Below are 72,089 nucleotides of genomic sequence, written 5' to 3' on the forward strand. Positions count from 1 at the left end.
CCTAGAGTTTCTAATTAATGAGTGTGGGGCCTGAGAATTTGCAATTTTTTGAGATAGGGTTGGTCTCTGTCACCCAGGCTCGAGTGCAGTGGCACAATCAGAGCTTACTGCAGCCTCAAACTCAGGAGCTCAAGCAATCTTCCCATCTCACCCTCCAGCGTAGCTGGGACTACAGCCACTTGCCACCATGTATGGCTGATTTTTTATTTCTATAGACAGGGTCTTGCTATGTTGCCCAGGCTGACAACTTGAATTTCTAACAAGTTCTCAGGTGATTCAGAAGCTTCTGGTACAGGACCACACTTTCAGAACCACTGTGTTAAACTAGTCAACTAACAATATCTCATATGATGTTCATCTATTAATCAATCATAGAGTGTGAACCACATTCATAGTCAAGAGAAAACCTGTTAGTCATAGAAACACAGTCATAAGTACTTACATATTGTTGTTTGAATCCATTGGCAGACATGTAGAACAGGAACTAAAAAGCTGTTCATACCCTCTTATCTGGTTAATACAGGAAATCAGCTCCATAGAAATCATGTGGATCAATCTTTCCCAAATGGCTGGGTGCAGTGGCTCATGCCTGTAATCCCAGCACTTTGGGAGGCCAAGGTGGGAAGATTACTTGAGCCCAGGAGTTTGAGACCAGTCTAGGCAACATGGCGAAACCCTATTGCTACAAAATTTAACCACCTGTGGTACCAAGCTACTCGGGAGGCTGAGGTGGAAGAATCACCTGAGCCCGGGAAGTTGAGACTGCACTGAGCTGTAATCACGCAGCTGCACTCCAACCTGGGTGACAAAGCAAGACCCTGTTTCAAAAAAAAAAATCTTTCCTAAACGATATTCTGTAGAACATTAGTACTCTATGTGTTGTTAGTAATGCTAGGTGTTTTGCAAAAGGTTTGTGTAGTTCAGTAGGATTCAGAAGCTGTAATGTTGTGTTTTATGAACTTTCCAAGAGAAAGATACAATTTGAACTGTTTCTCGAACTTATTTTACAACGGAACCTTTTATTTTGCAAAACACATATTATCGATTCGAGGGACTCTAATGCTCCTCCGAAGCCAGTTTGGGAAAGACTAAAGCAGACCCTTAGCATTTGCAAGTTTGCTATTTTCAGTGTTAGCTATTTATGAGCAGCTGCTCCATTGCTGTAGTAATTTGTGATTCTGCAGGAGCAAGGGGGCACACCTGGGGAGTGAGTCGCTCCGCTGATGAAGCATAAGCCCCGCCCACCACCCACAACACACGCTCCAAATCCTCATTTGCTGCTCATCATGCAGGAGTTTTTATAGTAATATAAATTTATTTAATTCCTGAAAATAAGCCTGAAAAAAAAAATGTTAGCTGTTGGTTCTGGTGAGGGAAATACACTAAAATAAGAAGAAAAAGAAGAAGAGGAGGTGGGGGAGAGATCTTAAAAAGTAAGTCTTAGCAAGAAAATAGACATTTGGGGGTAAATTTTAAAGGTAGCCTCCTAGATTTGTCAGAGGATTGGATCTAAATGTGAATACGGTCATCCTGTAGCCTATATGAAAACAATAAGAAGTGATTCATGAACTCTTTTAGTAAGAGATAAAATTTAGCAAGATAAAACATTACATATGCAACTGCTGACTGATACATAATTCAAGAGAAAAGCCAGAAGCCTGGGCAGGTGCTTCTCTGAAGTCACAGGTGGTGAAAACGTACATGTGGTATAGTTTGCTTCCAGAATTTAAAGAAGAGCTTTCTTTACATACTATGATGCTAACAAGGAAGGAAAATGTGTCCTTAGCCACAGGAAACATTTTCTCCTGAGCTAAAGACTTCACAAAAGAAAATGTCTGAGACATAAATTTTATGCCTTAGGACACACAGAAAATTATAAAGGAAAAAAGTGCTGTGAATCACAATGGTTCTCTTACAAGACTCCAAACTCGAGTTCTCCTATTAACCCTTTCACACCCTGTTTAGGGATTTTTCTTCCCACAATTAACAAATTTTACCCAGAATCTACTGTATGCCAGGTGGTGTGATAGTTAAAGAGGTTTTCAGTATAAAGAAGCCAATTCCCTGCCTTTGAGGAGCTCACAGCCAGCTCCCTGATTCACCTGCCTGCTCTCCCAAGGGTGAACCACTGTGAACTACTGCAGCCTGACTGATCTGCCAGGCATAGGTTTTACTAGTGTTCCCACCTAAAATGCCAGCTCCATAAGGGCAGGTATTTAATCTATCTGGCTCACCTTTGTAGTTGTGGAATACATATATTTTGATTAAATGAACATTTTTAATAATGAATTTGAAAACAACCCACATGTTTAAACATAGTGGAGTGGCTAAGCTAAGAGTCATTAACACCATGAAATACTAGGCAGCAATGAAAATAGAAATAAATAATATTAAGTGGGAGAAAGAGACAAGATAGCACTATACCAACTATATCGGTTATGGATAGTATTCTGAATTTGGCTTCTCTGGGTCTTTGCTCCCTGTATTTGGAATGGCTTTTCCCTGCCAATATCTGTTGATGCCATATCTCTTTAAGGGTCAGTTGAAGTACCACATCCTCCCTGAATTATCAAGACTTCCACATCCCTCTGTCCTTAGAATCAACCTCTGTATGTAGCATATGCTGGTAAGTCCTACCCTTACGTCTCCAAATTTACCTTCAACACTTTGACTGAGAGCTTCCTCCACACCTGGGAGAGACCCGTCTGCTCATTTGCTTGACAGACCAAAAGCACTGACAAGTAATTCCCTCCAGAAAAACCCTTGATCCAAGACTGATGGAAGTTGGTAAATACAGACCTCAGCCCCTTTGCTCCTTGGGTAGAATAACTCTAAGTGTGTCTCCATATTATTTCCCAGGTTCCTCAGGGGATGAAGCTCCAGGCAGCCACACTGGTGACTGGCCAACAACACACCCCCTATTGGCCACCTTCTCTTACTCTTCCCATCCCCCTCCCTCCCTAATCTCCCAAACCAAACTGCCTGCTCTTGCATCCTACTATAAAGATCATCTGCCCATCTGAGCTCCTTTGTTCCCATATTATGTCCCACATTGTCCTCTGTGTTGCTGGGTTTTGTGAATGTCTTGGCTCTCCTAACTAAACTGTATACTGTTTGAGAGCAGAAACCTTTGATTGCTGTATTCCTCAAAGCCTAACAATGTACCTTGCACATAGCAGGTGCTTGCAAAAGACTAGGTTTAATCAAATTGAGAATTTTTAGAAGAAAGACTGTAGAAATCCAACACTGAAATAAATAGTTCACAGCATTCTATGTGGCATTAAATAAATCAAACGATTTAAGGCAAGTTTTATGAATCATATATTGATTTCAAAACCTCATATGCTACTGATCCAAGTTCAAAATGAGACTTCAAGGTGAAGCAATAGGTTGAATATATTTTAGCATTTTCTATTTGAAAAACATCAGCACCCACTGAGGGAATCTGAGTGGACAAGATTTTAATTGTTTCAATATCCCTTAACTTAGTATTCCAAGACCGCTAGGGTCTAGTTCTCACATCCGTTTCCAGCTTTATCTTTCAATCTGTTTCACTATTCCTGTGTATAAGATTGTGTGATCTTCATGCAAATAATCTGTAATTCAAATTTATCTTTGCTTATTAATAAAACTGGCTAATGCCGCTGTGGACTTCATAAGAAAATTATCATTGTTTTAATATGAGCAATGAGAGACATGAGATGAGAGGGTGAAAAGACTCCAAGGAGAAAAAAGACTTCAGATAATCCCCTGACATTATTATATTGTCTGAGTCTCCATGAAGAAACTGATTCAAATGTCTAGAAGTTTGATAACATGATCTGAATTGGAATATGGTTTACATACCCTTTAAGTTATTTTCAAGGTCTAATTCTGTGGTCTGTACCTTGAAGACAGACATCTGCAAGACACAAAAGGCAGGGATACTACCTTTATGTCAGGTAAAATCAAGGCCAATAAGCATCACTCTTAAGAAATTATACAAGTAATACTCATTCATGGCAGAAACGCTGGTCAATACAGAGAACCAAAAAGAAGATAAAAACACAACAATCCTGATCAAAGCACTCCTAAAATTTTAGTGTATACTTTTCAGACTTTTTTATAGAGCATATTTTTATAGATAGAAAAGTAGGCTCATGGTATACATATGATCCTTTTCTGATACTGAGTCTCACTCTATCCCCCAGGCTGCAGTACAGTGGTGTGAGGTCAGGCACTGATCCTGACTCTATAGCATCATTTGTCTCCTTGCTCCTCTTGTACTGTCTGTTTTCTTCCATTAAGAACCCTGATGGATACATATGAACACTTTCCTTGTCAAAAAATATGTGACTGTAATGTCATACAATTGCTACTAGTGGAATCATAGAATCCTACAGCTGAATGGGACCTGAGTCATCAGCCAGACTTACGAAAATTAAGCTCAAAGAAGTTACATAACTCACCTGAGGCAAGACCACAAGTACGTCTCCCCATTCCCACTCTGTATAAGGAATTTATACCAACGTTATGTCCCAAAAAGGAGGTGGGACAAAATGGTAGCCTGGCTGTGCTCTAAGTTAGACTTTGGCATTTTTGTGTTAGCATAATGTAACATGCTCATCCATCATCTGGCAGGCGTTAACCCCAAGAGGATCATCTCAATGTGATGCCCTTTAAACGTGTTTGCGTCCTCTTGGCATCCACCTCATGCCGCACCCCTACCTCCTCTCAGCAGAGGCCCCATCCCCAGCCCTGCTCCCCTGGTTGAAGACCGGCTTGGATTCTGCATGGTACTCTCACTTGTCTTAGACTTCATCTCAGTCAGCTATGCTGTGGAGGTCTCCTCAGATTGGAAAGATTTATGTTCAGTTTGCCCAAAGACTTGCTCCCAAGGAGCTAGCAGTCTTTAGAGTCTTTAAGCAAAGGTACTTTCTTCATTCTTCTAGTATAACAGGAAAGGATCATTGCTAAAAGGCCACATTCTTCAGTGGAAGGAGTGTGAGGTTTGGATCTAGACTGGATTTGAATCCCAATTCTGCCACTTACTAGCTATGTGGCCTTGGACAAGTTATTCAATTTCCATGAGTTTCACTTCCCTCACATGTAAAATGGAAAGAAAGATAATCACCTTACAAGGACAAGAAAACAATATTCCTACAATGTTTGACATACAAGGAACATTCAGTCAATAGTCATTGCTATTTGGTTGAAACACACGTTGGCTTGAAGAACAGCCAATGGCGTGTACTTTGACCCTTTCTCATTTATGGTTTTTCAGCTGAATTTGGATGGATGATCACTCCATGATAACCCAATACCCTTTCACAGAGGATACAGATCATTTTGCAAGTCCGTGTATGTGTATGTTTGTACATACACGTAGATGTATGTGTCTGTACGTATATATGTGTGCACACATACACACACACCACACACACGGTATATATATTTGAGCTCATACCCAGACATTAGCAGGTCAGTGGAGTTTGGTTCTGCATTAGCACTCTGAACTCTTATAATTGAAGTGAACACACGGACAAATAAATCAGCAGCTTGAGTGTTTGTTTGTTCATTTTTTTGAGACAGAGTCTTACTCCATTGCCCAGGCTGGAATGCAGCGGCTTAATCTTGGCTCACTGCAACCTCCGCCTTCCGGATTCAAACAATTCTCATGCATCAGCCTCCTGAGTAACTGGGACTATGTAGCTAGGACTACAGGTGTGCACCACCACACCTGGCTAATTTTTGTGTTTTTAGTAGAGACAAGGTTTCGTCATGCTGGCCAGGCTGGTGTAGAACTTCTGGCCTCAAGTGACCTGCCCGCCTCAGCCTCCCAAAGTAATAGCTTGAGTCTTTAAACATATAACATCATTTAAGAATTAGGAATGGGAATTAGGTTCCCACAATCTTCTTGAAACAGTGTAAGTAAAAACTGTTTAAAGTAAAATCTAAGCCAGCACTCCTTAAAAACATATAAATACAGGATTTATACAAGGTTTTCCTTTTTTTTTTTAAAGGCATTAACCTTTTTCCCATAGCTTAACACTTTTCTCATGAGGTGAGAGCTACAGATGTGACAGTTTGTATTTTCTTTTACAAGAAAAGGTTTATTTTATGAATGATTTTTAATCCCATATGTGAGGATTACACAAAAATCCTGGCAGGCATATGCCATAATGATTAATTGCCAATCAATTATAGCATTATGTATTGTTTCCAGAATCTTGTTCTTGACATCATTTCCTAGAGAAATACACACACACACACACACACACACACACACACACACACAGAGTTTTAAGTGGAAATTTTTATGAGGTTTTCTCTGGAGCTTGCTCAATGATCGAGATATATATACGGAAACGTCATTAACTATATTTAAGATAAAATATACACTTAATTTTTAAATCCTGAATAAAGGGATAGATGAATAAATGATGGATGAGTATTCATTCATTCATTTTGAGATGGAGTCTTGCCCTGTCACCTAGACTGGAGTGCAGTGGCGGGATCTCGGCTCACCACAACTTCTGCCTCTCTGGTTCAAGCAATTCTCCCGCCTCAGCCTCTTGAATAGCTGGAACTACAGGTGCGAACCACCAGGCCCGGCTAATTTTTGTATTTTTAGTAGAGATGGGGTTTCATCATGTTGGCCAAGCTGCTCTCAAACTCCTGACCTCATGTGATCTACCTGCCTCAGCCCCCCAAAGTGCTGGGATTACAGGTGTGAGCCACCACACCCAGCCTACATTTATTTTTGTATAATCTTTAGCAAGAATTTTAGAATCCATGTAAAAGTTAGAAAGTAAACACATACATATATTTGTAAAATGGTATATCTCATCACAAGTGAGATAATAAAAAACATTGTTTAATGCATCCTCTGTTGCTCACATTACAGTTTTTTAGGGGAGAAACTAAGCTTTCTAGTGGTGGTAGCTTTGAAAATTTCTTCCCATTTCTCATCAGAACAGTAGCTAGAGACAGAAGTTAACATTTGTGAGAAATTTCAGAAGTGTCATCCTTCTAAAATATTTCATTCTGTGCATGTACACACAATCATATGTTTACTCAATGTTGTCCAATTACCAAGAGGTCAAGTAGGGTAAGGACTGAAAAATGGTAATTGGGGGTTTGGCAATTACGAACTCTCTGATAAACCACAGTGAGAGTCTCCGGATCTCTCACAAGGTTGCAGTCAAAGTGTCAGCCAGGGTTGGAGTCATTTCAAAGCTTGACAGTATTATACTGTAATATCTCCTTCCAAGCTCACTCATATTTTTGTTGGCAGAAGGCTTCAGCTCCTCTGGGACTGTTGGCCACAGGCCACTGTTCTTAACTGCTTGAGTGTCCTCCTGACATGGCAGCTGGCTTTCCCCATAGCAGTGATAAGACACACACACACACACACACACACACACACACACACACACACACGTTCGCAAGATACTGGAGATTGGGGAGAATGGATAAGAGAAAAGGGTGGGGGAAGAAGGAGGAGAAAGTTGTCACAAAGTGTTTTTTGACTTAGTCTCAAAATCATGCACTTTATTCTATTTTCTAGAAGCAAGGCACTAAATCTAGCCCACACCCAAGGGTAAGGGCATGAATTAAAGTCTACCTGTTGAAGGGAGGAGTAACAAAGAATCCACGGACATGATTTTAAGCCACCACAATCTGTTGGGAGTCCTAACTGCAAGTAACAGAAAATCCATCTCAAAATGGATTAAACAGCAATGGGAACTCGTTGGTTCCCATAATGAAAAAGCCCTGCAGGTAAGTAAACATGGTGAATACTTGTTCAGAGCTCTATTTTCTCTGTCCTCCTCTCTGTGTCAAATCATCCTTGACCAGGTTGCTAGCAAAAATGACTGTAACCACTCTAAGGCCTCCTCCATGCACACAGCACATTCCAGAATAGGCTAGCTTGGCTCTGACTCCATACCCCAGCAGAGTTCTGAGATTCACTCTAATTGGATGGGCTTAGGTCACATGCTTACCGTCCCCAAGCTGGGGCCTCGAATGCCTTGACTGGATCCAGTGCTCCACCCTGAACCAGGACCGTGAACTCACGTGCCTGAAACCACACAGAGAGGAATGGATGCTAGAGAGGCAATCACAAATACCTACTACACGACTCAGGGACATTTATGTCAGCTTTTAAAGCATATATAACTTATATTATTCTTTTCTCTGTCAGATAATACATCACAGAGTATTAGGGTTAAGTATGAGTAATTTTTAATTCCCACCACTGCTGCTAAATCTTAGCTAAGAAATAAGGTAGAAAAACTGCTTCTTTTTGTGTTATTAAATGTGTACATTAGCAAAGTTCAAATTTTTCCCTTTATTTCATACTAAAATCATTTTAATAAAATATTCCTCTTCACTATAGCCTTCTTGCCTTCTAGGAAGAAAGCCTTGCCCTAAAATAAAGAGGCTTTGTGTTTAAATTCACATTCATCTGATTCAGAGTTTTGTTAAAAAAAAAAAAAAGGGGGGGGCATGAAATAAAAATAATAAAAATATTTTTTAAATCTACGTTTGAAGCAGAAGGTCATGACAAAAGGCAACAACCTTGGTTCAACTTGCCTTAGGACAGTGACCTTGAGAGAGGGCTTTGATTTGAAATTGGTTGATGAATTCCAGAGAATGGAGTTGTTACAAATATCATACACATTTTGAGTGGGAAAAAGAAACAGCCTGCTGGACACTTTTAACCTTCAATTCTGCCTATTACAAAGTCGAGGGGTCAAACAGACTAAGACCATGTGGACTTAAGGGTTCATCCTTCTCCATGAGAACACAATTCTCCCACTAGCCTTCTGCAGGCACGCAGATGCTTCCTACTGAAGATTCTTGATTGTTTTGGAAAACACTTCATACCTTCTTAATATCAAGCCCTCAAGAAGGCAACATGAGTACTTAGTAAAGCACAATTTCTATTTCTTTCTTGAGAGGCAATAAGGACATCAAGATATCTTTGCTTAACATAACAACCATCAATTATTCAGTATTTACCATGTGCCAGGTGCTATGTTTGGCATTTTACATACATCATCCGATTTAATCCTCATAACAACACTACAAAGTGTGTAGAATTATCTTTTTACAGATAAAGAAACAGATGCACAGAGGTCAGGTACTTAGCCCAAGCTTACAAAACTGATAGGTGGCAGAGCTGTATGTTGAAATCATGTGTGTTTGATTCCAAAGCCCATACTCTTTCTTTTGCAACACTCCGTCTAAAAACTCTTAAATAATTTCTTCATGTTCATAACTAAAAGAGTCAACAGTTTAAATAGATGTTTAAAGAAAAGAGAAATAAATATTTTTAAAATGTTGATAAATACAAATACAGATTTGTTCAAAATCACATGTTGTATATCATCTGCAGACTCACTGTGAAATATACGGAGGCAAATACATACAGGGACAGATAGCAGAAATACTTTTAGATCAAAAACAAGCCCCATTTCTTTTTCTGTTTTGCTTTGTTTTTTTGAGACGGAGTCTCCCTGTGTCACCCGGGCTGGAGTGCACTGGCACGATTGCTACTCACTGAAACCTCCACCTCCCAGGTTCAAGTGATTCTCCTGCCTCAGCTTCTAAGTAGCTGGGATTACAGGCATGAGCCACCACACCCGGCCAACAAGCCCAATTTCAAATAAGATATGGCTCTGGAAATTCGGGACAGCATGAGCTTGACAGAAACAGCTCAGGTCTGGGAGTCCCCTTCCACAAAGAGGCATTGAGAAGAACTCAGGGTAGGAGAGAAAGGGCAGTGGCTTGCTAAAATCCAGTGCTGCAGTGACACTCACTGATACAGTTTCATTCAGTAGAAGCAGTAGGCAAACTTGCGCAAGAAAAAATAAATACTGTAAGCAGCTGAGCTAAAGCAAATGTAGAATCCGAGGGACTGAATTTTCCTGTTGGCCCATGAGTTAAGTCACTTACACTAGCTGATATCATGGAAATAAGGATCGTCCATATTTAGAAAAGCTCACAGCAGGCAAGAATGCTTTCCAGACTCCTGCCACAGTATCAGGAGATGTCAATCACCACTATGTGTTTTTGAACAGTACTTGGTGGACACAGAACAAGGCAGCTATAATGAGTTTATCCTGGATTGGCCCCAGCATATAAAATAAAACAATAATATTATAAGTCGGTTCTGTACGTTGTTATGCGGATATGTGCTCCCTGCCGTCTCCCCAAGAGGGCATTTGGCAATGTCCGGAGACTTTTCGATTGTCACAACGTCGGGGGCATGGTGCAACTGGCATCTAGTGCGTGGAAGCCTCCTACAATGCACAGGACAGCCCCCTACAATAAAGAATTATCCAGCCCAAGATGTCAATGGTGTGGAGGATGAGAAACTCTGGACCAGAGGAGGAAAAAGCATTTATGGCATGAGGGAGTTTTGTTCACTGCCTTTTTTGAACTCCCCACTCCGCAAGTATCAATTCTCTGGGATCATTGCTTCTGGCAGGAGAGGTCATGAGGAGGCCTAGAATATGAACCAGATAGAGATTGCATTGTTTATTTTCCTTTTCATCTAAAACAATAAATCATCCTGTAGCTTAGGCATTAGGTCCCTTCGGATGTCACGGTATCCTTTTGCTTTTCTGACATCAACACATAGAAACGCAGGGCCCTGTGGCGCCCGGGGTTTCTGCCTGGGTTTAGGTTTCTTCCCCCTCAGCATCGCGTGCTGTGCCCTGGTGGAGGGGAAGAGCGAAACACTTTGGGAATGGGGCGTTTTCGTAACGTCATTTATTTAGTCTACATGAGGAATTTTGCTCTTTAAGAATAAGAAAGTTGTGGGTTCCCAGAAGCTGGAAATCGGACGAGAGAATATGCGTTAACTAGGGAAGTTAATCACGTTGAGTCTACTGACAAGGACAAGGGGGGAGGTGGCGGAAAGCCCCGTTTGGCTGACTTTTTACTGCTGGAGCCTCCCGCCCCGTCTGTGTCCGCGAAGACGGGGATCGGCGCTCGCAGTGGAGAGGTCCGACGCAGGGCGGCGAGGGCCACTTCCCGGCGGGACCGTCCCGCCGCCGGGCCTCCCTGGAGGGGAAGGAAGTCCCTCTCCAAGTCCCAGTGGCTTTTGGAACTGCCGGGTCCCTTTGGGAGGGAGCGGTCCCGGGACGTGGGAAGATGCCGGGCGGGCGGGAAGCTGCAGGAAGAGGCGGGCCTCCTGCCTTTTGTCTCCTGGTGGCTAGCCCGGAGCCGGGCCGAGGGCAGCCAGCCCGCTACAAGCCCCAGCCCGGCAAGCGGCTCCGGGAATCCGGCGGGCGGGGCGGGGCGGAGCCGGGAGGAAGGCGGGGCGGACACAGGCCTCGCCCATCGGGCGCTCTTTAAAAGGCACTGGCGCGCGCTTCGCGTTGGATCTGGGACTCCGTGGACCCTACCTCCAGCTCAGCCTCGCTAGCTCCGCCTGCGGTACGTGCTCCCGCCTCCGACTCAAGTGAGTAGGGGCGGTGGGGCGGTTCCGCGGCGCTGCCAACCCCAGGGCGGGAGTCGCAGGGGGTTTCCACCGCCTCCCGGGGTCCTGCTGTCGCCGGCCGGCGCGCCCCGGTCTCCTCCGACATCCCCATCCCGGTCCACATTTGTGCCCCTGCCAGCCTCCTCACCCCTGCGCCCCAGATTTTCTCTCTCTTATCCCTCAAACACACCTGCCCTTGTCCCCGAGGCCGCCCAGGCCGTGCGCTGGGATCCCAGGCCCGCGGGGCAGGTAAATAATCTTACGTGACCTTTAGTTTCTCCATGCTGGTTTCTCTGGGGGAGAGGCGGGTCGTGAGTTTCGCGTTTCTGCTAATCCGCCTCTTGGCAGCCGTGGGTCCCCTCGTCCAGCGGCAGGTTCTCTCTGGGGTGGGGGTCCGAGTCTCAGGGCCCCCTCTGCCCGGAGTGTGGTGAGACCAAGGGCGACCTTACCGGGTTCGGTCCCCTAGGGGTGGAATGGGGCTTCTACATCCCCCGCGAGCCCAGGGTACTGCTCCTGCCGCCGTACCCGGCTCCTAGCGGCCCCATTGTTTGGTGGTGCCTGCCCACCAAGCACCGAACCACTCTTATGTCGAAAGAACAGCAGGGAAATGTCAGTCGCTCACTCCTAGCTTTTTCCAGAACTTTCTACGATTCAGGTACAAAGAAGAATGCAAGAATGCTTGATTGTGAAATTATGCGACAGGTCCTGAGAATCACATTCTGGGTTCTCCAGAGCCAGATTCAGGAGCTCCACGTAGGCACCCCCTGGGGGCGGGGGGCGGGCTTTCTAAACCGGCGGATCCCTTTCCCCCTTCTAAACCGGGACATTTGTTAAACGATGTTTATTTAAATGGCTACCCAAAATGTTTAACTTCTTTTATTTGCAGTCTGCAAACCAAGCACATTTTCCCTTTATAAATGCTTTTCGATACAGATTTTTTTTTTTTTTTTAGCGGGGGCGGTTAGTAATTTTTTAACCCGGGCAGTGAAAATCGTTGTATTTAGTTCTTGACTTTTCCAATTAACCTGTTTTAAAACTCTACTTATAAAATGCCAAGAATTCAAATAGGACAGCCACAAAGTTAGCTGTATTTTGACTCCCGTTTTTCAAGAAAGAGTTGGGTGATAGATTTTGAAAGAGAGAATCTAACATAATTTCAGAACAGCATGCCAGCCTACAAAGGATGTTGTGAAGTGCTGAATGGTCTCCCCCAATACTCCTGGGGTCATCGCTCTCGTCCATTGTCACTGATACTTTGTCAGTATTTCTCTGGGTTTTTTCTCCCCTGCATTGTAGTTTTCTTTGCTCTTTTGGTGCTGTGTTACCTTTAAGACCAGACCTGCATCTCATAAGTCTTTGAAACTCACAGTGCTTCCTTGGGTGCCTTGGACAATTGAATGAAAGAAGGAAGGAAAGAATAAGGTTGTGATTATAGGAAACAAAAATATAATTTGACTCATACAATAGATATTTGTTTGCAGATTTGATCTAAAGTTTGTATCATACATTTTTAATGCATTTCTCCAAATGTATTTAACAAATATTGATTGATACTGGTATATGCTAAGTACTGTGCTGAAAGCAGTACTTGCTGGAGGCCTGTCCTGATGAAATTGCAAAATCAGGAGTTTTAGAAGCTTGACTCCAGAGGCAACTCTGACACTAAATTGCAATAGGGATCCGGGTCTCTAATTTTTCTTCTTTGTCAAAAGTGAGGTGAATCAAATGAACCCCAAAAGGGAGCCCACTATGGGAGAGGAGGCATGGCTGAAAGGGGCAGGAACGAAGCCAGGCAGGACCAAATTCACACTTCAACTCCAGTACCCATTGGTTTGATGCCCTTGGGCAAATTAACTTTACTCTTTGGCCTCAATACTTCATCGTGTAAAATGGGTGTAGTGGCACATGCCTTGCAGGGTTGTCATAAGGCCTGTTGATACTTGTACAAAGCTCAGCCCAGCCTGGGAGTGGTTCCTTGTAACTAGACAAAGTTGTGCACTTGGTTGAATGTGTGTGGGAAAAGGCTATCAGTGAAAGTCTGTTTCAGGAGAGAGCTGGCTCACACCTGAATAGTGTTTCCTAGACATTGCCTGGAGGCCAGCTTTCTTTATGCAGATTTTCACAGGTTTCCTCAAGGCACCTTACCCTGACTGCCAGCATGGCATCCCTTGGGTTCTGTTGGGTGGGGATCCCCAGACACCTCTGGGTCTTTGATTACCTAGGTGGGGTTTCTAACTGTTTTTATATCATGGCACTCCTGTGAGGCCTCCAGACCCCTTCTCAAAATGTCATAACATAAAGTATGTGGTACCAAATTGCTCAGCCCCCAGAATTAAAAGGAATTGTGGACTCTGGGTTAAGAATCCTGACTTAAGGGAATATTTCTCAGTCTGGATGGTGGAGAAGCTGGGCACAGTTTCTTTTTTATATATTTTTTCTCCTCAAATTCCTTTTTACCACAGGCACAGTTTCTGTTTGTTAAAAATTTTATTGTTGTAAGTCACAGAGGAAGAACTAATAGAAGTATATTGTGAATGATCTGGAAAGGATATCAGGTTCCTTTTTTGTTTACAATCTCATTGTGCCAACAGTACTATTAATTGTCTTTGACTAATAAGAACAGACACCATGTAATTCATTAGGGCCAAATGACTTCCCAGTTCACTATCGGAAAGAGGGCTTCATGGTGGTTTCACAGTACTTCCAAAAGAAAATAAGCACAGAGAAATGAATCCTCATCCAACACACAGCAGTATAGGAACTACTCAGCTTAAAGAAGAACCTGTGCCATAGCCATGGAGGTCAGTACTATATCCGTATTGCTACCAGTGGTTTAGTTTAGCAAAACATCAGTGAAATACTTTTGAATTGGAATTTTATTGGTATTCATTTTTAAGTTGAATTGGTCGTTTTATTTTGGTTTCATAGTTATGAGTCATTTAATAGCTTGATGCCTCAGTTTCCCCACTCATAAAATGGGAATAGTGTTAGTCTTACGTTAGTTGTTACGAGGATTAAATGAGGTAATATAAAATATAAGTAAAGCGTATATTAAGCTTTATAGAAGTATTTGTAATTATTATTACCTGTCCTGTGGCAGACACTATTCTAGGTGTTTTGCATATATTGTTTAATCTCGAAACTGCCTTATATAAATAAGCATTGTCTCCATTTTTAAAATGAGAAAACTAGCAGATCAAATGAACAACCTGTGATCTTTTGGCAAATAAACAATAGTCTCAGCATATATATATCTAGGTCTGATTCCATGAAAAAATCATGCAAATATTGTTTGAATAATTAAATAACTTGTAGTTTTGCACAGATTGTGAATTGCTATCACAGATGCTGGGGATCAGGGTTACTGAGCTTATAGCATAGTTGCATTTTAATTACAATATGGGATTTGGCAGATAGTGATTCAAATCTGTGTCGAATTTTGCTGCACTCTAAGTTGAAGACATGAGAGGTAGCAGAATTCAAAAGTAGTAAGAATGGTGAGGCTGAGGTACACACAGGAGTTTTCACTAGATTAGAAGAGAGTTTTCCTTCAGTGGGGTTAGCAGAGAGGGGTAATAGAAAGCTTGTTGGTTGAAAGTAGCAGTTTGGGTGTGAGAGTGGTGCACAGAGATCACTTACTGCTAGTTGGGTGGAGAGGAAGGTGTGTAATTTGTGTGTGTAATTTGGTAACTTCAAGGATTGAGAATTCTCAGGTCATTTGAATAGTCTCAACCCTTAATGTTCTGTACCTGTCAGATATGGTACTTTTGAGGAAAGCTTGTGGTTCTGCAATCAAAACATGAGCCTGATTTGTTTCTTTGGAGATCGGTGACCTCAGCAAGTCACCCAACTCATCAGTCCCCATCATTTTGGCACCAGGGACCAGTTTTGTGGAGGATGATTTTTTCACGGATGGGAAACTGTTCCACCTCAGATCATCAGGCATTAGATTCTCATAAGGAGTGGGCAACCTAGATACCTCACCTGCACAATTCACAATAGCGTTCCCGCTCCTATGATAATCTAATGCTTCCACCGATCTGACAGGAAGCAGAGCTCAGGCGGTAACACTGGCTCACCCTCCACTCACCTCCTGCTGTGCAGCCTGATTCCTAGCAGGCCACAGACAAGTAGCAAGTAGCCTGAACACAAAACACAGCTATGGGTCTGTGGCCTGGGGGTTGGGACCCGTGACCTAACTGACTGAACTTGGTATATTCAGGCCCCGAGTGTTCCTAAAGGAAAAGGAAGCCCGCCCGTTTGTGGAGTACAGGCTCTTTGCCAGGTACTTTACAAACTTTATCTCATTAAATCTTTACAACCACCTATAAGATAGTTCTCATCCATTTCCAGGTTACCTCTGAGGAAGTTAAGACTCAGAGGTTAAGGAATTTTTGCCAAGATCACAGAGCTGATAACTGGCTTTTTCAACCAGCTTGTGTCTCTCTGATTCTAAGCTCCGCACTGTTTCTTTTATATCTGGCATGTCTGAAAGGTGGCATGTGTATTGCAGTTTCCATGGCAAAAATAATTAATCACAGTTCTCTTGATTGTAGAACCTGGACTGAATTTCAGAATCTTTCTCAACGTAGTTTCAGGAATCCACTATCAGTGGATCTGCAAGATGACTGTTTCGTCATGCCTGTGAAAGTAAACGGTGTGGAAGCCCTTTTTGCATGCCTCTGTGTCATTTATTGTATTGCTATTATTTGTCCACATGTTTTTACCACCAAAGTAGAACTCTGTACAAAACGGGCCTTTCCTTATGACCCATTTATCCTCAGCCCCTAGCCCAGTACATGGCTTATGAAATATTGTTGAATTAATACATTTATATGAGAGCTTCATAAACAGTAAAGCATTTTACAGTGCTTATAAGCTGCCTCTACCCTAGAAAAATTACTTGAGACACAGAAATGAAGTTAGCTGGATGGAAAGGAGGTAAGACAGTTGCCTTGATGGGGAGGGTTGGGGGATAAGGAAGGAATAGACATGTGAGATGGTAGGGCAAGATGAGTATTGATAACAAAGGTTAGAACATTGCTAAATATTGATACTATCATTTGAGTCCCGACTATGCAAGCATTATCTCATCTATAACTCTATAAAGATGGTACTGTTCTTAACTCTCTAAAAAAGGTACTGTTGCCCTAAGTTTACGGATGAAAGAAATGACACTTCCTGGACTCCAAACATGTGTTCTTACTTTGCCCTTATGCTAAACTGACTTAAAGGCCAGGTTGAGGATTTGGCTTCAGTAGGAGGAGCCAGATGGAGTATGGAGCTGATCACTAAGACATGAAGAGTTCATCCTTGGTTCAGTGGTATTCACTTCCATAAGAAAAGTAGACTAAGTGGGTAGTTGGGGTAACAGAAGAAAAAATTTGTAGAACAGGCATCAACTGAAAGCTTAATTTCTGATTAACTACAGCTGTCAAATCCTGGCCTTGCTAAAAAGTCATTGTAACCAGGGACAGTGCTACTAACTTACATTCTTTAACAAGTAACTCCCCCTGGATGTGGCTCAAGATGAGACTATATTTTATAATAAATTCTCCTTTAGGGGAAATTGGATTACAGTCAGGTTCTAGTGTAATAATAAGGCCTTACATGTAGTAATAAAATGTCAAAACTTCTGGAGGCATTGAGAATCTGGGTAAATATACAATATAGACTGATTCAATCCAAACTTTTAATTTCAGAGCAGATAACTTAAACTTTAAATGGTAACATATAGATTTGAATTTCATAGATTCAAGTCATCCCCATTCTAAAGTAAGACAGTAAATGCAGCACTAATGGTATGAGAATGGCCCAGGTAGTCAGCTCTCAGTTATGATATGGCTCTCATGAGTGCAGGAACACAAGGGTTCTTGGTCCTCCCGCCGGTTTAGATAAAACGACATGGACACACATGGAGTGGTTTTAAGGAGCGGAGAGTTTAATAAGCAAGAAGGGAGAAGACAGAAGGAAGAAGCTCCCCAGTACAGAGACAGAGGGAGGGCGGCTCCAAAGCCCAAAGAGGAGGTTCCCACCTGCCACGGATACCAGCCAGGTATATTTGCAGAGGCTGGAGGAGAGGATGTCTGATTTACACAGGGCTTAGGGGATTGGTTTGACCAGGCATATCATTCACGTAGTCCAAGAAAAAGCTGGCCCTCACACCCTAGCTTTTTAATATGCAAATACAGGGCGCCATGATGTTCCACACACGTGGGGATATGTGGGGGGCTGCCATGTGACCAGGCACAGGTAGGGCATTTGCATATCAAAGGTTGCCGGCCTGGCTCTAGGAGCCAGGGCTTTACAAGAAACTTTTCCAGAGATGCTTTAAACAAGGAAAGCTTCCCAAGGACCCCTTTTCCTCTCCATCTGCCTAAAGTAATTTCTTAATAACTCCTACCACAGTTGTCTAGAGAATGAAGTAACTGTACCATAAGACAACTCAGACTTCGACTATATCAGTTTTTCCCCATGGGTGAGTCTTATGAATTTTGGGTGGTATCTTAGGCTAAGGAGAGGCAGCAAGGAGAAATTGCACATAGGTGTTCAGATATAAATCACATTGTAACATCTAATACAGTGGGTCAGTCATAGTGCTGGAACTCTTTCAGACACTGAAAAACAAGGAAGAAGACTGAGAAACAGAATTTGCCCTATTTTATCAGATGTAAATTTTATTTTTGCTCTTACCATTCTGTAAATGAATGCATAGGATTTGGGAAAGGCATGCAGCCCAGATTTGCTTAGTGCAAATCTAGTTTGCTGTGATTAATGACAGCTGTAGTGGAGTAGTGTGGCCAAAGGCTTGTAAGAAAAATGAAGACTTGCTTTTTTTTTTTTTATATGCACAGCAATGCCAAGAGTGACCGAAATGGAAGATCATCACACTTCTTCCAGCCAAATTCAGGAAATGTCCAGTAGAGGTTCAAGCTAAAAGTGTAAATTTGAACTTTGTTTCTTAGTCACCACCATATGTGGGAACTGTTGCTTTACTTTGGAGTGCATTTTAATGTCCCCAAAAAGGAAGGTTGATAGTGACCAATCAGCTCAGTTTTTTCCTTACCTCGTTTGTTGCTCTGCAGCTATGTACTAGGTGCTGGTTGGTGGGTTTTCCTACCAGAGTACTGATAGCAGGCCGGATAGAGTGAGATGTCCCCTTTGTCTTCAAGCTGACAGCTACTGGATTCCTGCCAAGGCATTGGCTTACCTTATCTTGCCTTCACAATATTTCTGTTGGTGGAGAGAGCCCCCTGTCCCCATTTTTAGCTTGAGGAAATGAAGCCCGAGGTTGCGCAGCTGTGATAACGGTGGCATTAACTCAGGTGTGCTTAAACCAGTCAGTCTACTTACTCTCCCTCGTCCTTTCCATTATGAAATATTTCAGGCATACAAAGTAGAGAACAATATAAGGAATATTCAACTATCCCCATCCACTTTTTTTTTTTTTTTTTTGGAGACAGGGTCATCTTGCTCTGTTGCCCAGGCTGGAGTGCAGGGGTGCGATCATAGCTCACTGTAGTCTTGACATGCCTGGCATAAGCAATCCTCCCCCTTCAGCCTCTCAAGAAGCTGGGACCAGAGGTGTGTGCCACCACGCCTGGCTAATTTCTTTTTAAATTTGTTTTAAATATAGGTAATATAGGGTCTCCCTATGTTACCCAGACTGGTCTTGAGCTCCCGGGCTCAAGCAGTCCTCCTGCCTCAGCCTTCCAAAGCGTTGGGATTACAGGCATGAGCCACCACGCCTGGCTCCCTATCCATCTTAAAAAAAAAAAAAGTAAATCCAACTGAAACTTTCTGAGGATGCTCTTTATGTTACATCATTTCCCTCTGTCACAGAAAAGGTTATTTAGAAATCCTTAGGAAAGTCCTTAAACGGGATAGAACTGTAATATTTTGATATATGCACATACTCTGGTAGATGGTGTGGAGAATACAGAGATGTGGTCCCCACCCTCAAGGGACCAGAAACTTATTGCACAGTAAGTTGAATGCTGTGGAACTTGGGTAAGTATCTCCTGAAAAGCTGACACATTCACATTTGGCTGGTGCAGTTAACTTAGAATAAGTAAGTTTAAAGAAACCCTGAATTACATAAAGAAAGGGAAGATATTCCTTCTATCTTAAAAATCCAGGCTGTTCTTCAGTGGTATGGAAGAGCATAACAAGGTTATTAGTTGCGTTTTCCTTTTAATGTGTTTTTAAGTGTTATTCAAAGACAGCATAGTCTAACCTGAGTCGTGATAGCAATCTGGCTCCTTACTGGTGATTGCTCCAAAGTAAATATGTGTGAAAATGAAAAATACCAAGTTGGTATTAACAGTTCACTTTCTAATATGAGAAATGCTTCAATAATAGAAATGCCTTGACAACAACAAAGTATGTTAAGAACTAGTTGATACTTAGGATCCAGTGTAAGTAATTGTAGTGTCATTACCTGTAGGCCTGGATTCTGGCCTTTGGTTCTGCAGGAATCATGAAGGAACTTCCAGCAGATGGCTGCTGCATCCATGAGCATTCAGAATACAGGTAACTTTGGAGGCAGTGGGCAAAGTCAGTGTCACTAACTGTACTACAAACACAGGTCAGTGCAGGCTGTTGGAGCCAAGGCTTTATGTCTTAGGTTTTACAGCCAGGCTTACGTTTCAGTCTGGATTTAAACAATGGAGTGCCTGTCTCCAGGGAGGAGAAGAAAAGATTTATGCAACTAAAAAGGAAAGCTTGTAAACATGTCCTATTGTTGCAAGATACTGATCCTATGTGGATGCCTTCATGGTAAGCCTGGTAACATTTATGGACCCTTGGAATGACTTTGTTCCTGTCTGGTTAAGAGAAGTTGGCTTTTTGCAAATTCAGACTTACAGTTGAGTGATAACAAGCCATAGCAGTCAGGGGCATGTGTGTGTGTCTGTGTGTATGTGTGGTATGTGTGTGTTGTTTTAAGGAACAGGAGCTCCAATTCCAAATGACTTAAGAAGGGAATTTACTGGCTCATAACTGAGGCATGTAGGATAAGGTAAGGCACAGTTGATTGGCCGTGACCGAGTCACATGCCCAGCCCTGGGGTTGGGGATTGCTATGGTTTGAGTGTTTTTGTCCCCTCTGAGAATCATGTTAAAACAATTCCCAATGCAACAACGTTGGGAGTTGGGCCTAATGGGAGATGTTTAGGTCCTGAGGGATCCACTCTCTTCAAAGGATTAGTACTACCATAAAAAGGCCTGGTGGGAGCGGGTTCACCCTCTTCTGTTCTTCTGCCATGTAAGGTACAGTGTTCCTGGCCTCCAGAGGATGCTGCATTGGAGGCACCATTCTGCAGCACAGATGGGGCCCTTAGCAGACACTAAACCTGCCATACCTTGATCTTGGACTTCCCAGCCTTCAAATCTTTATATTCTCAGTCTATTCTTTATAAATTACCTAGTCTCTGGTATCCTGTTACAGCAACACGAAACAGATGAAGATAGGGGTAGAATCAATACCATCTAAAACCAGTGCTTTTCAAACCATCTATGGTAAATGTGTTAGTCTGTTGTCACGCTGCTAATAAAGACATACCTGAGACTGGGTAATTTATAAAGGAAAGTAGTTTAATTGACTCACAGTTCCACATAGTTGGGGAGACCTCACAATTATGGCAGAAGGTGAATGAGGATCAAAGTCACATCTCACATGGCAGCAGGCAAGAAAGCGCGTGCAGGGCAACTCCCCTTTATAAAACCATCAGATCTTGTGAGACTTATTCACTACCATGAGACCAGCACACAAAAGACCCACCCCCCAGGATTCAGTTACCTCCCACCAGGTCCCTCCCACAACACATGGGAATTATGGGAGCTACAATTCCAGATGAGATTTGGGTGGGGACACAGCCAAACCATATCAGTAAAGGACTGTTATTTTTAATTTCCAAGTACAGACCGATGGCTCTGTTCAACAAGATGAGTTCACTGATCTTCTCTTAGTTCTTGTGGCATAAAAGTTTCTAAATGCTTACCTGAATTTTATCTCAAATTGGTGACAAGAAGAGTGGCCCATCCATCACCAGGAGACCACATTTTAATAAGCACTTCTCTAAACCACATGGTCTAAGAAAGAGATGAGATGGCTGCTTTTCCAGAAGACAGTCTAGGGAAGGTATCACCAGAAGAGAGGCAAGAGAATACTGAGTGCTGGAAAGTTGCCCACCGCAGTGATCAGCTCCATTAATCTTTCTTTTGGAAAGGCCTCATCTTTGTGTTCAGGAAATTGTCAGGTTCTGGATCACCTTAATGGGGTAGGATGAGAATTCCCCACATCCCTTTTGATTTTAACGATTAGAGACTCTTAAGTCTTTTCTACTTAGCAGCACTCTGTTTCCCTTCTCTTTCTAGCCAGGTTTAGATTAGTAAGAGGCCTCGGCCTTATTAGCCACCTGTTTCCTAGAGAGGCAAGCAACCTATCTAAGGAGACTTAACAGGCAAGGGCTGCAAATGCCACTCTACAGAAGGAAGCCCGGAAAGGATGACGGGGAAAGGGGAATTAATTGCTTGTGTTTTTAGATACCACTCAAGGCAGGGCAGACATAACATGCCTTCTTAGCAGGACAACTTTCTATATTGGTTAAGGCATCTGAGGAAGCTGGCCATTCAGAACCAGGCTTTTTTTTTTTTTTTTTTTTTTTGTCAGAGTCTCGCTCTGTCACCCAGGCTGGAGTGCAGTGGTGCAATCTTGGCTCAGTGCAACCTCCGCTTCCTGGTTCGAGCAGTTCTCCTGCCTCAGCCTCCCAAGTAGCTGGGATTGTGGGCATCTGCTACCACACCTGGCTAATTTTTTTTTTTTTTTTTTTTTAATTTAGTAGAGACATGGTTTCACTGTGTTGGTCAGGCTGGTCTCAAACTCCTGACCTCAGGTGATCCACCCACCTTGGCCTCCCAAAATGTTGGGATTACAGGCATGAGCCACCATGCCCGGCCAGAACCAGGCATTTTAAAGTGGTCGAGGCAGACCGATTTGTTGAGAAGGGAGATGAGAAAATGTTGGCCTTACATGACAGCAAGACAGCCTAGGATCTGTACTTCCAGCTTGCCCTTTACAGCAGGCCATACTGTTCAGAGGCCATTCCTGCGTGCTCAGCAAACAGTTCAATTGGTAGGAAGGGAACTTGTGGCACATTCTGTATGGCCTGACTGACTTGTCAAAGAGGAAAACCCAACTGTTGGCTGGACTAGTGGGCCTTGGGGTTAGTGAAGCATAGAAACTTAAGCCAGAGCCATCTGGATGGGCGTTTGTTGTGGTTACAGCAAAGGCTCCGTGCATGCAGTTGTATGAGTCACAGACACAGCTATTTACACTACAATCATGTAATTTCAGCAAACAAATGTAAAACTTGTTCTTGCAGGGCAACACACTTTCTTCCCTAGAAAGCGTGTCATAGCTTATATATATTAAATGTTAAGAATTTAGTGTTGTCACAATGCATTATAAACATGTAATTAAGACCTCCACCCAAGGGTAAGATCTTCAGCTGAGTTTTAAAAAAATGTTTATTAAAAATGGGCATGTTAGGGAGGGGGACAAAGCTTGCCTTTCCCCTCCCCACGCTTCTTTCTTGACTCCTGTGGAGTCTAATGGCATAGTTTGTTTTGTTCCTGGTGACCTGTACTGTTGTATTGAATGCAGGTCCTTTGTCTGGCAGGAAAAAAAAAAAAAAAAAAATCTTGTGCACGACAAGCCAGTTTCCTAATGTAAGAGTTGTGATTTGGGAGAGGAGACGAGGTTATTTTGGAGGAACGCGGGTCTTTGAAAGATGTGGTTAGAGAGGTTCATAAAGAAACAAAAATCTGCAGCTGTCCCTGGGCTTAAACAGCCCTCTAGGGAGCCGTGCGACCAGCACAGGGACATTCTAATGAAGCCTTTATTCCTTCAGAATGCCTGTCTGGGGAGGTGGAAACAAGTGTGGGGCCTGTGGGAGGACCGTGTACCACGCAGAAGAGGTGCAGTGTGATGGCAGGAGCTTCCACCGCTGCTGCTTTCTCTGCAGTAAGTAGCTCCCCGTGCTCCACCTCTGACGGAATCTGTATGTACAAAGCTTCAATATGCCTATTTAAGGAAAAGTTGTGGTTTTGCAAACAAAGATCATTTTGAAAGCACGAATGGTTTTTACCAGTCGTCTTAGATGTTGTAAATGCAAGGCTAGCAGCGAAGACTGGAGGGGTGGCCCAAGACACACCGCCTCCCTTTGTGTCCCCACAGCTCTTGGCCTCTGTTTTGGCCTTTACTTTGTTAACACATCTGCCTCCCCCACCTCACTGAGAGCTGTGTGTCGCTTATGTGGTCTGGCACCTAGCACAGTTTCTGGCACATTGCAAGCGCTTAGCTCCCATTTTTGAGTAGATGAATTGCTCATCATCCAGCCCAGCTTTCTCTTTCTCGGGTTCCCTTTAATGACAACAAAGTCTTCAGTTTTAAAACTGTAGAGTAGCAACTTAAGAAAGCACATCATTAATCATCTTCTGATTTAATGACAGAATTTTCTTCCGTGAATGATTATGTCAGATAAACCCACCCATACGGGCAGATGTTCGCCTTATCAATAGTATTGTACAGGGAAAATTCCTGCAGAAAACCATAGGTTAAAAATTGGTTACGTTGAGAAATAATCTTCAGGAAAAGACTTCTTTTCTCAAATTTGAATAGTCCTTGTCCCTCATTGGAGCCAGCATTCAAGGTATCTGGACCTCTTTAATTGCATAACTGCTTTGCAGACAACAGAAAGTTGCAGTTACAAAAAAATAAGAATACTACATAGGAATGTTCCCTATGTATGCCTCCATAATAATTATGCTACTGTTCCTCAGAAGACTTGGTTTAACCATTTCTTTTAGAAGTTACTTTTTTTAAAAAGGAATCTATTTTTCAGCAGGCTTGTAACTAAGAAAGTATGGAAACAGAATGCAAATACTTCAGAAATTGCTCTCAGTTTCATGTGTCTAGGTTAAGCCACAATGTCTACACCATAGTAAAACAACACATACATGTATGCTGTTGACATTTGTTTTACTAAATGTCAAGTTCTTTACTGGTCATTTCTACCAATCCTTTCTAATATTTGTCTCTGCTGACTAAAGCCTTTTAAGGAAATAATTCAGAGTAGTTTGCAGACCTATGAGAATTTTACTGCAGAGAACAGGGATGAGGACTGGGGAAGAAAGGGGTGGTTATATAGTAACATTTTCATATACTTACACTTGTTTTGGTTCATACAGGTTTTTCAAAACAGTTTTTACATTTATTTACATTTATTCTGTCTGTGAAGGGTAGTTGTCCTTCAGCAGTGTTAGCTTAAATATGGTTTAAGATACAGTTATCTTTAGGTATGTGTATTTCAGCACTTGAGCCTCAACAGTTAGATTCCAGAGTAGATGTCATTTCATTCTACCATAGAAGACTTTAGTCTAAGATAATAGAACTTTCAAAATTTAACTCTATTTTAAACCAGCCAGCTAGTCCTCCTTCCCTCCCTTCCTCTTTGCTGTCCTTCCTTTTGTCCTCCTTTTTGTTGTTGTTGTTGTTGTTTTTAGTTTTTTGTTTTTGTTTTTGTTTTTTTTTAAATGGAATCTCGCTCTGTCGCCCAGGCTGGAGTGCAGTGGCGCGATCTTGGGTCACTGCAAGCTCCGCCTCCCGGGTTCATGCCATTCTCCTGCCTCAGCCTGCCGAGTAGCTGGGACTACCGGCGCCCGCCACCACGCCCTGCTAATTTTTTCTTTTTAGTAGAGATGGGGTTTCACTGTATTAGCCAGGATGGTCTCAATCTCCTGACCTCGTGATCCGCCCGCCTCAGCCTCCCAAAGTGCTGGGATTACAGGCGTCAGCCACTGCGCCCGGCCTTGTCCTCCTTCCTTTTATTCAACCCCCCTCTTTTATTTTTCTTACTTTTAATTTTTATGGGTACATAGCAGGTATATATATTTATGGGGTACATGAGGTGCTTTGCTACAGGCATACAATGTATGTTAATCACATCATCTTAAATGAGGTATCCATCACCTCAAGCATTATTTTTTTGTTACCAACATTCCAGTTATACTCTCTTATTTTTAAACATACAATGAATGATTGTTGACTGTAATCATCTTGTTGTGCTATCAAATACTAGATCTTATTCACTATATTTGTATACCCACTAACTCTCCCCACTTCCCTCCCGACACCGTACCCTTCTGAGCCTTTGGTAACCATCATTCTACTCCGCATCATCATACAATTGTCTTTTAAATAAGGGGGAGAAATTCTGATCTTTGATTTCCAGCTGCCAGATTGTGCTACCAGTGAGTTTCCTCACAATTTACTTTTTTGTCAAGCTTAATTGAAGTTTTAGAAAGTGAAATAATGTCTGGATGAAACATGATGACATTTGGCAGTTTTATGAAGTCGGACACGTGGAAATGTCCTGTGGCAAGAGATCCATCAAGAAAGAATGCATTCTCCTTTGGGACAGAAGGGAAAACAAATGCAGACTTTAAAGCACTTGACGATTTTCAGACAGGCTCATCACTGCTGGAGAAGCTGCTGGGGAGAGGAAAGGGTGATACTTCTTCCCAGTCTAGACTAGTGATGAAAACTAGAATTCAGGATTTAAAACTATTTTTATCCCGGGGGTGTCTACTGGGGAGGAAAGGATACAGAGGCAAGTCCCCCAAGGCACTGAGCTACCCTTCTGTTCTTTGTTAGGTTGTGATTTAACAGGAGTTGGTAAGACAAGGCTGAAAAGATTAAGAGTGTTGAGGGTTGGGAGCAAGGTGGTGTTTTATTCCTTTTGTTTAAGTAATTTATAGCCACCTCTGACACTTTGCTCCCTTAATATCATCTCCCAGAAAGGGAAATCATAGTAAAAGTTTGATCGGCACCATAGGAAAGGGAATACAAAATAAATGAAACAAACTAAAAATAAATAAAGCTTGAGGCTTCTGGATGTTATATTCTTGATACATTTCTGAAGCAACTGTCATATCGGTGGAGGAATGTAAATAATCCTCAAATGTAGCTGGCCAGTCCAGATGCTGTCTCATGGCTTTTGGGAAGCCACAGGATAAACCAGGAATGTGAGGGAGCCTCAGCCTTTACCATGTGTGGGCCATGTGTGTGCCACCATTGTTCTAAGGAAAAAGGCGTCTTTGGAACATGTGTAAAGTCTAACTTTTTCCCCTGCAGTGGTTTGCAGGAAAAATTTAGATAGTACAACAGTGGCAATTCACGATGAAGAGATCTACTGCAAATCCTGCTACGGAAAGAAATATGGGCCAAAAGGCTACGGTTACGGCCAGGGCGCTGGCACGCTTAACATGGACCGTGGCGAGAGGCTGGGCATCAAGCCAGAGAGGTGAGTTGGGAGACTGTTGGTTACCTTCAGAAATGAGTTGTGACAATTAGTGCCGCTTGCTGAACAGGAACCTGGGAGTCTCCAGATTTTTAGTTGAAACTAAGTAAAAAAATGGGACTCTGATTTTCTCATGTAAACTAGTGACTATTCTTTAAGTTCAAAATATTGAGTTTTGGACCTAACAAAGTTCTCATTAATAATTCCAGTGATTTCTGTTCCTGGCTTTATAGCATTCCAAGCTGTATCAAGGAGTCCTGTTCTCAAAAGCAAGTGATTTATATTTACTTCTATTTCGCAGCACCTTGGAGACCCGATGTCATGAAATTAAATGGTAGAGAAATGTGCTGTGTGAATCATGAGAGGCGTTTCTCATGTGCAGTGTAAGCAGTCAATGCGAATTCGTCAGTCCCTCCTTCTATGTAAACATTTTTCATCAAGAAATCATTTTTCTCTAACTTAAAAATGGAAATTATTTCTTGTTTTTGATTCTTTGAGAGAGTAGTATTAAACTTTAAAGGCTTTGGTGCCAACATATCAAGGTGCTAAATTTGTTAAAGTTCACTTAGTATTTCATATTCAGGTTAAATAACTTCCTTGTTTAGAATTCCCCCCACACACACTTTTTTTTTTCTTTTTCTTTTTTGTGACAGAGTCTCACTCTGTCACCCAAGCTGGCGTGTACTGGCGCAATCTCAGCTCACTGCAACCTCTGCCTCCCAGGTTCAAGTGATTCTCTTGTCTCAGCCTCCTGAGTAGCTGGGATTACAGGTGTGCACCACCACGCCTGACTAATTTTTGTATTTTTTGTAGAGGTTGGGTTTCACCATATTGGCCAGGCTGGTCTCGAACTCCTGGCCTCAAGTGGTCCACTTACCTCGGCTTCCCAAAGTTCTAGGATTACAGGGATGAGCCACCGTGCCCAATCTGGAATTTCCTCTTAATTCCTATTTTTAACCCATTGATTCTACTTTTTGAACTTAACATTTTCACATCCATTTTATATTGAAAAGTCCAAAATTAGTGTAATAGTCCAACAAAATGACCCTTGGACAAGACCATAAACCGTGCCAGTCACTGTGCAGCATTAGCATATGTTAACTCGTGTAATCCTCACAACAGTCCTACAGCAGAGGGCATCCTCTCTTTCTTCAGAGCAAATGAAGACAAGAAAAATCAAGTAAAAACTTTGCCCAAAGTCACACTGTTAGTTAATTGTAGAGCCTGGAACTTAACCTAGTCTAACTGCAAACCTTATGACCTGAATGAAACATGGTGCTTGGCTTGGCTGAAATAATGATTACCATGTATTGAGTCCCTGTTGTCTGTTGAACATTTATCTTCATTCTGTATAATCCTCAGAGTAACTCTGAGGTGTAGATACTTTGTCCGTTTTATAGATGATGACACTAAGAGTCAGGTCACACAAATAAATGAGAGAGCCAGGATTTGAACCAATGTCCATTTGGTTCCAAAATCTGTTCTCTTCCAACTGCAGTATGTACTACATTGAGGCTCACCTCTGTGTTCTTTGAGCTTCTTCCACCCTCAGAGTTTCTGGGCCATGATGCCCAGCTTACCTTTTTATCTTTGTTAAGATTTGTTTTACCTGCTGTGCTCCCCTTTTCCATCTTATTACATCTATTTTTGTGCTCTAAAGGTTTTATTGAAAACCTTTTAAAATTTAAAGCACAAAGACCAGTGAACCCTCCTTTATTTATTATTATTATTATTTTTTATTTAATATAGACAGGGTCTTGCTATGTTGCCCAGGCTGGCCTCAAACTCCTGAGTTCAAGTTATCCTTCTACATTGGCCCCCCAAAGTGCTAGGAAGACATTGCTTTTCCAGTAGGAAAAATTAGCAGTTGTGGAGTGCTGTCATTTTATCTGCTCAGCTAATTTATAAGGTTCTAAAAGGGCTTAAAAAAAAAAAAAAGTCTTCTCCCATCCTGGCTAACACGGTGAAACCCCGCCTCCACCACAAAATACAAAAAAAATTAGCCAGGCGTGATGGCAGGCGCCTGTAGTCCCAGCTACTCGGGAGGCTGAGGCAGGAGAATGGCGTGAACCTGCGAGGTGGAGCTTGCAGTGAACCGAGATCGCACCACTGCACTCCAGCCTGGGCGAGTGCGTGACTCCGTCTCAAAAAAAAAAAAAAAGAAAAAGAAAAAAAAAAGTCTTCTCAAAGCCTGAGGGTGTTCTGCACCTACTAGGTACACCTTACTGCATGGAAACAGTTCCTACTGATAGCAAGAAATATGGTTCACTCAGTGATCTGTAAATAGTGACAGAACTACCACCCTTATCAGAGAACAATGAAAGATAAACAAATGGCATAGTAATAATAAAAATTTCCAAAATATTTTTCCATGAAGAAAGTTGGCTGTTCACACTTTCCTTTATTCAAGATATACTGGGAGACTAAGTAATCTATAAAACATGCTTAACTTTCTTAGTTATAGACCAAAGTCAACTTACCTATTTGTGGAATTTTTAAACTGCTTAACAGTGATTTTTCCAACTCATGTGAAGTAAAAAGTTAGCTATGATTCCAGTGATATTCTGGAGTAAAAATATATGCTCTGGTAAGTTTTAATAAACCATAACATAACTGCTTAGTTGAGAGGCCAACACTGAGGATTAAATGAATTCTGTTTAGACTCAGAGGGACAGATCTTTAAGTCTGAGTCCCTGTCTGGTTTTTGTAATAATAAATGAGCCCATAGATAGGTTCAAGCAGTAACTCTGGCTGGCACCTGAGTCATTTCTTCTTCATTTCCTCCCCTGTCCTGGGCTGCGAAGGCCTCCAGCTTTGAGGCAATATAGCAGTTAAGTCCCAGAGTTCCATTGTTCCTGCCTTGTGTACTTAAAAGGGCCCTGTGGAAACTCTTGCCTACTTTCTTTCCCTCTTTCCACAAGTGTTCAGCCTCACAGGCCTACAACAAATCCAAACACTTCTAAATTTGCTCAGAAATATGGAGGTGCTGAGAAGTGTTCCAGATGCGGGGATTCTGTATATGCTGCCGAGAAGATAATTGGAGCTGGAAAGGTAAAGTGTTATTTCGAATTAATAACAGCAAATGAATCCTCTCTGCTCCCTTTCTCCCCCTAACCCTTCCACATTTCTTGCTTGGGTGATGTCTTATAAATCAGTGTCTATATGAAACTTTTCTTTAAATGCACTTCCATCAGAATTACTAACTTTTTTGAAGTGATTCCCTTACTTGACAAGTCACTTTTATGTTTGAAAGAAGTTGTTTTCATAGGGGGCACTCCTGAAGGTTAAACTTTAAAAGGCCAGACTCTAAGGGAATCTCCAGGTTATTCAATATAGTGAAAAAAAGCAGGAGTCCGAGTCAGGACACCTGATGCGAATTCAGTGTATGCATTTGGAAAAGTTACCAGCTAACCTCTTTGAGCTACGCTGTTCTTGGCCAGATAGAAGATGGTCTGTTTAAAGGAGCAGACGGGGCTTGTGCTTAGGACTGAGGCTGCTCTTAGGGAAACAGCCTTTCTGTGGGTGATCAGGAGTGCAGATACTGAGGTCTGGTTTCAGCCTTCTCACTGGAGCTGAACCACAGAAGTCAGGAGCTTGCTTTGGGGTGATCATGCTGAGCCACTTCTTGCTACACATCTAATTGAACTGTAGGAAACAGACCTCTCAAACATGCTGACACATTCATCTCTTCCAGCCCTGGCACAAAAACTGTTTCCGATGTGCAAAGTGTGGGAAGAGTCTTGAATCAACAACTCTGACTGAAAAAGAAGGTGAAATCTATTGTAAAGGTAAAATTAATTTCAGTTACTGCTGTCCATATGAATATCCCACACTGGTTCTTATTTAATGAAATGTCACTGGTATTAAAAAAAAGAAAGAAAGAAAGGGGTACCACTATTTGAAAATAAAATATCCCAAGATGCTTATAGATGACAGAGAACCACAGATAATCTTAAGTTCCTGATCATCTAAAACTCCCCCTAGATAAAAACACTACAAATAGCCACCTTTTGCCTTCATCTCTTGAGCAAAGCGTTAAGTATATGGAAGAAAATAGACAAATACATACCTTACCTGGCCTGACTCATGCTTGCAACTTAGCAAGACCACGCTGAACACTATGGAGCCAGAATGTGTGGACTTGTCTTTATAGCTTTAATATATTTAGTACATGACCTATTTAACATCGTAAATAAGTTGAGCCCTTTTACAAAGCAGTTTGTTTTATTTATGGGGGTTTATTGAGTGGGTCTTCAGCAGTGTTAGCAAAGCTTAATGGACTTGCACTAACTATCCTTCCTCCCTTTTCCTTTGTAGGATGCTATGCAAAGAACTTTGGGCCCAAGGGATTTGGCTATGGCCAAGGAGCAGGGGCTCTTGTTCATGCCCAGTAAGGTGTAAACCCTGAACTAAACATCACACACTGAGAATCTCTTCATTACCTAGGCACAGATAATCTTTAACACTAAACTACTGTGAAATTCTACCAGCATTAAATACTGTATATTGCCCTGTACTTGGATAGGCTGGCTAACTTGTAGGAAGAGAGCACTGTATCGTATCCTTTTGCTTTATTCACCAGCATTTTGGGGGAACATTTCTTTTACATTTTAAATAAAACTTCAGCTTGATTTGGGTGTTCATTGTCTTTTAATTAATCTTTTGGAGGAGAGGCTCTGATTTCAGTTAGTGGAAAATCATTTGGGTCCCTACCTTTGTTACCCCATTACCCAGTTGACTCATTAATGTTTGCATTACAACTGTTGAAAAGGATCTCTCTCTCAAGCAGGCAAGTGCGCCTTAAGAGTAAAGGTTGCTAGGCAACAGGCATCGCCATTTCAGCTCCTCAAAGCTGGTGTTCAGCAGTGCAGCATCTCCTCCTTTTCCTCCCCGCTGTACTCTTAAGTTCTTTTGATTAATCTATACCTAAAATTCAGTACAACCTACGGGCAACTATAGAATCTGAGACTTAGTATGATCCTTTTTAAAGACTCTCCACTGTGATCTAATAGATGGTGACCTACTAAATCCTGGAAACGGGGGTGTTTCACACATTTTGATTCTGTATAAGTAGCAAAGAATGTTGCATTGTCTGGGCACATTCAGCTGGCTTCGGTAGAAGAGGAGCATTAGACTTTATAAGGTATGGCTTCATTATTCCCCCAGAAAGTTTAGTTCTTTACTAGAGATTCAATCCAACTCCCTCACCCCCAGGAGCAGGGTGTGTAATAGGTGTAATGTGTATCTGTGCTGTGTTAGTGTGTTAGTAAAATTGAACCAGCCGTGAACACATCTTAATCTTTTCCGAGGTTCATTTTAACATACTACACTGTGAGTCTCGCTCTTTTGCCCAGGTTGGAGTGCAGTGGTGTGATCTCAGCTCACTGCAACCTCCACTTCCTGGGTTCCAGCGATTCTTGTGCCTTAGTCTCCTGAGCAGCAGGAACTACAGGTATGCCACTACACCCAGCTAATTTTTATTTTTTTAGTAGAGATGGGGTTTCATCATGTCGTCCAGGCTGGTCTTGAACTCTTGGCCTCAAGTGATCTGCCCACCTCAGCTTCCCAAAGTGCTGGGATTACGGGCATGCACGGCCAATATATTGCTTTTTTGAAAAGCTAAGGGGGATGTGGTATGTATGACATGAAAAAAAAAAAAAAAAAGCAAGAACAAAGTGGGAGGAAGTTGGTGGATGGTGTACTGGGTGCTTATTTCACATCATAGCCTTGAGCAACTTCAGGTGTTTTATGAGGCATACCAGCTCCATCACAGTGGGGCAGGAGAGGTAGTTAAGCAGGATGGGAAATAGGTAATTGGCAATAAAAGAGGCTGAAGGAGAGGAGTTATTAACTTCTGATTCTGTATGTGGTAGAACATGTCCACAAATTATTTACGTTCCCATCAAATGACAGTCTAATTGCCCTTTCTTTGAATAAAGGCCCACCTTAGTGACTCATTCTTAGTGTTTTGGCTAAGGCTAGGTTAGAAAAGACAATACAGCTTTTGCCTGCCTCTTCCTCTTAGGATGCTTACTTTTGGAATTCAGCCATGTTCTTGAGGAAGCCCTGACTACATGGGGAAACCACATGTAGGCATATTACTGCCATAGCTTCAGCTGAGATCTCATTCAACAGTCATGTCAACCACCAGGCATGTGAGTGAAGCAGCCTTCAGATTATTTTAGTCTCTGTTAAGCCCTGACCAAATTGCAGATCTACAAACAAAAATGTTTTAGATCACCAAATTTTGGGGTAGTTTGTTAGCATTCCTACCATGTTTCCCAAACTCTACTGGAGTTGCTAGTAGATATTCAAGAGGAAAAACAATGTAAATGAAGTTTCCAGGTGACTGGTAATTTGAGATTTCTGTCTGGTAAAATAAGATATCCATTCATATTTTAAATCATTCTTGATTAAATTGGGAGCCATGGCAAAACAGCTACTCCACTGTGAGATTAGTTTCCAGTGGTTCCAGGAGTGGAAAAAGGAATTTGGCTTTGGGCCAGACTGTTTTGGGAGGAATCACTTGGTCATTTGGATGTCAGCAGCCCCAAAGTAATCCGAATGCAATATTAAAGTGCTGCATGTCACAAAATACATATTTTAAAAACTACCCCTTATGTTGGTTTGGTATATTTAAGGAGGACTGCTGGCAACTCTAGTGCCAAAAAAGTCTTCTCGATCAGGTAAGTTTAGGGAGTGTTACAGAAATGAGGCAGATCTGTAGGCTGACACTGCACACTAGCTACTGAAGGCCTTGAGAGCCTATGGTTGAAGTCTTTTAATTTGAAGAGAGCCTTACACTGAATTAGTTGTCCATGGAACCATTAACATCTTGGGAAATGTTCTGAACCTGTGGTTTCCAAACAGTTTGATCTCAGGACCCCTTAATATTCTTAAATTATTGAGAACTCCAAAGAGCTTTTGCTATGACAGTTGTCTCTATCAATATTTTGTATTAGAAATTAAAAATTTTTAAATTTTAATTCAGACTTCCACTTAAAGCCAAAATGTAATAACAGGGACCAGATTTATCTTCTCACTGTAAACAAGACAAATTACATGAAAAAATGTTCAAGACACTGCACATTATAGGCAACAAAGGCCATTCATGGGGGCAAAAAAAATGAGATCAGTCCCAGCAACTACCAAAGCTTACTGCTTTGAGTTTCCAGGCTGAAGTACAAGGAAGAACACAGGTGGAGCTAGAAGCCACCCTAAGTTAAGACAGAGCTGGGTCCAGGGAGACCCAGGTGGCTAGAGTTTGCAGGACTGGAGAGGATTAGATAGAGCAAACTTTAGGATTATACAGACCACCACCCCACCGTGCAAGTCTTCAGCTGAATTCTGATAGAACATGCATGTTAGGTGACTACCTAAGGCCAGGGAAAGAGCCATCCAAAAGGTGTGGAGCAAACATTGGTGCTCACATGGAATGGGAATAGTGCCTGTTCCACTAACAAGACTGGGAAACATGACTCCCTGGGGTTTTGGATAGAGTACAGAGAAGGCTCTTACCTCAGTAAGAGCAATGCTTTGGTCTTGCCTAACATCTTAAAAGCAAGACCTCAAAGGATCAGATTTTCCAAGTAACTTAACTGTATCCTGAATAAAGCTCAAGAGTTTATAGAAACACAAAAATATCAGGCACCCAATTCATAGTGTTTGGCATCCAAACAAAAATTATCAGGCATGCAAGAATGAGGGCAAAAAATATCAAAACCAACTCAGAACTGACAAATGTAAACATTAGCAGGTAAGGATATGAAAAGTTATTAGACCTACATGTTTTCAAAAAGTTAAGACACTGAAGGTATTTTAAAAGGTCCAAATCAAACATTGTAGGTGAAAACAAAATGTGAGATGAAAATAAACTGAATATTGACTACACATTGCACAAAACAAAACAAAACAAAACAAAACCAGTAACTTAAAGACAGAAACTATCTAAAAAAAAACACTGAGAAAAAGAATATTAAAAGCCAACGAAGGATCCATCAGTGAGTTGGAAGACAATCTCAAGTGGCCTAACATATATGAAATTAGAGTTTCCTGAAAGGAGGGGAGGAAAAATAATTGAAAAAAGAGTAACTGAAAAATTTCCAAATTTTGATGAAAACTGTAAACCTACAGATCCAAGCAGCAGCAACAATGAGACTTTCTGATGCTTTGAATGGATACAATCTAAAAACATTGCCATCTATCAAAAATATTTGTCAGTCCTAGTAAATGAGTAACAGTTTTAGCAAAATTGATCTGAGTAAAACATTCGTATCCAATTCAAAGGCAAAAGAGTTTTCTAAGAGGCATGTCTGGTTTCCTTGAGTTTCTGACTTAGCTGACACAGACCAAGGAACATTCTGAATGCTCAATCTACTTGGAATTATAGCTTTTCTATTTTGTCACATAAATATATTTAATAGAAAACTCTGATAAGCACTTTACTTTCTGACAAGATGTTAAGATTTTCTGTCCTGGTATATACCACTTGTTTCCAATTATGTCTAAAAACTCCTAGACTCAGACATCCATATCAGGTATGATCTATCAATCTAGCAAGGACTAGGAGAGAAAAAGTAGACAATGAGGAGGAAAACACTTGGGTGGAATGAAAACTAGTGGCTTGCTTTACTTTATACAGTTGTTCAAGATATTGTTCCTTGAACTCCAGACAGCTCGTGGGGCATTTTTTTCAATCTCATAAAATTATGGATATATTAGTCCAACTTGAAAATATTCCTGTTTAATACCACTGGGTTCTCAAACCATTAACAACCACTGGAACAACAGGAAATGGTTCCTTAATAATTTTTGCGTTTTAAAGTCCCAAATAGAGAAGTTCTCTCTGCCACGTATACCTTCTCAAGTAACTGAGATCAACGTTTGGTTCGTTTCATTCTGCAATATTTTTCTTTATATAGTGCATTTTGCAGTATTTTCTTTAGTATATTTAGACGTATTTAAAACTTGGAGATTCATACAGTCCCTGAGGATCCTAATTAACTCTATGGAATTCAAAATTCTTAAAAAAATTATTCTTTATTTAAAAAAAAATACACACACACATGCATACACACAGGATTGGAATTTTTTTTTTTTTTTTAGACTACTAACACTATCTTTTACGTTTCCAAGTTCTTATGCCACTTGACTCCTAGTTAACCAGGATATTAATGTATAATCTTTTCATATCATAGGTACCACTATCACATTTCATCAATTTCCTGAAGCAAATTGAGTGAAATCATAAACAAGCACACACTTAAGAGTCAGTATTTATTCTGATTAATATTTTACAAAATTTTGACATTTAATTTATGTAAGGAGGGCTAATTTATTAAACACTTTACAGGTTTTTCTTTCCACAGAATAACACGGTAAGTAGCAAAATAATACTTGGCACAGTTATAAATAAAGAAAATATAAAATAAAAACATCCATAGCTTAAGTACAGTGATGCTGTTTTATGCCCATTAATATCAAATAAATTCCTGGAAACAATAAAAATATGAATGAAAAAAACTCCAAAGAAGTAATTCATGTTCAGTGCTGAGAATTAAGTTGCTATTTGCTAAAAGTATCCAATTAAGTTGATAAGAACTATTCCCAAAGGTTCACCATCATACACCACTTTAGAACTGGGTTTATAGTTGGTTCCATACACAGGACCTACAAAATAATTAAAGAGATGGTATACTGCTTCATAGCTGGCTCCTGATCATCTGACCATTTGAGTTATAGATTTCACAGGTACTACAAGATGGTTACTACAAAAGCATTCACATTGCTAGTATTTTCCATGTAATTACACATCTAGAGGGGTTTTTTTTTTTTGTCTGTTTAACTGAATGACATCTCTTTTGCACTGAAAAGAATATTGTACCACAAACAAAGAAGATGGTAACAACATTCTTAGCCAAACTCTGAAAAAACCACCATAGTCTTTAACTGTTGATAAAAATGTATTTGATAAAAATGCAACTGAGTCTTCATGTGAAGTGGCTCAAAATACAAAAAATTAAAACAAATTCTAGCATTTTATAAATAACTTTGAATTTAAAAATTATCTAAAATTTCCCCCAATTAGTAGTCAAAACTAGCTGACATTTGTAAAGTTAACCAATTTTTACATTCTATGACAAAATGGCACAATGCTATTGCCACCCCACACCCATCTCTTCCCTTTTCAAAAATAAAGTACATATGCCAGTTTTCTAATATTAAAACACATACACTAAGGGTAATCTTTTTTTGATGTGTGACTTATGGTTAAATAAGCTACTATATAAAAATGGTACTTGGAAATACTGAACATCAACTATGTACATTTCACTGCTCCTCTTACTAAGGCAAGGGGCGGGTATACCACTAGATTGCTTTAATACCTGGAATCTGCATTTTACAGGGAAGACTAGTTTTACCAAGCATCAGACATGCAGTGAACTTGCAGGGTATAATGCCTATTAACAGCAATTTTGAACATCACTAGAAGCTCATTAGTTATCTCCCTTTTCTTTTTGGTTGGATAAAATGAAATGAGCAGCTTTAAAAACACTAACACATACCGACACAAAGAGAAAACTATTTGATAAATTATTTATATACAGATACACATTCTTTACACTGGTCTAGGATCTGTTCTTAGTCTGACCACCATTCCCCCACCCTCTCCCACCCCATTCCCTCTCACAGATTTCCCACAGGTTGCTCGAACCACAGTTTGCTACAGCACTTAAGATGACTAAACCAAATCTCACCCTGTAAACAATATTTATGGAAGCAGTGACTAGTAGTCCACCATGAGGGTATGAAAATGCTGTGACAAAAACTGATCAGTGCATCACATTTAACAAAAAGAAAATCTTTTCTAAAACTGTTTCAGAACTTACTCAATATTGGGTAAGTGAAATACTCTTGGGGATGAAATTCTACTTTCTGATAGGTCATTTTATTAAAACCAGAATATACCATCAGCTTTTCTTATATTCACATGTGCTATGTACACAGATCATGCTCCATCTTTAGTTAAATGCCATTATTTTGTCTACAATTATTTTGTAGCTGAGGTTTTAAAAAGAAGTATATCCATGTATCACTATTACTGAGAATTTTGCATTATTCTGCCTTTTCTTGAAAATACCACGTTAACTGTTAAAAATGGAACTGTTTTTGAACATCAAATTAAATTCTAATTTATGCTCCACTGGATAGTATCTGCTAGTATACATTCTATGTGGTGTATCATGCACTTAGTAGGGCTTTTAAATTTGAACAAAATAACATGACTTACTATACTCATGCAAGTGTTTCATTATCAGACCGTAAAACCTCAGAGCAAGGTTACTACAGATTATTTCACTGAACTAGAAATATATCAGCATTTGCAACAGCTGATAGGAACAAAACATTGTTAGCACATTTTATTGTGAACATTATTTTCTCCTGCCTTTGAAGACATCACAGTAGATCCCAATCACATGATATTCATCACAGTATTTATGTGTACATTCTAAAATGTACATAATACTAGTCAATCAACTTAAAACAATGCTCCTGGAATTAGATGCAATACTCCTACTAGACTGCATCATAACATTTAGCCAAATAACAGAAATTTAGTTTTAGTTAAAACTGAACATTTCTGATCAGTACACCATGTCTGTCAACAGAGTAAGTTTACCTTTTTTGTGAAAAATACTGTGAGAACAAAACCCAAAAGTTGAGTATGTTGTGAATTTCCACATTAAGAACCATTAAAATTATTTTTATCATCTTTACTCTTCCCAGAAATGGCAGTGTGTTCTGTCCATGTTTACTTTTGTTAATAAAAGTGTTGAAAAAAAGACTGTAAAATTCACCGTTAGCCCTACACATAGCATGCTCTTGTTCAAAGGATGTGGATTCGAGTGAGAGAGAGACACGGACAGACACAATTTTCAGGCACCACTCAGCAATATGCTTCATAGGATAAAGATGTTGCTACACCAGCTGGTACCCAGATCCCGATATTTGGTCATATTCTATTGTATACTGCCTGGTCCAGTCCACGATAACAGGACGAAAGAGGCCACAGCATCGAAATTCAAAGAAGTCTATAATATTCCTTACACATCCGTGGCTAAAAATGGCACCCCAAAAAGAAAACACAGCAGTCAGTACAAATGATTTAATACATGAATTCAATATGATTTTCGTGTTAAATAGATTTTTTTCTAAACTTAAAAACTCAGGTTACTTGCAAGGAGGAACCAATTTTTAACTATAAAATATATATGCCTTCATGTTTCTCCACTGCTCTGCCAACGATTTTTTCTTTTGCTAATTTAAAGACACAATTATATTTTAAACTTATTCAAATGTGCATATATTTCCTGTGTTACATGCATTTTTATTTTTATTTTTATTTTTAGAGATGAGGTCTTACTATGTTGCCCGGCCGGGCCTCGAACTCTGGGCTCAAGCAATCCTCTCACCTCAGCCTCCCAAGTAGCTGGGACTACAGGCATGCCCTAACATGCCTGGCTCCAAATGCAATTTTTGATAAAAACCTTTAAGTAGTGGCTCTTTGGCAGGAGACAAACTACTTCTAAAACAGAAAAAAAAAAAAAAAAAAAGACAAAATAACTATAAATAGCATGAATTTGGCAGTGAACTTAAGGATAACAACTTAAAAAAGAAATGCCAAGGATAAGTTCACGAAATGTTAGTACTCCAGTAACACCTTTAGAAAAGCAGTCAGTTTTGGCCGGGTGTGCACCAGTGGCTCATGTTGGTAATCCCAGCACTTTGGGAAGCTGAGGCAGGTGGATCACGAGGTCAGTAGTTCAGGACCAACCTGGCCAAGATGATGAAACCCCATCTCTACTAAAAACACAAAAACTAGCTGGGCATGGTGCACTCCTGTAATCCCAGCTACTCGGGAGGCTGAGGCAGAGAACTGCTTAAACCTAGGAGGTGGAGGTTGCAGTGAGCCAAGATCGCGCTACTGCATTCCAGCCTGGGTGACAGAGCAAGACTCTGTCTAAAAAAAAAAAAGAAAAGAAAAGCAGACAGTTTTATGCCTTATATAATTTTTGTACCTATGGGAGAATTCTCAAAACTACCCAACTAACTCTGTTTTTATTTAAAGGTCTGCTTGCTTTCCAGAAGTATGCCATAATCAACAGCACCACAAAAGCTAAAGAGTTGGTAATAACTTCAGTAAAACTCAAAGTTGTAAACATTTCGTATACTTAGGACCCTACTATTTCTAAGCACCAGACTGAATACAAATTTAAAATTAAAAAGAAAAAAAATATATAAGGAGATATCACAACTTTATTATATATAGTTAATGTGATGAATTCTGTTTTGGTGTTATGGTGAACTGATGCTATTTCTACAAAAATCTTAAAAAGGCTTAAAAGCTATTTTACATATCACTAAGAGTCTGGTAAGAAAATGTTTATGACCAGGGAAAATATTAAATTTATAAATATGTACGTACTTGAATGGGCTTTCAATAGACGTTGTTGTGACTTTAAAGTGCTTATATCTTCTGGCATTCATTCTTTCATTTGTAGTAATACCCAAACATGATATCTAAGAGGAAAGAAAAAGCAAACCATTATTCATTTTTCTTTTTTTTTTTTTTTTTTGACACAGGGCCTTCCCCTGTCACCCAGGGTGAAGTGCAATGGCAAATTCTGAGCTCACTGCAAGCTACGCCTCCTGGGTGGGCTCAAATGATCCCACCCCCACCACCCTGCCCCCAACCCCTATAGGCGCAGGCACCATGTGCGGCTAAGTCTCCCTTTTTTTTTTTTTTTTTTTTTTTTTAAAAAAAAATAAGAGATAGGGTTTCACCATGTTGCCCAGGCTGATCTCAAACTCCTGGGCTCAAGTGATCCGCCCACCTCGGCTTCCCAAAGTGCTGGGATTACAGGTGTGAGCCACCGTGCCAGGCTGCAAACCATTATTCTTTCTAAATACTTAATGTAAAAAAAATTAATTTGAAGACAACTAGGATAAAGATAAAAACAACAAAGTCTGTTTTCGGTTTTCCATCAGAAAATCATCAAAGCTAGTTTACATGGTATCATTTGACTGTGAAAAGTAGCCAGTTAAATGTGAAAAATATTTAAAGATAGGTTACTTGATACTGTGCATGGATAGACACTATTCATGCACAGACAACCTCCATATCGGCCTCTCTAAGAATGAGCTTTTAAAAATTCCTTTTTTTTAAAAAAAAAGCTTTTGAATATTAGTATTTGTGAGTAAAAATACCATTAAAAACACAAGAGTGAGGTAGAAAAGAAAACTAAATTGAAAAATAAAATTAATCCTTGAAGAGCAGGAGTGGTTAGGAAGATAATATATTATTATCTTTTATGCAAGGATGGAAAAGTTTTCAATTAATGCACTAAAAAGAATGCCTTTGCACATACCTGGTACATCTGACACATGAGTAATACAGCCACCCACATGAAGTGGAAAACACTATTCAGGAACATCCAAAACATCCAAGGTGAACACGTGGCAATCTGGGTAATATACGTCCAAAATCCATCCTTGGTATAAGTGGTCTCACAGTGGAGTCCCCAGTCTAAAGCCAGAACAGAAGTACTTGTATTTACTCAATCTTATCATCCAAGCACCTCATACAGGCATTTGTGCTGGCACCATTTAGAAAACATAGTCAAACGGTCTAGATTTAACTGATGACATTCAATAGCAAATGTTTTTACACTCTTAACCCTATTATATCTCAGCAAAAAAACATAAAGACAGAAATGGAAAAGCAGTAGCCAATCTTAAAAAAAAATCACTGTATCTTCAGAATAAACAATTTTATTTGATTGGTATTGCATCACACAATACTTAAAAAAACATTTTCTTTACAAAAAGAGGAGATATGAAAGAGATTTTTTTGAAGGAGGGCATATAACATTAACAGGATGGTGACATGGGTGTTTTTTTTGAGACAAGGTCTCACTCTGTCACCCAGGCTGGAGTGCAGTGGCTCAATCAAGGCTCACTGCAACCTCGACCTCCTGGGCCCAAGCAATCCTCCCACTTCTGCCACCTGAGTAGCTGGGATTACAGGCATGCACTATCACACCCGGCTAATTTTTGTATTTCTTGTAGAGACGGGGTCTCTCTCCCTATGTTGCCCAGGCTGGTCTCAAACTCCTGGCCTCAACTGGCCCACCCGCCTAGGCCTCCCAAAGTGCTGGGATTATAGGCAATGAGCCACCACGCCCGGTCAAGGTAGGCTTTTTCTAATGCAAGATCTCCTGCTCTTTGAGAGCTGCTATAAAGTACTGCTGTTGTTGACAAGAAAGTGTTCTCTAAGGTGTGCTGGGCCAGAAATGAGGTCAAGTTCTTTGACCAAATCTTCCTATTAATCTTTAACTGAGGTGGTAACCTCCTTTGGTTCATGAGGGCAGTAACACTGATTATTTTTAATATCTGTGGGGCAGGAAGACTAGAAAATCATCCTTCCAAGACTTGTATTTAAACCAGGATCTAATACATCATTATGCTAAGCAACACCAAGCCCTGAGGCATCGTAAGTGATGTATCCTCTTTCCAGATTGCATTCCCAATGCGATAAAAATCTATCATTTCCTTTAAGGTATGAAACCCACAATGGAATAACAACTTCTTATTAAAAAGGTAACTTTTGATATTTACTAATACTCTCTAATAGGCAATAATTATACCTACTTTTCAAAATATTTCAAGTTCTCTGCAAATTTAATTTTAAGTATATTTTCCCAACTGCTTGGTGAGAAAGAGAACTAGGACAATCACTTAATCTATAAGCTACTATAGTAAAGCAAGCACATGATGTGGAAAATGTTGATGCATTTTACCCAGAAGCTTCTCAAAGCCTATTAAACCACATGTTTTCCAGAGGACACAAGTATTAAAAGGTGGTTAATTGCTAACTGTTTGCTTATACTGTGTATTGGACATAATTGATAGAGCTGTATCTTTTTTCCCTTTTGTGCTTCATAAGGTATCCAAACCATAATTTTATTTAAACAACTTTTGTCATTTGTTCGTCAATTTGTTAGTATGGTAAGTATAATCTGAGTATGCAGAAATTTGTTTTAAAAAGACAAAAAAAGAATTGTACTCACAAGAAATACAACCATAAATCATCCAGCAGATCATAAAAAGCAAGAAGAATAGGTAGCCCATAAAATATCTATGGTTGCCTGCACCTGAAGAACGACACAGAAGCAAGGTTTTTCAGCTAAGAAAAAACAACGGGTAATGAACCTTTGAGGGGTATGCCATGAAAGGTGTGCTACAATTGTGATGATAATCACACATACATTCATTATTTTATAAAGTGGTTTTCTGGAAAAATGTTTTAATAAAAATCTTACAGTAAGAATGTTTACAACTACACACAAAGATATAATGATGACAATGGTGTTCAAGTCCAAAGAACTAAATAAATCACAATTCTGACCTCTAATCCTATTCTTTGTGAGGTTTAAAATAGCCCTATTTTACCTTTTCTTTTATAAACTTTACAATCCAATTTTTCAAAGGTTTCTCCTCAACAGAGGTACACAATCTTTGTAATGTTTCTTTTCTGTCACCTCATAAAATCTCCCGGGCATCTCTCAAACCATGTAGTTTATCTCCTTAGACTACACCATTCTTGAACAGTGAGGTGTGTACAGTTCTTATCTGTCATTCCTCTTTGCCTCTGCACATAATATCATTTCAAATATTACTACCTTCATCTCTCTAGTTTAACTAGAAAAAAAAATTTTTGTCTCCTTCTCAAGAGTAGGCACCAGATAGAACTGACAGAGAAAAGATATCAGGCACTGATTTTGTAATTTTTTCCCTCCCTCTCTCAACTGAGTTGCTGTGTTGTCAACCAGAAGATAACTGGGGAAATGAAGGGTAGAGTAATAAACTTTCTACTGCCTACTTTAATATTATACTTTATTCATTACCTAAAGTAACTTAAATGAATGATATATAAGAAATTACTAATATAACTTACCTACACAGTTACCCACCCATGGGCAATGATGATCAAATTTTGCTATACAGCGGTTGCATACACCACAATGTTTGGACCTCACTGGTTTCCGTATCTGTTAATAGGCATGTTAAAGGATTATGAAAGGCATTGTACTAAGAGAGAAAAGCTGAATATTTATTTTCTCAAAATATAATTATAAAAAAAATAAAACTATATATTTCAAACAAGATTATATCAAGGTTTCCAAATGAATAAAACCAAAAATCAGTATTGTTTTGTTTAATAAAATTTCAACTACAAAAACAAAGAATAAAAGAATGAGGCTACTCTAAAAAATATGCTCTCAAGAATGGAACTGAACCATCAATTTACAAAAACTAAGAATTACACACCAATTTGATGTGATGAATGATGCTATGTTTAATTCACATCCCTCAAATTTCTGAGTAATAAAAACACATCAATCTCTAGTCTTCTAAATGATGTCCCATTATGATTAATGGTTATGATGTTGGTTGTTTTTCAATAAAATAAAATTATTCCTTACTAGGAAGGTCAGGCTAAAAGTGAATTTAAAAAGCTCTTAAAATTCAAAATCATCAATAAAATATTTGTCTTTCCCAAATTAACAAGTCCAGCAAAAACCAACATATATACATCTACTTCTCTTCAGTAAAGTGCCTTCTGAGATCTCAGATTAAGGTACAGCATTTCTCCTGCTGAAATGTATGACCATATCTAAGAATGCAGAACATGTTTAAGAAGTCACCATTTCTTGCAAAAAAAGAAAAAACACATAAAATTCATTATTCAGTTATTGACTGGCAATAAAGAATTCATGCTTATGATGTCTTGTTTTTCAAGCATTTTGAAATGGTTTTTAAAACCTACATTACTCTAAATCGACCAAGTGAATACAAAAACTCATTGGTGATCTTCAAAGGGTTGGCAGTCCTAATGCTAGATATATGATAAAAGAGCTGGAGTTATTAACTCTTGCCAGAAAAAAATTTATAAATACACTTCAGTGTTTCAACAAAAGCACTGCCATTTCTCCATTAGTTTGCATAAGGTTACACACTATTTTGAGGTACAAAGGAAAAGGCACAGTGAACACACAGTTCTTACATCTACTAAAATTATCTCTGGAATAAAGAAAAGGGTAAGTTACTCTTCACCACACTTGTGAGATTAAATCTACTTAGAAGGCAGCAGGATATTCAAACAACTTTTATCCCCACTTCCAACCCTCAGCAGCAACACTAGTCAAAAATCTGAAAAACAGACTAACTGGCTAAGGCGTGACTTGGTCTCGAGGTTCCTGGGATCACTTACAAAGTAATCCTTTTTTTTTTCTTTTTTTTTTTTTGAGACAGGGTCTCACTCTGTGGCCCAGGCTGGAGTGCAGGAGTGCAATCACCACATAATTCATTTTTAAGAAAGCTCTGATCTACAAGCCTTAGGGACCTGTCTACTTACCAAAGTGAAGCATACCCATATAATGGCAACTACCTCTGCTGATTTGCAAGATTTTATAATAGGAAATGTTCTTTCCAACAAGAAGTATGTGGCTTATAATACATAATAAAACATTTATGCTATGATGACAAAATTAGTCTTATTCTTGCCATCAAATGTGTATTTGACAATGAAACTGCTATCTGTATTGAGTGACTATATAATTTGTTTGCCATATGGCAAGTACATCAGCACTGCATACTTTGTGGAACAGTGTATTTCCACAGAAAAGCAGTATATTAAAACATTCTAAATATTAAGAAAAAGAGTATCAATCTTATAAGTTACCCATTATAAAACATAGAAACAAAAACTGTTTTCAGAATGTCTGAATATACAAAAGAATCTAGTTGGTATCCTAAAGTTGCTACCAAACGTGAAGCTGTATATATTTTGAATATTCAAAATCATAACTGGTCAAAGAATATTAAGTGTAATTAAGAATTTGCAGAATTAGAACTGTTTCAAAAATTCATTCCATAATCCTAAATGAAGTCAATGACTTTATTATTAATCAGACGTTAAGACATGAGCTCACTTGCAGTGTATAAGTGTAAAAGGGCAGTTAGTTTTATGTATGACTTTGAATATTTCAATTTCCATGTAGAAAAACATTTAAGCACTGTGGCAGTATATCTATTTTTCACAAATACTAATAATAAAAACTAAGCGAAAAATAATTAAAACATAAGAGTATTATCCTACCGAATGGCTCACACCTGTAATCCCAACACTTTGGGAGGCCGAGGTGGGCGGATTACAAGGTCAGGAGTTCAAGACCAGCCTGACCAATGTGGTGAAACCCCTGTCTCTTCTAAAAATACAAAAATTAGCCGGGCATGGTGGCACGTGCCTGTAATCCCAGTTACACAGGAGGCTAAGGCAGGAGAATCACTTGAACCCGGGAGGCAGAGGTTGCAGTGAGCCAAGATCACGCAACTGCACTCCAGCCTGGGTGACAGAGTGAGACTCTGTCTCAAAAAAAAAAAAAAAAAAAAAAAGAGTATTATCCTACAGAAAATTGATGTCTATAATAATAAACAATCCAATAGTACTATACCTGACTCATTAATATATACTAGTAATTTCATATATATCTTTGCCTATGACCTGGGTGAGGATGACGACTTTAAAAATCTATGATAAAACAGTGTTAAAAGTTACATAAACATTCTGATACCAAAAAAATAAAATAAAATAAAAAACCACCTACTCAATTGAACTTGTTTAGAGGCCATGTTGTCTTAACAGTTATCTAATGGATATTCCCATGTGGCTTTTAAATAGAAGTATAAATTTTCTTAGGTAGTAAAGAAAGCAATCTATTAGGGAATCATTATAAACCTTTGATCTGAAATATTTTCTTAGTTTTTAATTTACTGAGTAACATTTTAAGCAAGAAAAGAGAAAGAGAATGAATACAAATAAATGGCACCTCTGAATCAAAAGTGCAATCAAGGCCTATCATCAGTGAATAAGCGCCTTGGGAAGGAGACATCCTTTAACGATAGGGAATGTGTTCAGTGAAAGAAATTCTTCCTTTTCCCCACACCCCATACCCGCTATGCTATGCCACTGTCAGGAGGAAGAGAAGGGAGGGAAGAACAAAGAAGAAAATACTACCAAACAGGTACTGCAGAATATACTGAGGTCCAGACTTCCTGTCTCTGCAAGTTCAACTATTGTCTGTGAATTAAAAAAATAATATTTAATTTAAAACTGAACAATGCTCACCAACTCTTTTGCCATCACTATGAATCAATAAACATGATTTTCATCTTTAATTTACTGATGTTTTCAGTTCAAAAAGAGAAATAAAATCTTTTGTTTATTTACTGCTATTTCATTGCTGTAAGAATACAGGGTAGCAATCTCTATGCTGCCCAGAAAAAAGGGGATTAGACCAAAAGAATCTGCCATTGTGTTAGTCTATCGTGGACTGGAATAACTCATCAAAAAAAATTTTTTAGAGACTAAATTAAACAGCTCTTAAAATAATCTAAAATGCTTCTAGTCCAGTTCTGTAAATATACAACATTGTTAGATTATAAAATTGGTTTCCTAATAACCTGCATTATAAGAAAGGGATGCCCTGGACGGTATATATAAATATTTTAGCTATTGGGACAGTGTATCTGCACTATCAACCAATTTATTAACCTTCTAGTTGACATAGTCATTCAGCAAACATCTACTGAATGCAAATTATTTCCTGGAGATTTACAGAGATGTTTAAGACACTGTATTCACCCCTCAAAGCAATCACAGCAGTCTTGTAAGGGAGGGAAACATGAAATTATAAAATGTCATGGAAGTGTTATGGACAGGCATCACAACAGCACCAAGGATGAGCACCAAATAAAAGATACATAATCTCAATTTAGCTTAAAACTTCTTTATATTCTAAAAGATAGTTACTTCCTCTGTACTCTAATGTCTGCTATAAATACTAATAATTTGGCAGTTAAACACAAGTGACTTAGTTGGTATTTTGCTACCTTTTTCTTTTGCTCTTCTGTTGCTTTAATAATCCCTGGATCTGATTTCCAAGATTTTCCAAAATTGTAGAAAAGTGCAACACTATTGGCAAGGAATGGAAGATGGATAAATAAAAAGTTGAGATGTGCCTAAGGTTAAGGAATTTAAAGAAGCAATGATAAATGAATTACTATTATATATAAACTTATAATCTATAAAAGTTTACAAAACACCTACCAGTCAAAAAAAATACAAGCTGTTTTGTATGTTTATAACTACATATAAAAATAATACTTCTTTATAAATTTTAAATCATGTAGACTTATCTGACACTTTGTTAGTGAATATATTAAAAATTCAACAAAAATGTTAAATGACTAATTTTTTGACAAAATGAAGGCATTTCTCATGTTCAAAGTTATTAACATATACTTTATGTATATGCATTGCAATCTTTATGCATCTACCAAATACTACAGATATCATACTCATATATTTAAAAGATTGCTTTTAACTATAGGAAAGTAAAAAAAAAAAAAATTCTCACTTTTGCCTTTTTTTGAACACACTGAAATTAATTTCAGAAAAAATATAAGCTTGCTTAAAACAGAAATAGTTTCTATGCAACAGTTTATATGTTCACATTTTTTCTATCTCATAAAAACATAAAAAATACATTAGGCATTTAGAAACATAAGTAAATTATCAAAAAACAATTTAAATAACACTATAAAAATAAAGCAATGTTGCTACAGCAATACATTTCTGAGACACAAAACACCAGGTACACTCAAATACCATTTGTAAGATTTTATGTAGATACAAGTATCATATAAGAATTTCACAAGATTTTTTGACATTATCATGTGTACCCACTGTTTACATTCCTCATGAAGCACAGATAGAAAAGGAACAGCTTCTTGAATGAAATCATTCTACATTTGTTTGGAAAATACCAAAACACTCAATAGCCACTTGACGTACAGGAGAAACAAAAGACGAAAGAAAAAATTAGTTATTATCAACTGGCATATTCAGAAGTGATTTATCTTTTCCTTTTTTCTCCAGTCCTCTCTTTTCCCCCAACTTTTTCCAATCTTATTCCACAAAATATACCGGTATAGCCAGCGGAGAGTAAATAAGAAGTCAAACTTTCAGCTGTTTATTCTGGAGAATAGTGTGTAGAATGCTGAGGCCTGACATTACTCAGGGGCAGCACTTTTATTTATCACAAGTTTTGAAAAGGTGCTAACATAACATGTAAACAAATAGGTCAAACTCTCAGGACCTGGATTAAATTGGCAGGGGGTCAGTTCAATATATGACTACATATTTGAAAGGTATATTAAGGAATTCAATACTGAATGAACTTTAAAAATGTCTTTCCTTGCTCTTTAATGATAAATAAATTAGGTATCTTCAAATGGCAGACTGAATTTAGCTTTAGCAATAGATTAGATAAGCTAATTTTAAAAATTTAACTGAAATAGGCTGGGCGTGGTGGCTCACACCTGTAATCCCAGCACTTTGGGAGGCCTACGTGGGCGGATCACCTGAGGTCAGGAGTTCGAGACCAGCCTAGCCAACATGGCAAAACCCTGTCTCTACTAAAAATACAAAAATTAGCCAGGCATGGTGGTGCATGCCTGTAATCCCAGCTACTGAGGGGGCTGAGGCAGGAGAAGTGCTTGAACCCGGGAGGCAGAGGTTGCAGTGAGCCAAGATCATGCCACTGCACAGCCTGGGCAACAGAGTGAAACTCAGTCTCGGGGAGGAAAAAAAAATTAACAGAAAAAAAAATTAACAGAAATAGGCACACTCTACAAATATATGGCTGTTTTCAGTATTAATTTTATTATTAGAGAAAATGAGAAAGCACTAAAAAAAGCAGAAAGACAGAAACAAGAACTCTACAACCCAGAATTAAACTTCTTTTAATTTTGGTATTCTGCATTTTTAATTATGACTGGTATCATAATGTATCTAATTATTAACAATATAATATATTAATCACCAACTATGTGCCATTTAAGCAGCACAAGAACCCTATGATAAATCCTGCTATTATCCCCACTTTACAGATGATACAACTGAAGCAGAAGCTACATTGTCCAAGATTACAGTGAGTTAGAGGTAGAGCAAGTATTAACACTCAGACTTGTATGACCTATGCTATTCGGCCTCGCCAAAGTGCTCAACACAATTTTCTATGCCAATAAATATTATGAAAACAATATATTTAGGTATGAGCATTTTTAAGGCTTGAGATATAAATATATAGACACTTTTATACTCTTTTCCAGCAAGATATACCAATTTATAACTCCACTAACAACACATGACTGATTAGTACATTTGCATTGGCAGTAATCAAAAAATGCTGCCAATTTAAGAGGCAAATACATGCTGTTTTATTATTTTAATTTATATTTTTGCTTTTATGTTTAAACGGCCCTCCAATTAAAGATAAGTATTTACCATCAATGCTTTCACTTAAATGTTTATAGAATCATTTTGTACATTTAATTCTTTAAACTAGTTGGATGTTTTCTTGATGTCTGCTATGAAATGCAGCTCTCATTTTATTTTTAAACAAATTTATCTAACGAGGCTTTCTTTCAAAAATAGAAATTCATACACTAAACTTATTTACCATAATACTCAGCAAAATGAATTTAAAACAGTAAATCAAACAAACCAAGCGCCCCTCAAAATAATGGCAACAACTTCGGAAAGAGGACAGACCACATTGTATGACAAGTTCAAAACTGAAGGCCACAAAAAGGTGATGATTCTGGTAAGGCAGGCTGCCGAGGTAGCTTCTAACCCTGCTCTACTGTACTAATAGGATGAAAAACTATAGATGAGAATTCTCATCCATTTCACCCTGGCCCTTTGCTATGGACTAAATTGTGTTTCCTCACAATGCATATGTTGAATCCCTAACACCTGCAATCTGACTGCATCTGGAGATGTGGTCTTTAGGAAGCAATTAAGCTTAAATTAAGTCATAAGGGTGAGAGCCTAATCCAATAGGATTGTGGCCTTCCTTATATAAGGTAGAATGAGAGATTTCTTACTCTTTCTCCTCACCATGTGAGAACACAGCAAGAAAGTCATCATCTGCAGGATAGGAAGATCACCCTCATCAGAACCCAAACATGCTGGCACCCTTATCTCAAACTACCAGCCTCCAGAACTGTGAGAAAACAAATTTCTGTTGTTAAACCACCCCATCTTTAGTGTATCATTACGGCAGCTTGAACTGACTAATACATACTCCACTCCTCAGTCCCACTCAATTGGAGAAAAATAATTGAAATGGTGAGTAGATAATTTGAACAAGTCAGGAAAACCCCTTCAGGAACCTAAGTCCCTGAATACTACTGCATGGCTTCCACTAAGTATCAAGAAAAACCAAGGCTTGTCATTAATAAGGTGACTTAACAAAATTGAGGGGATGGCTGGTGGGGGATAATTCCAACATCATTCTATCTCTAAGCCTGCACAGAATAAAACCTCAGGAAAAACTTTCAGCAAGATCTTAAGACAGCTAAACACAAGTTTCCGAGCAAGAATTTACAACTGAGCTCTCTTTCAATATCCCTGTACCAAATAGGTCAGGAAAAACTTCAAAGATTGCTCTACAATATTGTCAGAGAAAACATAAAAGTCTGAATATATTTGCCCAGGTCAATCACAAGCAAGATGAAAGATGAAAAGAAATGGCATTAAAAACTATGCTAGAGTACTTGAAAACAAAACAAAAATAATAAATCAGAAAGAATGTGCACAGTATTCACAAAGCAAATAACCCAGTATGGAAAGCAGCAGCAAATTTGGACAAACCCAAATTAAGGACAAAGGCAAATTAACCAAAGATGCTTCATAATTAAATTAAAATATAAATCCTATAAAAGCTTAAACATAAGATCATAAAACAATTAGAACCAGATGAAAAGGGTGATTCTAGAAAAAAAAAAACAGATCAAATGAAACCATTACACAATATATGAACTAAAAATTTATAAAGATGAACACAAGGAGGATAAAAAGTCTGACAATCAGTAAATGAGGGAAAAAAAGAAAACTCAAAACAATAATTAGAGACAAAAACTGGACATGGTGGCATGCACCTATAATTCCAGCTACTCAGGAGGCTGAACCCAGAAGATCACTTAAGCCCAGCACTTTAAGACCAGCCTGGCCAATACAGTGAGACCTCCGTCTCAAAAAATAATAATAATGATAATAATAAAGATTAGAGACAAAAGTATGAACACAGATGACAAACATTAATTGAACACATGGATAGTTTTATCCCAGTAGTAGTAAATACATCAAATAGAAAAGAATTCAGAGATCCTAACAGAAAATTTCAGATAAAAGGAAAGAAAACCTTCATTTTTATAAATTACATATAGAATATACAAATATAACCTCCATTTTAAATACTGCACCCTGAAAAGACATACTGTATATTAAGAAAATCTGAGGGACAATGATTAACATCCTCTGAAACATACCAGTTGTTTTTTAATCTCAATGGTAACAAATGTGTTCTTGAGTAAAAAGTTTTTTAATAGAGACAAGGTCTCACTCTGTTACCCAGGCCAGAGTGCAGTGGCATAATGAGACCTTACTGCAGTCTCAAACTCCTAGGCTGAAAGGGTCCTACTGCCTCAGCCTCCTGAGTAGCCGGGACTACAGGCACGCACCACCACATCCGGCTAATTTTTTTAGTTTTTGTAGACCCCATCTCTACTATAAAAACAAAAATTAGCCAGGCTTGGTGGCGCATGCCTGTAATCCTAGCTACTTGGAAGTCTGAGGCACAAGAGCCACCTGAACCTGGGAGGCAGAGGTTGCCCTGAGCCAAGATCACGCCACTGCACTCCAGCCTGGGCAACAGAGTGAAACTCTGTCTCAAAAAAACAAAAAAAAACTAAATCATTTTGAATGTGTTGCTGAGCTGCTAGTAAGAAAACCCCATGGAGACCAGAGATGATAAACAAACACAAATCTAGAGGTAAACTGGTTCAGAAATTTAGTGTCCACTCTTCAGGATTTGCTTATCCCTATATGCTATTTGCAAGAGACATTTTTAAAATTCAAGGCCATAAATTATTTAAAGCAATACTAATTAAAATAGTCATTGCTAATGCTTCTTACCACGGGTCACTATATCTTTGATAAAAGGTTCAACTCATTAGAAAGAATTCTAAACTTATACATTCTTAATAATGAAACTCCAAAATACGTAAAGCAAAAAAACTGACTGAACCACAAAGAGAAACTCCTAAATACAACAATACAGTAGAAAATTTTACCATAGGTCTCTCAATAAATGACGCTGCAAATAGATAAAAATTTGGTAATGATATAGTGACTTGAGCAACCTAATTAAGAAGCTTAATCTTCTGTATGGAATGCAGCTGAGGTAGCATATAAACTGTTACTTTCTAAACTTAAATGTTTCTAATAGAAAATATCAATGAAAACTAAACAATTTAATAAGCTGAAGAAAAAACTAAACAAGCAGACAACAGGAAATAAAACATACTGAAAGTGAAAATACAAAGGATTAATAAAACCTAAAGCTGTTTCTTTAAGAAATCCAATAAAATAGGCCGGGCGCGGTGGCTCAAGCCTGTAATCCCAGCACTTTGGGAGGCCGAGGCGGGCGGATCACAAGGTCAGGAGATCGAGACCACAGTGAAACCCCGTCTCTACTAAAAATACAAAAAATTAGCCGGGCGCGGTGGCGGGCGCCTGTAGTCCCAGCTACTCAGGAGGCTGAGGCAGGAGAATGGCGGGAACCCGGGAGGCGGAGCTTGCAGTGAGCCGAGATCGCGCCACTGCACTCCAGCCTGGGCAACAGCGTTAGACTCCGTCTCAAAAAAAAAAAAAAAAAAAAAAAAAAAAGAAATCCAATAAAATAGAGTAACTAAAAAATATCTCTAATTAATGCTAGGAATGAGAGAGGGGGTACAGCAGTTGAGTTTAAAAAAACAGACAGAATGTGGCACATTTGAAAACAAATGGACAAATCACTAAAATATATAAATATACAATTCAGTCAAATATATATTACAAAATTCTTAAACATAAAGCAAATTCCAGCTAAAATGATTTTTGAAAATCTAATAAACATGTAGTTAATAATTTCAATTTAACCCAAACCCTTTCAAATAACATAAAAAAAGAACAATTCTCCACCCATTTTGAGACTATCATGTTGATATCAAAACATAACCAATACAAAAAAATTATAAAACAATTTCATTCACAAATGTACATGCAAAACTAGTAACAAATTTAATCCAGCAACATATAGAAAAGACATTATGCCCATGTTTGTTTACTCCAGGCATGCATAAGTGGTTCAACATTAGAAAAATCTATTAACATATTATTTAATATTAAAAACATAAAAGAAAAAAACATACACAATTCACAAAAAGTTAAAAAAAAGGGGGGAGCGTGTAGAGGGAGAGGTTATTTATAAAATCCAAGTAAACACTTTATAAAATCACACTCAATGGTAAAATACTAGCCCTTTAAAGTCAATCTTTTAAAGATGATACCCTTTAAAGTCAGGAACAAAATGAGGATACTCATTCTGTGTCTATTCCACGGTGTACTGAGATCCTAGCTAATATAATAAGATCACTAAAGGAATTAAATGCCATAAAGAGTAGAAAGAAAAAATTCAGTCTTTATACATAATGATTATCCCATGTCATATATCCAAAATACCCCATTATTAGAAATAATAAAAGGCTTTAGCAAGGTTGTTGGCAATAACTAATCAGCTACATTTCTATAAACCAGACACAAATAGAAATTTTAATTAAAAATAAATTCATAATTTAAAAAATTTAAATTATTTTAAAAATAAATCTAACAAGAGATAAAAACTTCTACATAAGAAATTATATGACTTCATTAAAAAACATAAAAGGTTTAAGTTTCAAAAGTAGTTACTTTCTCTAAATTAATCTACAGCTCAAATAGAATCTCAATCAAAATGGCGTAAGGCTGGCTGGACATGGAAGCTCATGCCTGTAATCCCAGCACTTTGGGAGGCCACAGCAGGTGGATCACTTGAGTTCAGGAGTTCAAGACCAGCTTGGCCAACATGGTGAAACCCCTTTTTTACTAAAAATACAAAAATTAGCCAGGCATGGTGGTGTATGCCTGTAATTCCAACTACTGAAGTGGAAGGCTGAAGTGGGAGAACTGCTTGAACCCAGGAGGTGGAGGCTGCAGGGAACTGAGATCACACCAATGCACTCCAGCCTGGGCAACAGAGCAAGACTGTCAAAAAAAATTTTTTAAAGGCATAAGGCTTTTCGCGGAACTCAAAGAGCTTATTCTAAAAAAATCTAAATGGAAGAGCAAAAGGCTCTTCCTTAGCAAAAGAGCTAAGATATTCCTGAGAAATAACAAACTTGGAAAAATTGCCCTGCTCAGATACAATTTAAGAGCAAAACTACAGTAATGAGATTATACAATGTTAACATAGGCAGATAGATCAATAAACCAGAGTACCTAGGAAATGTGATTAATATCAAGGTTGAGACTGCAACTGAGTGAAGAAAAGGTGTGCTGAACAAGGATCTCTCTAATGGGGGAGAAGATACTGATCCCTCCCCTCACATCCGTCTTCATTTACAGTAGTCAAATGCACATGACTGAGAATGTAAATTACAGAGTATCTTTAATAACCTCAGAGAAACTCTTGTGGGAAAAAAAGATATACAAAAATATAGCAATATTGTTAGAATTCATGAAAAGTGGTGACTGGATACCTGAAGATAGACATTAAAAAGCTTAGAGAGTATTAAAAGGAAACTGGGAGACATACACAGAAAACAGAGAAATCTAACAAGTAACCTACAGAAAAAAATGCTTAAAAGGAAATGCATAGGAGATTAATTAATTCTGCACATTTTTGATTTTTTAATATATGTAATCATCCCAGATTCTGCATACTGTTCATATCTTTCTTGAGTTTAAAGCTCAATTAACTTAAAGCCACATTGAAAAATTACTTATTTCCAGACATAAAATTTCTAATAACCTTTTGTCAATATTTCAAGTGTTGTCAACACAATAAGCAGTTGATTATACTGGCTATGTCAGTGAATTTAAGAGTTGTTTAATTACAAGAAGCATAGTCAGAGAAAAATTTTTTTAAAATAAGTAAAAATGCAAGAAACCAAATAAAATCACTCGAGTACAATTCCTAGAGATAACCACTGCTAAAATGATACATATTCACTTCCAGCTCCTTGTGCATTTTAAACTTCATTCTGTAAATATAATTTAGTATTTTTTCACTTATTATATCTTAAATATAAGCCCATATCATTAAGGCAGGAAAGTATTTTAGTGGTTATGTAATACCATTCCATAGGCAGCGTAACTGATAAAACTCTCCCCCTTTTTAGGTTGGCTATTCAGGTTGTTTTCATGTTTTCCCCTACCATAAATAATACAAAGAGAAACATCCTTGTAAATAAATCTTTGATCTTACATCTGATTATTTACTGACATATGATTAAGAGATTAAAGGATATTTTTATTTATTATTTATTTGAGATGGAGTCTTGCTGTGTCGCCCAGGCTGGAGTGCAGTGGCGCAATCTCAGCTCACTGCAAGCTCCGCCTCCCGGGTTCACGCCATTCTCCGGCCTCAGCCTCCCCAGTAGCTGGGACTACAGGCCGCCACCACGCCCGGCTAAATTTTTATATTTTTAGTAGAGACGAGGCTTCACCATATTAGCCAGGATGGTCTCGATTCCTGACCTTGTGATCCGCCCGCCTCGGCCTCCTAAAGTGCTGGGATTACAGGCGTGAGCCACCGTGCCCAATCCAATTAAAGAGTATTATTAAAGATCACTCTTTTGGCAACTCTAGAGGTTGCCAAACTGTTTTCCAGGAAGGTTTATGAACTTAAAATTATATTCAGAGTGTAATATAAGGACATTTGAAGACACACTGAATCAGGACAGAAAGCTGAGTCTGACACCAAACTCTTAACAATTTCCCACCTATGTGACTTTGAGCAAGACATAACAACTTCTCAGAGCCTCAGTCTTTCCATCAGTTAGAAAACAGTATTAAGATTTGTATAGGTTTTTTTTAATCTCAAATTATTATTCAGAGAACCAAGTAAAATAATGTATCTGAAAAACTATAAATCAAAAAGCACCAAATATACATAAGGTGTTTTATGGGGAAATAATTATTCAAAGAATGGAACAGTAAGAACTTACTAGAACAAATAGCTTATATCAATGTAAAATTCATTATCACCATAAAAACACTTAAGTAACTTAATAAGCTGGGTATCATATTACGTAAGAAACCAAAATAAAGTTTATATAGTTGATCCTCACACCTCCTTGATAAAACTGATTTGTAACACCAAAATCAATACTCGTGGCACTTTTTCAGTGCCATGAATTCAACAAGGCATGAACAAAACAGTGAAAAATTTGAGTCACCCAATGCGTACATTCTCATCTCAGGCTGAGCAAAGCAACATTCTGTCTTCTTGTTTTAGTTCTCATACTATAAACAAGTGTCCTTTACATGGTCTATTTAGGGCCATATTTTTGTGCTTCTGTGTTGATCTTGCTGTTTAAAAGGGCCTTCAAGCACAGTGCTGAAGTGCTATCATGCTCTTAAGCACAAGGAGGCTGTGATGTGCTTTACAGAAAAAATACATGTGAGATAAGCTTCATTCAGGAATGAGCTGTAGTGCTGTTGGCCATAAGTTCAATATTAACGAATCAACAATACATATTAAATAAGGCTTTTTAAAACAGAAATACATATAAACAAGGTTATGTAGTGATCAACTGATGATCAATACTGTTGTGACCAGAGCCACATAGGAACCTAACTCTGTTATTTCTCTTAGGAACAATGGTTCAGTATTTTCTAATTCAGGGCTTGCAGCAACTTCACAGAACTAACTGTGAATAATCAAAAACAACTATCATTCTATTTTTCAAAACTAGTCTAAATCAGTTTTAATTACACATGTAGCCATGAGTTGCACAAGAAAAGTGTTAAAAGCAACAGAAAGGAGCCTGAGGTCATCAGAAGTGATCCTGGACAACTGCTATTTTATCTTACGGTACATGAATCAGCACCATATATTATGAGCCTTGTGGCTATTTCCTGTCTAATATCCTTTGTGCCTCCATTATAACCTACTCTGTGCTCTTTTCTGTTTCCTTCCTACAGGTTTCTTAAGCTTCTCTTACTGGCTTTACAAGTATAAAACTGGGAGAAAAACATAGTTCCAAAATCATAGAGGGCCTAGCGATACAGCTCTTTTATAACATAAAGTATAACATTTTCCTTTGCATAACTGGGATTTAAATTAATTTGTGCTTTCATCGCATATTCCATGAGTATCATTTACGCACACACAAATGTTCAAATAAACTGTGAGCTAGGCATGGGCTCACACTTGTAATCCCAGCACTTTGGGAAGCTGAGGCAAGAGAACCACTTCAGCCCAGGAGTTTGAGACTAGCCTGGGCAACATGGCAAAACTCAGTCTCCACAAAAGTACAAAAATTAGCAAGGCATGGTGGCTTATGCCTGCAGTCCTAGCTACTTGGGAGGCTGAGGTGGGAGGATCACCTGAGCCTGGGAGGTTGAGGCTGCAGTGAGCTGTGATTGTGCCACTGCACTCCAGTCTGGGAGTGACAGAGTGAGACCATGTCTCAAAAAAACCACATGCTGGGCACAGTGGCTCACGCCTGTAATCCCAGCACTTTGGAAGACCAAGGTGGGCGGATCACAAGGTCAGAAGTTCGAGACCAGTCTGGCCAACATAGCGAAACCCCATCCCTACTAAAAATATAAGAAATTAACCAGGTATGGTGGTGTGCTATATAATCCCAGCTACTCGGGAGGCTCAGGCAGGAGAATCATATGAACCCAGGAGGCAGAGGTTGCAGTGAGCCACGATCATGCCATTGCACTCTAGCCTGGGCGACAGTGTGAGACTCTATCTCAAAAAAAAAAAAAAAAAACCAACACAAAAACAAACGGACCAAAAAAAAAAACAAAACAAAAAAAGGAATTGTGAATCCATATTTAAAATCAATTTGGATATAAACTTAGATTTTAGAAGTCATCAGAAATAACATGGATTTATTTAACACTTTTTACATGTCAGGTATGCCTTCAGGTGTTTATTTTCTCAAGAATTTGGACACAGTGCTACTATCATCTTCCCTTTACAGACACGTAAAAATAAAACTTGGTATTCTCATACTGCAATTTTTATTTGAAAAATTTGCATGCAACTTATTCAGTGTATTTACAAAATGAAATCTGTATCAATCTATTTTAAAGGCAGAAGTATTCAAATAGGGTAAGCTTAAATAGACTTGATTGTTCTGGTCTTCCCCGCAAAATTTGCCTCTCTTATTTTCAATTCCCAGTTTTAGCTATTTTATACTATTTCCCTAGCTTTAGCTATTTTATACTAACTCTGAATAAAGGAAAAAATTGAAATTTTACTATATAATGCTCTCTAGCATTAATTTTTCATTATTTGGTAAGTTACTGATTTTCCTGCTTCTTGCCACTTACACATGCAGGAGTACAGAAACAGTTTAACATTATTTTGAGATCTGATTCTGAGTTTTTTCCTTGAACATCAACTTTAATGTCCAATTTAGGAAACACAAAGTTAGAAAATATGTCTGGAATACAAAAGTCATTTCAGAGGTCAATGCTTTTTGTAAGTTTAAAATAGATGAGGTAATGAAAACCAACAGATCTGTTTTACTCATACTAAGTGTTCCAATATGGCAATTCTAATGCTTAATAAATCCTTGAGGAACAATTTTTAAGTCAAAGTATAATACAAGGCCAGAATTTGCTAGTGAAAACTGCCATATGGAAGAATTTCAATAGATACTTAAACTAAGAAAATATTTAAAAGTACTACACTTTCCGAAAGTAATTACATAATGCAGTAAAAATATAAGAATTAAAAGTGTAGTTACAATTCTGTGCCTTAGGTCTCAAAAATAAAATAAGCACATTTTGTGTTTCAACTAAAACACAAGGCAACTTAATAAAAATAATACAACATTATGTTATGCAAGGCTGTGAAACAAAACCAGGTATTAACAACTAAAGTTGTTTAGAACAGTTACAAGTCACCAAAAACTGCATACCATTTAAAACATATCATATACTTTTGTAATGTTTTGAAAAATATTTAATCAACATTTATGAAACATGTTCCTTTATTACAATAAATCGGCTATCTTACTGACTTAACTTTTTCTATGTAAAAATATCAAAAATTGGCATTGGCTTGCTTTCTTTATTGGCACACAGGCACACTTACAATTTTATTAGTTTTAAAAAGTATATTAGCCAGTCATGGTAGTACATGCCTATAGTCCCAGCTACTTGGGAGGCTGAGGCAGAAGGATTGCTGGAGCCCCAGAGTTCAAGCTGCAGTGAGCCATGATTGTGCCACTGCACTCCAACCTGGGCAACAGGTTAAAAATATTTAAATTTTTTTTAAATAGGGGAGTATACCACACTGATAATCTGCTGAAGTTAGCAAATGTGTGAAAATACATGCTTTTCATGAAGGCAAAAGAGATGAGGAGAGAAGATTAACTCTTATTTACCACAACAAAGTAAGTAGTGGTATTAAAAAAAATTTAGAGAAAAGAGTTTGATACCAAAACATAAAAATCACCATTTGGTAGAAAGGCTTAAAATATGTTTGGTTAGAAAAATACAAGTTTCAGTCCCAACTTGATCAGAAACTAAGACGCCTTAAGCCTAACTTTTGTTCAACTATAAAATGGAGATGGCTGAGTCGAATGGTAGTTTTTGTTTTTTTTTTTTTTTTTTTGAGACAGAGTCTCGTTCTGTCACCAGGCTGGAGTGCAGTGGCGCATCTCAGCTCACTGCAACCTCCGCCTCTCGGGTTCAAGCAATTGTACAGCTTCAGCCTCCCAAGTATCTGGGACTACAGGCACGTGCCACCACGTCTGGCTAATTTTTGTATCTTTACTAGAGATGGGGTTTCACCATATTGGCTGATCTTGTTTTGAATTCCTGACCTCATGATCCACTCACCTCGACCTCCCAAAGTGCTAAAATTACAGGCGTGAGCCGCAGTGCCCAGCCAGTAGTTCTATCTTTAGTTCTCTGAGAAATAACCATACTGTTTTCCATAGCGGTTGTACTCATTTACATTCCCACCAACAGCATTCCTTTTTCTCTGCATCCTCAACATCTTGTTGCTTTCTGACCTTTTAAACATAGCTATTCTGACTGGTGTGAGATTGTAGTTTTAATTTGCATTTCTCTGATGACTGGTGATGTCTAATATTTTTTCACGTTTGGCCACTTGTATGTCCTTGGAGAAATGTCTGTTTGTGTTTGTGTCCTTTACCCATTTTTTTAAATGAGGATGCTTGTTCTTTTCTCCATTACACAATATATCCATAAAACAAACCTTCACATGTAACCCCTGAATCTATAAAAATAAAAAATACGGAAAAAAAGGGGGAAAAAGGGGATAACAATACTAATTTATGAAATGTGGATTAAATGAGTAGTCAAAAAATGTCTTTTAAACACCCAATACGTGATAGCTACTATTATTTATATGCTGTTATTAAGGACAGCTTTCAAAAGCAACCTATTAAATATTTTAAAACATTATATTAGTTTACTTATTTTTCTAGGAACACTATTTTAATGTATTATGAATGAGTAGTTCAGTCCTAATGTCAAATTATTAAACATTTGTTCAAATAACAAAATTTGTTTTAGGTATGATCTTTATAACCAAAGGATATCATTCCAAAACCAGAAGAACCACGTCACATACATCCAGAATTTGGTTGCCAAATATATCCCAAGGGGCAATGCACTATGCATTGAATGATCGAAAAAGGATCTGTAAAACACAAGTTTTATAAAATATGAGCTCTATATTTCATTGTAAAAATGAGTATTTATTTAAATGAAAATGACACACATTTTGTACAGTAGGCATTTGTTTCACCAGAATCCAGAGTTCAGGATGCTTAATTTTTCACAGTCATCAATAAAAATTAGTTCACAGCTGAAGGACTCAGCAAGATTCTGAAGTTCCTTTTAATTCCCCCAAATTTAAATTATATTCCATATACTTTTCAATTTCAGAATTTTAGTGCACTCCTATTCTCTTAAAGTCAGTAACTGACTTTAGTATATACAGTAGATATCATCCAGCATATTTTTCACCAAAGATGTGTTATAATTTTGACAAATAAATACAAACCAAGCCTCATATTTTTCTCTGTTTCATCATTATTTCTCCTTACCTATACACTCCAGCAAAAGTTGGAGCACATCTTTTCAAGTAGAATGAACTGGCTAGTTTAGTGAAACTGAAGGGTTGTGTTTTTAATACTTAAAATTGGGGAAAAATAAACATTAATACATTTTATTAAACATAAACAGAATCAACTATCCATATAGGCAGGAAGTCTTAGTGACTTCCTATTTATACCTCTTGGAGCACCTAGAAATACTAAAATGAGATTAACTACATTTAAGCCACTCAGCATATTATAATACTAGTCATTATCATCTCTGTGTGAATTATTTTCAGAATTCTTTTCTGAAATGCAAGTGAAAATAAGATACTAAAGGATTGGAAATTAGATGGGAAATACTAGATCACAGACACCTGCCTAGGTTTGTTGGAAAGGTAACTTTAGAGCAATGAGACCTAAGAAAAGAAAACGGAATGATCATGATGTTTAAAGAAAAAAGAGGGAGAAAATAATCTTAAAAACTGAGCCTACTTCATAATCATGCTTAGACTTTACCTTACTACTAGAAATAAAGCCTCTTCCTTGTTTATTGCTTATGCCTTAATTTCTACAGGAAAATATAATTCCTACAGAAAGGTGAGCTCAAGTATTATAATTACCTAGAAATTAACAATATGTATATTTAGAGTCCAACAGACTGAAATTTACTTTTACTGAAATATTTCAAATATTTCTCAAACTATGTTTTAGTGTTAAAAATTATATGCTAGACTTTTATCATTAAAGTGCCTTTGAATCATTTAAATTAACATAACAATGTTAAAGAAATGTCAGATTTCACATATAGATGTCTAAATTCTTTAAATTAAGATCAAACGTACAACATACAAAACATTAATTTTATACAAGAGTACAAATTATATTATTTCATGTACAGTTTAAAATATAGTTAAAAACAATACACTTACTTTGAAAGAAACTGTACTGTAGCCCAAACACCACCATACATTAGCCCTTTAATGAGCCAAGAATCAATATTTAGGTCTGCTATAAACCCAACCAGCCAAATAACTAGGAAAGGAGTTCCTAACATTACTTTCTGCCGAAATTCCTGTATAGAAACAAAAAATTAGAAAGTTTTTGCATGTTTCAAGTAATCTCAATCTGAACCATTGTTACCTTTGTGAAGGCATGCAACAGCAGGTGAAATTCATTCATTCAAATTTGCACACTACATGTATCAGTACTATTCAAGGTGCTGGTGTCTGTCTTCTGGAGACAGGCATTAAACAATTTTAAATAACTTTGCTAAAATTGTGGAAAATAAGAATAGAAGTTATAGGAGTGGGTTCTATATGGTCAAATACAGAAGACGATACTAACTGCTTAACACATACACTGGCTGGCAAACAGTTCATGAAAAATACCACCCCTTTTTTAACAGGTGCAGTGATAACCAGAGAGACAAGGACAACTAGAATGACTGAAAGTATAAGAATTTTATCACATAAGGAAACATGAAGATGCTTGCCTAGAGTAGACATTTCAAATGATAAACAGTATATTAAAATCTTAAAATGAGATAAATAAAAGCAAACAATCCATAGGCTCCTAGAGTCCACTGAATGAAGAGATGTGTGTCTGAACAAAGATCAAGGCAGAGTGCTCAACACTCCAGAGGTATTTCCATTTCATTTCTGTACTGGTCTGGTTGTTAGAAAGTCCGTACATGTAAGTATAAAACCTACATAACTCTTCGTAACATCTATCACAATTTTATCTTTACACCAACCAAAGTAAGTCTACTGCCTCTTCCATGTAAGAGCCCCCACAAACTTATAGCCAGTTATCAAGTCTCTGTTCAGTTACCTTAGGTCACAAAACTATGTAAGACATTCAAGGCAGGGCACGGTGGCTCATGCCTTTAATCCCAACACTTTGGAAGGCCTAGACGAGACAATCGCTTGAGCCCAGGAGTTGTAGGGTAGCCTGGGCAACATGGCAAAAACATGTCTCTACAACAAATACAAAAATTAGCTGGGCATGGCGGCACGCACCTGTACTATAGTCCCAGCTACTTGGGAGCCTGAGGTGGGAGGATTACCTGAGCCCAGGGAAGTCAAGGGTCAAGGCTGCCATGAGCCATGATCAGGCCACTGCACTTCAGCCTGGGCAACAAAATGAAACTCTGTCACACAAAAAGAAAAAACAAAAAACAAAACAGCTGTGGTCTAACAAAGCAGAGTATAAACACTGCCTTCCTTACTGAATACTTATCTTTCTAAAAGCTAAGGTTACATTACACATTTTTAGCACCCCTTTCATACTATCAGCTTCCACTGAAATAAGTGGGATTTTTTTTTTTCATATAAATGACCATGTCTTCCCCAGTTTGGCCACTGTAATTCATTTTCTGAACTAGATGTGTAATTTTAACTTAGAGTAATAATTAAACATCAATTTCAGGCTTTAATTTTATGCTGTAGCAAAATAACTAATCCAATTTTTTTTCTAGTAAGTATGAACTTTGTATCAAGACATTAGAGAAGATTTACTACTCAGAAGAGAGAGAACGTATGGGCACATAAAATGGTACTATAAAAATATAATGGTGATGCGCTGCTATGTGAGAAATCTCTTTTCTCCTATATTTTATAAGGAAAATTTTCAACTATATAGTAAATTTGAAAGAATCACATAGTCAAGTATATACACCATCTAGATTCAGAAGCCTCTTTTTAAATTAAACTTCTTATTTTGGAATAATTATAGATTCACACGCAGTTGTAATAAGTAATACAGATATATCCTAAATATCCTTTGTTCCACAGTGGTAACATCTAGCATATCACAGTAGCATATCACAACAATGGTAACAGTAGCATATCACAACCAGGAAACTAACCTTGATACAGTCCAGATACAGACTATTTCCACTACTAAAAGGATTCCTCATATTGCCCTTTTATAGCCAACTTCCCTCCTACTCCCAAACCCCCTCTAAATACTAAAGATGTCCCTCCAACTTATTAAGAAGACTTATTTAACCATAAACATGCCTGTTTAAAATCCTTCTACTTAAAAAAATCTAAGATATTTTAAAATCGTTTTCTAAAAAGACTGTCCCCCTTTCTTTTTTTTGGAGAGAAGGTCTCACTCGGTCACCCAGGCTGGAGTGCAGTGGCATGATTTTGGTTCACTGCAGACTCAACCTTCCGGGCTCAACCAATCCTCCTGCCTCAGCCTCCCTAGTAGCTGGGACTACAGGCGCACCACCACACCTGGCTAAAGATTCCCTCTTTATCTGTCTACTAGCACTATCCAAAAATATTTCCCCCTTTTGGAATGACATTTTTATTTTTCTTAAGGGAATGACTTTTTAAAATAAAACACTATTGAATCCTAGATGTCACTATTTTCTTTTTTAGTTTTAAATATAAAACACACTTCATAGGCTAGCAAATCAAAACATGTTAAGGACTGAAACTTTTCCAATGTGATGTGGAAAAAGAAAGAACAGTCTATATAATTACAGATGCTTAATCTCACAGGTCCCCTAATCATCGTAATTTTTAAATATATGATGGTTACCTTCAACCTTTAAAGATTACTCTCCCAATCATCATAGGTTTTTAAAAGTAACCTTTATAAAAATGTGAATGTATTTAAAGCTACTAATGAAAAACAGCAGGAAAAATACTCCATTTCTGAACTGACCACAATGGTACACCAATGTTAAAATTGCACTAAACTTCTGAAGAAGTTCTTTTTTAAAAAATCATATCCAAACACATAAACCTGATGTATCATTTACTCATGCTATAAGTAACTTTATATATTAATGCAACATCTAATATTTATAAATCATTTATGACTATATATATATACACACACACACACACATATGTAAAATAAAACTTCAAAATATTCACATTCAACAAAACGAAAGCACCAACATTGTGGGATTTTCCAAAGTAACACAAGATATTTTTATTACTAGCCTAAAATAAGACAGCCATTTTTCACTCTGTTGAGCAAAACAGCTCTAAATCCTAGAAAACTGAGCAACACAAAATAAATCATTTTCTATATCATATCTAATAAATAGAAGAGTTAACATGACACGCAAAAATTGTTCATTATTCTCAGCCATAGGGCTGAAAACAGCCAAGTTTATAAACTATGAATCTAATTCTTCTAAGTAACGGACCAGGGGACTTCTCAACTGATTAAGGGAGTCCAAACTCCCATAAATAAAGGAGGCAATGCTTTCAAGTGTGCTTCTGTTTATCCCAAATTTGTCTTTTTGCCTTGGTAACAGATAGATCAATATTAACTTTAAATAATCAACATTGCCACTAGAACAGCCTAAACACGATATACAAAAGATGGTACTCAAGACTTAATGCCACTCAAGTTGTGATTACTGACAAGTTAGCAGACATCTTGACAGTTATTTAGGTAAATAAAGAAACTCTAAGGCAGTTAACTTCTTTTTTGTGGGAAATAAGATTGTGCAGAACCTAGACCCCCCTCTCTGGGGGGAAATATTCTAAGTTCTAGTATCATATTATTATAATTAGGCAACAGAGCCAACAGTCATACAATTTAAAACTGAAGGCATATAGATGATCTAAAATGAGCTTTCCATAGGAAAGTCAAGAATATAAGTTCTCTCTCTCTGAAAAAATGTATACAACATATCACAAAAGAATGCAAAGCTCAAGTTAGAGCCGGAGTTGTGAGTAGTTTAAAAACATGTATTAGAACTAAGCTATTTCACAATTTATTATCATACTAACAAACGAGCATTCACTAGAAAAACCTTTATTTTTATCTATTACTTTACAAAAGCCCAGCTGAAATAATGAACCAAAATTTACACGAGTAGCCGATGGAGATTTAAATAATTTCATACATACCAATCCTTCTTAATTCTTAGACAGCCCCAAAAGGTCACCAACCAGGTAGGTAAGAGCCCTTGGAAACTTTGTTATTTACTTTCATTTATTCCGAGTATAATATTATTTTAAAAATTACATAGAGTAATGCCAAAATTAAAGGCTGTAAATACTCATGCTAAGTAAGTGTGCCTATGAATCCTACTTAAAAAATTCTATGTTGAAAATTTTCAGCCAGGCGCGGAGGCTCACACCTGTATTCCCAGCACTTTGGGAGGCCGAGGTGGGTGGATCACCTGAAGTCAGGTAAAGTCACCTGAAGTCACCATGGCCAACATGGTAAAACTCCATCTCTACTAAAAAAATACAAAAATTAGCTGGGCATGGTGATGGGCACCTATAACCCCAGCTACTCAGGAGGCTGAGGCACGAGAATCACTTTAAACCGGGAGGCAGAGGCTGCAGTGAGCCAAAATCTCGCCACTGCACTCCGGCCTGGGTGACAAGAGCAAAACTCCATTTCCAAAAAAAAAAAAAAAGAAAGAAAAAACAAAATCTTCAGTTATGAGTTTACCTTATCAGCTTTCAGCTTTCTAAGGAAGGACGGATTGTCATATCCTTTTGCTTGCCTTGCCTCTTGTAAGTGGTTGATCATCCACACATTTTTTCTCTGTTTTGCCAAATCAAGTGCTGATTCGCCCTGATAATATAAATAGAAGAAATTCCTATTAAAAATTTAAAAGCAGCATATCTTAGTTACCTCTAAAGAACTTCTGTAAAAATTAATTTACTGCCCTATTAACATTGTTTTGACATTGTGTAAAATAATTACTAAAAACACCTGCATCATTATATATTTCTTATTATGCTTTCCCAAAGAATAATCACAAAATGTATTTTCTCATCATATTCTGTAGATTTTATTTTTGCCTGCATTTTGACATATTAGAGAGCAAATCAAAAAGTAGGTATTTTAGTACCTGCTGGATCAGAGGCTATCACTAAGTTTATCAGTTATTTCACATTCTTTAAAAATTTCATTAGTAATAGTTATTGCTGCAAAACACTTTGCTACAATATCAAGTTGCCAGAAATCTCTCAGTTTTATTTCAACAATGATAAGAGTCTTCAGAAGAGAATAGGAAAGAAAAGGAAAAGTCAGTCTCTACTTCTATCACTATTGTTCTGGCATTCTTGATTTATATTCATTCACCCATCCAGAAGTTTCCAAAGTAAATGAGAAACGATTTTTAAAAATAACAAATTCAAGTTATGAATTTGTATCCCCCTTTAATCCTAAGAAAAAGAATGCCAGGGAATTTACCTGATAGGAATAAAATGTATCAAAGTAAGAAACAAATAAGCATTCCCAATTTTAGGTCTATGCTTCTTTTTGCCTTTAACTAATTTAAAATTTAAAATCTTATTTCTCCTTTTGCAAATCAGTCAGACACCTACATTTCCATTCTATTTAATGTCTTCCACTATTTATCTACTTCTTCCAGTAGAAAAATGAAACTTTAAATGCTTACCAAAGTTTCAAGAATGGAAAGATGAATATTCAAAATTACTTTTAAAAAGTAAAAAACACTGAAATTTTATTTCCAAAAACAAGGTCAAAAAGAATAAAGCCATAAAGAGCCTTGGGGTGCCTTATTTATGAGGAATGATTACTTATCAAGTATAGGGTTTATTTTTTAATATTAAAAAATAAAAATAAACAACAAAACACACCACTGCCACCAACAGCAACAACTATTACAAAACAACAATAACAACAAAAAGCCCAATCAATCCTTTAACATAAAGATCAATGGTATTTAGTAAGAAATGGGCTAATCTAGGAGTCTTCCACAAATAGGGATATTTACTTTAAAATATAGCCTTACCTATTCCAAAATTCCATCACCTAAGTTGTCAGAACCAACTAATTAATCCAAACTATAAAGATTACCTGAATAAAAGCAATCCCTTGGGTAACAACTCCCCGGGAATATCCTGCAGTTGCCTCGGTCCAGCTGAGCATCCCTTCCACTAGAGGGCCATGTGACACCTAAGGATTGCCTAGACAAAAAGATTGAGGGAGCTTTAAAATATCTTTCAACTACTCCTCTAGTCATCTAACTATTTTCGTATAGTTATTTTATTCAGCTGGTAAAATAAACACTCAATTCATTTAAGGAAGTATATTGAAACCAGGGTTCTGAGTGAAGTCTGTTTTTATTTGATCACTCCATGTCTCAGCCAAAATAATAAATAATACTAACAATAGCAACAACAGCAAGAATTTACATGGAGTAATTATAGACTATGTAACTGTTAATAAAAGAAATTATTCAAAGGTTTTGGTCAGATAAACATTATGGTTGGGGGTAAGATCACTCAACATTTCACCTATGTAAGGTTGAATTTCATTGTCAAAATTTAAAAAAAAATTTCCTTGGAGACCATCTAGGTCAGGTATTTAAGAGGTAATACAAAACTATTTTCTAAAAACAGTTTCTTACCTCATTTCAAGAAACTATTAAAGAGGTCTTTCGATACGTTAACGAACAGAGCTCAGTAATTTTACATTCTGTACAAGCTAAAAACTATGTCCTTTGATAAGTTTAGAAAGAAAAGATTATAACTGCTTGGGCAGCACTCAGAGATTAACTGTTCCTCCCAAACTCAATTCATCTAAATTTATCAGTATAACCAAAAACATATGCTAAGGATTATTATTTTTTTAATCACAAACGAGATACTACCACAAAAGGGATTACTGGGTAGGCCATAATTGTGTTTTGTTTCCTATTCTCAGTATTCCAAATCACTTGTTTCCCCTGTTGTTGCTTTACAAGAAGAGATTTAAATTTATTTCATGTAGCTATTATCTATGGGCTTAGTTCTTAAATTCTTTTGAGTCTTTTCTGATGACAGCCACTTTTCTTCTTCCCAGAAGAATGTTGATACACGTTAACTGTTTTTCAACAATTTCAGGGGTCCATGGACCCACACCTTCCCCAACCAAAGTCCACTGGGGGGACTCCAGATAAAAGAAACCTAGAGTATACAGCTATTTCTGATCCTTCTAAAGATGAAAACAGCAATTTTAAAGTTACCTATCATTTAGTATAAATTGTCTTTAAAGTAAGTTCTATCTTATTTTGATAAAGGAACATTTGTTTATACATGAAAAGAACTGAGCAACTAATATGTAAAGGAATCTCTAGTTAATGTAAAGAAAGATTTCTAAGAAACTTATAGAAAATAGGTATTTTAGAGAAAGGGGATCTTATAGAATTATTATAACACAGTGTAATTTTTCATATTCTTTGAAAAATACAACTTTTTATAGCTATTAAAGCCATAGCCAGATTTGCAGGCTGCATCTTCTTGTTATAATCCATTATTATTCTTTCTTAAGACTTAAAAATGGAAAAATATATAGGTATAAATAAATTTGGTTAAATCCCTGGACAAATATTGTAGGTATTTTCTTAAATAAATGCTTCCTTTTCAAAACTGGCAGCAATTTAAGTTTACTTAATTAGCTTAATAGTTAACACAGCTAAAAGACACCACTTCATATTAAATATTACCAAACAGAACCAATTCCTATCACCTTCACCACAAAAAGTACTTCTCCTTCAGTCTTCACAATCTCAACATGTGATATCACAAGATGCTCAGTTACCCAAAACAAAACCTGAGTCATCAATGATGGTTTCTTTTATCCCTATACCTAATCTACCTTCTTATTTCTACTTTAAAATATCCTCTCCAAATGCAGTCATTTCTCTCTACCTCTACTCCTCTGATCCTAGGCTAAGCTAACATTATCACTTGTCTGATTTATTGCAACAGTCTAACCAATCTCTATCTTTTCTATTTGCCTAACTCTTCAATGCATTCTCCATACATCAACCAAAGTAATGTTTAAAAAATATTTAAAACAAAAAGCAGATCATATAATCAGCCTACATAAATCCTTTCAACTGTTTCCCATGACTGAGAACACAATTAAAGCTCCTCATCATTTCATTGCATTGCATGATATAGCACCTGCCTCTCTCCAAGTGACTTCACCACCTTGCTCACTGTACTCTGGCCACACTGTCCTTATTTCTGCACCTCAAACATGGCAATCTCACTCCTGTTTAAGACCTCGCACTTGCATGTTCCTCTACATGGGAAGTTTTTTCCCATGTATCTCTGTATAACTGATCCCTTCTCATTACATAATTCTGAAAGCAAATGTCATCCTCCTCAGAGGCATTCCCAAATCACTCTCACCGGATGTGGTCCTTCCATCCCAGTCCCTCTATCACATTTGCCTTTTATTATTATTCACTTATTGGCTGTTTCCTCAACAGAATGTATGTTCTGAAAGAACAGGGACCTTATCTGTCTTGAACAATGTGACTCCCCACCACCCACCATTGAACAAGAATTTGTTAAATGAATAAATACATGGTTTCTATTAGAAGGTGATGACTTAAGTACGGTGGGAATGCCTCTGAGGCAGATCCCCATTTTAAAAAAAGGCATTTGATAGTCATTTCATCTTTTTAATTATATACAAATTGCTTTTAAAACAAAAATCTACTTTGTCACCAGTGTAGATACAGATAATTTTTCTCCTGAAAGTATAAATGTTCCCTGAGCAAATACAATAAATTCCATTTATTTTCTTTAGAAGTACCATCACTCCAGAAGCTACCAGGGAATTACATGAAAAAAATTTTTTGTCAACAGCCAACCTTGATTACATGTGACAGATAAAGTTTAAACATTAAAAAAAAGAACATAACTAGAAAAAAAATGGAATTTAAATAAAAGCTTTAAGGTATAATAATTAGCTCAATTACAGACACTGTAGACTCTGGAAAGTATCCACATGAACTACAACAGTTAAGGAAGCTACATTCTATTTCATTGCTTCTTGGTACCAAATAACTCTTGTGCCTGAACCTATAAAACATTAAAAATACAAAGTTCAAAATCATTTAAATAATTTTAAATATCTCTACTCTTA

General features: G+C 38.0%; 2 protein-coding genes across 5 annotated transcripts in view; one reads left to right on the top strand and one right to left on the bottom strand.

The window, feature by feature from the left end:
- Positions 1 to 11,297: 11,297 nt before the first annotated feature.
- Positions 11,298 to 31,465, top strand: LOC105473322 (cysteine and glycine rich protein 2). 3 transcript variants are annotated; one of them, XM_071071400.1, is made up of 7 exons: positions 11,298 to 11,455; positions 23,385 to 23,497; positions 26,669 to 26,837; positions 27,068 to 27,217; positions 29,756 to 29,885; positions 30,529 to 30,622; positions 31,152 to 31,465. In XM_071071400.1, the coding sequence occupies exons 2-7, from the start codon at positions 23,386 to 23,388 to the stop codon at positions 31,226 to 31,228; spliced, it is 732 nt and encodes a 243-aa protein (XP_070927501.1). In that variant the 5' UTR covers positions 11,298 to 11,455; position 23,385; the 3' UTR covers positions 31,229 to 31,465. The 3 variants fall into 3 exon arrangements, with proteins under 3 accessions (XP_070927501.1, XP_011725386.1, XP_011725387.1); XM_011727084.2 differs by lacking the exon at positions 27,068 to 27,217; XM_011727085.2 differs by lacking the exon at positions 27,068 to 27,217 and having other exon boundaries at positions 11,321 to 11,430.
- Positions 31,466 to 36,091: 4,626 nt separating this feature from the next.
- The window catches only part of LOC105473323 (zinc finger DHHC-type palmitoyltransferase 17), an 88,818-nt gene continuing 52,820 nt past the window's right edge, over positions 36,092 to 72,089 (bottom strand). For both annotated transcript variants that reach the window (XM_071071398.1, XM_071071399.1), the window contains exons 8-17: positions 67,644 to 67,769; positions 63,137 to 63,279; positions 61,702 to 61,804; positions 47,850 to 47,972; positions 46,975 to 47,037; positions 43,852 to 43,945; positions 42,965 to 43,048; positions 41,264 to 41,421; positions 40,321 to 40,415; positions 36,092 to 38,952 (exon numbers count right to left, since the gene is read on the bottom strand). In XM_071071398.1, coding sequence (XP_070927499.1) covers positions 38,814 to 38,952; positions 40,321 to 40,415; positions 41,264 to 41,421; positions 42,965 to 43,048; positions 43,852 to 43,945; positions 46,975 to 47,037; positions 47,850 to 47,972; positions 61,702 to 61,804; positions 63,137 to 63,279; positions 67,644 to 67,769 — 1,128 coding nt within the window. In that variant the 3' untranslated portion in view covers positions 36,092 to 38,813. The remainder of the gene's footprint in view (positions 38,953 to 40,320; positions 40,416 to 41,263; positions 41,422 to 42,964; positions 43,049 to 43,851; positions 43,946 to 46,974; positions 47,038 to 47,849; positions 47,973 to 61,701; positions 61,805 to 63,136; positions 63,280 to 67,643; positions 67,770 to 72,089) is intronic.

This window comes from Macaca nemestrina, chromosome 10, assembly GCF_043159975.1.
Source record: "Macaca nemestrina isolate mMacNem1 chromosome 10, mMacNem.hap1, whole genome shotgun sequence".
Lineage (NCBI taxonomy): Eukaryota > Metazoa > Chordata > Mammalia > Primates > Cercopithecidae > Macaca > Macaca nemestrina.

Bases quoted from the DNA above. Each gene is read 5' to 3' on its own strand.
- LOC105473322 (XM_071071400.1), top strand. From the start codon at position 23,386: ATGCCTGTCTGGGGAGGTGGAAACAAGTGTGGGGCCTGTGGGAGGACC. The intron at 23,498-26,668 runs GTAAGTAGCTCC...TTTCCCCTGCAG, and splicing joins CCGCTGCTGCTTTCTCTGCA to TGGTTTGCAGGAAAAATTTA. The intron at 26,838-27,067 runs GTGAGTTGGGAG...CTGGCTTTATAG, and splicing joins CTGGGCATCAAGCCAGAGAG to CATTCCAAGCTGTATCAAGG.